The sequence below is a fragment of the Aplidium turbinatum genome, chromosome 16 (assembly GCF_918807975.1).
Source record: "Aplidium turbinatum chromosome 16, kaAplTurb1.1, whole genome shotgun sequence".
Taxonomy (NCBI): domain Eukaryota; kingdom Metazoa; phylum Chordata; class Ascidiacea; order Aplousobranchia; family Polyclinidae; genus Aplidium; species Aplidium turbinatum.
Genome location: NC_137487.1, coordinates 16,873,106 through 16,935,238, shown reverse-complemented (window position 1 = coordinate 16,935,238; position 62,133 = coordinate 16,873,106). Strand labels below are relative to the sequence as shown.

At 38.3% G+C, this 62,133-nt stretch overlaps 2 protein-coding genes across 8 annotated transcripts; both read right to left on the bottom strand.

Moving 5' to 3' along the window:
- Positions 1-20,049: 20,049 nt before the first annotated feature.
- Positions 20,050-31,570, bottom strand: LOC145786016 (ras-related protein Rab-10-like). The gene is made up of 6 exons (XM_082597705.1): positions 31,360-31,570; positions 30,999-31,059; positions 30,093-30,231; positions 28,648-28,737; positions 22,383-22,484; positions 20,050-21,949 (listed from the first exon to the last, which is right to left on the bottom strand). Exons 1-6 carry the CDS (start codon positions 31,484-31,486, stop codon positions 21,866-21,868), a joined length of 603 nt encoding a protein of 200 aa, XP_082453831.1. The 5' UTR covers positions 31,487-31,570; the 3' UTR covers positions 20,050-21,865.
- Positions 31,571-39,902: 8,332 nt separating this feature from the next.
- LOC145785744 (tyrosine-protein kinase Yes-like) lies at positions 39,903-59,689 on the bottom strand. 7 transcript variants are annotated; one of them, XM_082597449.1, is made up of 14 exons: positions 59,616-59,689; positions 58,916-58,981; positions 54,505-54,716; positions 50,798-50,897; positions 49,423-49,521; positions 47,966-48,069; positions 47,183-47,332; positions 46,605-46,760; positions 44,290-44,423; positions 43,059-43,181; positions 42,539-42,692; positions 41,934-42,065; positions 41,380-41,543; positions 39,903-40,679 (listed from the first exon to the last, which is right to left on the bottom strand). In XM_082597449.1, exons 2-14 carry the CDS (start codon positions 58,972-58,974, stop codon positions 40,617-40,619), a joined length of 1,650 nt encoding a protein of 549 aa, XP_082453575.1. In that variant the 5' UTR covers positions 58,975-58,981; positions 59,616-59,689; the 3' UTR covers positions 39,903-40,616. The 7 variants fall into 7 exon arrangements, with proteins under 7 accessions (XP_082453575.1, XP_082453573.1, XP_082453574.1 ...); XM_082597447.1 differs by lacking the exon at positions 46,605-46,760 and adding an exon at positions 45,916-46,074; XM_082597448.1 differs by lacking the exon at positions 49,423-49,521 and adding an exon at positions 48,885-48,983.
- Positions 59,690-62,133: the final 2,444 nt, after the last annotated feature.

The following is a 62,133-nucleotide window of genomic DNA, read 5'->3' as shown; positions in this document are numbered from 1 at the left end:
TTTCACCAAGTCCACAAATTCCAATTCTTTCTGGTCTTCGGACTGAGGAAATTTTCCTTTTATGGTTATGTCATACCACGACATGGTGTCCTGCTGAAAATTGTCAAAGTTGTAGAATTGGTGTATGGTTTTGACCAGGGCTTTGTAGTCTGAACAGTCAAATTCCTCCATCTGCGCTGGATGCAGTCGGTATAACATGAATGCCGGCATGTTCGTCTCTGAGAAGCGGCTTTTCAGAGACTGAATTAAAGAGTCCATGTAAGGAACGTAAATGGAGCGGCGATAGTATTCCTCACTGGTGCCACCAGTATTTGCTCTGAATAATTGACGGACACATTGCCGTGGGACAGATATGGTGACACCGATTTCTTCGGCTGACTTCAATGCCGCTGTATAAATGTTTTCTGCAAAAAGTGTTTCTGCATTTTGCCGATAATCACAAAACGTTGATACGAGTTTGTCAATGTGCTTCTTGACACCTAACATGTTCAGTTGGACTGCCTGAAGGGCTTGGGTGACAGGCTCCAAAACCTATACCGTTACTACAAAAGTAGCGGTTCCAGAAGCGGTCCGCAGCTGGTGTGCGGTCTGCCGTCCCTTTGCATTCGATTCGTGCTGCGCTAAATTCTCCAACTGCCTGTGAATTTTGGTGAAATTTTCCGCGAAGAGTCTTATCCTTTTATATTTCGCGCTCCACCTCGTTTCACATAACAATGGCGTGTTTGGTATTAGGCATCTTCGTTTCGGGCTCTCTCTAAAAAAAATTATTATAGCCTTCACTGTTCCGATAGTGTTCCGTACATCCGAAGCTGCATTCAGATTGTTGACCACGAGGTTAACCCTTTAAGGGACAATGGTACATATGTGTACCATACCGTTTTATAAAAACAAACAAAAAAAAAAAAAAAATCTTAAAATCAATTTAAGTCGCCATTTTAAACTACAAAACATATTTATTTGGAAGAAAGCTTTCTTAGAAATATTATGTCCCTTAAAGGGTTAAGGTGATGGGGTGAACAGTGGACAAATACTGCCAACGGATAGGCCTACTCGCTTCTAATACGTGCCTGCGTAGCCTACTCCATTTTGTTTGCCTGCCATAGTGGAGCATCCATCGTATCCTTGACCACGTAGGCTACTGTAGTTTATTTAAATTTAGACCGTACTTATTACACTGATTTATTATTGTCCCTGCAATCGTTTCTGCGTCCATTTCGTTCAGTGACGCAAAACCAAGAAACTCTTCTCGAATGACAAGATTTTTTTTTTGTGGAAAAACCTCACTCCAATAGTCAGTTGCTCTTTTCTCGAAATGTCAGCGGTCTCATCCGCTAAGATTGAGAAGCCAACGGAATTGTTAGCTTCAGTAACAATTTCATCTCTAAACGTTTCTTCACACAAACTTATCATCTCGTTTTGTATACGAGCCGATGTATACTTAGCATTGTCACTTGCGTGCTCCATGTGATCTTTCAAAATTCCATCACCAGCTTTAATTCTAAAACTTAATAAATCATTCAGATTACCGGACTTGGAATCCTTGACGGTGAAAGTGAACCCACCTTGACCCCTCCTAACCGAAAACCTGCGGACGCCCATGTACATTAGTATATTTGTTTGTCAAAACATGAAATATAGCTTAATATTATAACATGAACAACTAAGCACTTTTCTTAAATTTAGCATATATGCGTGATTCGAAATCATTCAAACTATATATTTCTAATGCAATTTCCAGTGCATTGAATTGCCGGTGCTCTTCTACAAGACGCCCTGTTAGTCAACCGGAAAAAATAATGACGTCACACACATTGGAATGGACTATTATTAAGGAGGAAGTGCGGGGTGGAAATGCAATGAAACACACCAGAAGGAAATTGTCTCCCATTTATTGATTTGTTGTTGAATTTCAACAAATTTGTGATCGTTGAAAAGCACAAGCATAGATCTAACCAACTAAGTTAATACCAAGTCCCAAAATACTACTAGCTCCATCTGGTGGCCACTTAAACTTGATCAAATTCAAACCATTATCAAAAGTTTATTTGCAATGATAAAAACATTAAACGACAGCCAATTAAAAGAACATGTTACTGTTTATTGAAGTGCTAACTTTCATTTTTATATCTTATTCAATATGCGCGCAATCGTTGTTCGAAGACAGCCCCCCAACCAGTAGCGCACCCAGAAAAAAATTTAGGGGGGGGCTAATTCAGAAATGTGGGCCGAGTGATTTGCGACAATAGTGACAATAGGCCAATGCCCATCCCTTTGATTAATATTTAAAGGCACTCACGGCCCACAACCCACCGGTTGCCGATAGATCAGGATTCGTTCTCTCAATCAGATTACAAGTTGGCCTAGTGAACCCTATGCTACTAGCACCATCAGCATCCTCATTCCTACGTCCACTCTCGCAATCTTCTATAGATCTCGACTTTTTCGTCAAGTATGGCAAAATAGAATTAGCTTTCCATTTGCCAATACAAATGAGTGCGAAAACAGTTTGAAACAAAACACTAATTTTGTAAACAGTAAATTTGATGTGGACGTTTTTCCTACTGATAAAACATTCAAAATTAGTTCGTATTTTCAATAAAAGTCTCAGACGCCTTCGTCTCTTTGCTCAAATGTCGTATACAGTTATAGGCTACACCACAAGAGTACGGGAGCATCTGAACTTTAAGGAGTTAACCCTATAAGGTGTAGCGATACGGGGTTTAATGAGGACGCCCCACTCTAGTAGTGAAATATTTCTCAAAAGGAAATATGCTAGAAATGTGAAATTTCTTGACTTTTAGTTTTTGTTCTTTGCGAATTTTTTAAACCTACACTGGTCATGTTTTTACCTTCCTGCCCTTCACAATAAGCATTTCGTCTCAGGTGGCTAGACATTTTCGTGCAATGCTAGATATATATAATTTAATGTAAATGCAATATAAATGTTAGGCTACTGCAATATTACTTTGAAATGTAAAAACGCCCAAAAATGCCTTATATTTATGAGCAAAAATAATTTTTTGTTTAGTTTAACATTACATTATGTTATAATTTAAAACTTTCAATCTTGAAGCTAGTTTTGGGAAAATAGAATAAAAACCGACTTTCTGACATTTTTTCATCTCAAACAATTTATTCCAATAAATTTGTTGGGTTAAAATTTAATTTCTACACGCACAATACACATGATTATTATCTTGTAAAATATTTTGGCTCTGTGATTTTCATAGCTCCCGTTATTAGCGATTAATTAGCCCGGGACTAAGATAGCCGGTGACGTGCTAACCGAGTACGAAAACAGTTCGTATTAAGATAGGGTTGGAGAAAGGTGCCATCAAAGACCATAGGCTACCATGGAGTGTTCTTTTTGCATAGATCAAAAATTCTCTGCTAACTCATTTAAAATTTTACGCAAAGGCAAATCCCAATTTGACACCAAAATTCAGGAAGCACTGTCAACGCTACAACCCAAATTCAAACAAACAATTATTTGCTGGAGGCGCGTCCATTCTCTTTAACATTCACTGGATATATTACGTTCCCTGTGGTGCACATTTTTTTGTAGTTATTTAGGCTATGTTGTTGCCTTTTCCTAAAGTAAATTTACCTTCAAGAAGTTGAAATTTATTGCATTTTTTAATTAACTTATTTTCATATTCCTGATGAGGGCTTAAAGTTAAGCCGTAAACGTTCGATTGTTAAAACTATTTGTAAATACCGGTATGTAAAATATATTGTTATAATGCTCAGCCCTGTTGTATTGTTGTGTCTTATTCATAGGCTATCTAACCTGTAAGCAAAAGGTATAACTTAAATGGAGAACATACAAAAACTTTATTTTTTGTGGCAGGTTTGGGGGGGGCTTGAGCCCCCTTAGCCCCATGCTGGGTGCGCTACTGCCCCCAACGAAGCTTTTGCCCAATGCATTTCAATGGCGAATCGATCGTCTTCCTGTTCACGCCCTGCATGTTCACGATAATTAATTGTCTCCCATTTATTCATTTCATGCTCAATTTCAACAGATTTGTTATCGTTGAAAAGCACAAGCATAGATCTAACCAACTAAGTTAATACCAAATCCCAAAATACTACTAGCTCCATCTGGTGGCCACCTAAACTTGATCAAATTCAAACCATTATCAAAAGTTTATTTGCAATGATAAAAACATTAAACGACAGCCAATTAAAAGAACATGTTATTGTTTATTGAAGTACTAACTTTCATTTTTATATCTTATTCAATATGCGCGCAATCGTTGTTCGAAGACAGCCCCCCAACGAAGCTTTTGCCCAATGCATTTCAATGGCGAATCGATCGTTTTCCAGTTCACGCCCTGCGTGATCACGATGATTAATTGTCTCCCATTTATTCATTTCTTGCTCAATTTTAACAGATTTGCTATCGTTGAAAAGCACAAGCTTAGATCTAACCAACTAAGTTAATACCAAGTCCCAAAATACTACTAGCTCCATCTGGTGGCCACTTAAACTTGATCAAATTCAAACCATTATCAAAAGTTTATTTGCAATGATAAAAACATTAAACGACAGCCAATTAAAAGAACATGTTATTGTTTATTGAAGTACTAACTTTCATTTTTATATCTTATTCAATATGCGCGCAATCGTTGTTCGAAGACAGCCCCCCAACGAAGCTTTTGCCCAATGCATTTCAATGGCGAATCGATCGTTTTCCAGTTCACGCCCTGCGTGATCACGATGATTAATTGTCTCCCATTTATTCATTTCTTGCTCAATTTTAACAGATTTGCTATCGTTGAAAAGCACAAGCTTAGATCTAACCAACTAAGTTAATACCAAGTCCCAAAATACTACTAGCTCCATCTGGTGGCCACTTAAACTTGATCAAATTCAAACCATTATCAAAAGTTTATTTGCAATGATAAAAACATTAAACGACCACCAATTAAAAGAACATGTTATTGTTTATTGAAGTACTAACTTTCATTTTTATATCTTATTCAATATGCGCGCAATCGTTGTTCGAAGACAGCCCCCCAACGAAGCTTTTGCCCAATGCATTTCAATGGCGAATCGATCGTTTTCCAGTTCACGCCCTGCGTGATCACGATGATTAATTGTCTCCCATTTATTCATTTCTTGCTCAATTTCAACAGCTTTGCTATCGTTGAAAAGCACAAGCATAGATCTAACCAACTAAGTTAATACCAAGTCCCAAAATACTACTAGCTCTATCTAGTGGTTACCTAAACTTGACCACATGCAAACCATCACCAAAACTTTATTTTAAATGATAAACAATCTAAATTAAACGACAGCCAATTAAAAGAACATGTTACTGTTTATTGAAGGGCTAACTTTCATTTTTATACCTTATTTAATATATGAGCAATCGTTGTTCGAAGACAGCCCCCCAACGAAGCTTTTGCCCAATGCATTTCAATGGCGAATCGATCGTCTTCCAGTTCACGCCCTGCGTGATCACGATAATTAATTGTCTCCCATTTATTCATTTCATGCTCAATTTCAACAGATTTGCTATCGTTGAAAAGCACAAGCATAGATCTAACCAACTAAGTTAATACCAAGTCCCAAAATACTACTAGCTCCATCTGGTGGCCACCTAAACTTGATCAAATTCAAACCATTATCAAAAGTTTATTTGCAATGATAAAAACATGAAACGACAGCCAATTAAAAGAACATGGATGTTACTGTTTATTGAAGGGCTAACTTTCATTTTTATACCTTATTTAATTTACGAGCAATCGTTGTTCGAAGACAGCCCCCCAACGAAGCTTTTGCACAATGCATTTCAATGACAAATCGATCGTCTTTCTGGATTCACATTGCGTGATCGCGATGATTAATTGTCTCCCATTTATATTGAAAAAATGCTAAAGTCATAAAAAGGATTAGGATCAGGCACACAAATAGCCTAATTGGTGGTGTAATGGCTTGTCCGAATGAAGTAATGTAACAAACACTGATCAATAGGAAAGCGATGTGTGCTCTAGAGCGGTGTAGAACTTTGATCCTTTGGGAGGTCGTGGGAGAATTTTTGTCACTCGGCCCTCAGTCGACATCAACTGGAAAAGCTCGGTTGAGGAAGCAAGTGATGTCAGCTCCAAGTGCAGGAGCCAGAAAATTGTTCCTATTTGGATGGAGAAACCTCTGCAAATAATAAAAAGCAACAACAACCAGCGATACAGTGGGTGCGGATACTTATGTTTTGTTCAATGCTTAGCCAAGAAATTTTTTCACAACACATAGGCTAAGCCTAATAAACCTAGGCTTAAATATGGATCAAAGGAAAGTAACGAAACCGTAATGAAATGACTTGGGCTTGCATTCTCGTGTTCTTTCTTTACCACACGAAGTCATTTTCCCAAAGGCATCCGTGTGTGTAAACAAAATGATTCATAGGTCCAAATTTTAAACGTTGACACACAAAAATCATGTTACAAACGTAAGTTAAAAAAATTATTTTGTTTCATCTGACATTGCACTTTTGTTAGCCTAGTTTGTTTGTTATAGAATAAATATCACAAAGTATGTGGGCAGCAACTCTTTTTTATCATTAGGTAGCCCTGAAAAGGGCTGTTTTTTTTTTGGCAAATGGACGATGTGTCGGCTACAGTAAGGGGTAGGACTCCCTTATGGCGCATAGAACTTCAGGAAAATGTCGTCCCCGTGGAAACTGATGTCGCCACATAAATTCATCAAGATACCCAGGTATCATGTGCCTTGTGGTGCCACCCATTCTTTTAAATTTCCGTTTACAATTCAGCCACAGGTTTTCAATGTGGCTCGTATGAACCCCTGTGGCCGAAACATAATGATGGTGATGGTTGACCGTTTGGTGGCGATATCCAAGATCTAAAAAAATACGAAAGCAACTTTAAATAAATTTCAGCGTAAAATGCTTGCTGCAACGGTTTCCAAATAGAAATAACAAAAACATGTTAAATTGGTAAATTTATTTTTAATGGATGCATAATTCTTTTGACATGAGCCATCGTGCTTTTTGAAAAGGAGCTGTGCAGTTAAGTGGCGAGGTCAGTTGATTGTTTTTTCTGCTCCCAAAGTAACTTTAAATGGTTAACTGTTGTTAACAGTTTTTACACTATGAATAAGTTGTATCAAGTGGGACCTGGCATGACAGTTTAAGCCATATGGTTGGGTCTGATGCTATCACAACAGAAAAGTACATATTGTACTGTGATATGTCTTCAGACAAGCTAAACACAAACTGGTGTTTGAATGACCAATGGGCTGTGCAAGCAATCACTTTTGGGACATATTCCTAGTTTTCACTTAAAAAGTATTTTTCACTAGGGATGTAGATAAGAGCTACTGCTTTATTTTGTACAATCTTGAAAAGCCTTATTACACTACACTTTGCTATAGATCATGGCAAAAGTATATACCTTTTTAGATTTCAATTCATTGAACCTTTAAAGTGTCTTATTTTATCATGTCTGAAAAGAAAAGCGGGTCTATTTATTGATGAAAACCAAGAAAACGAGTTCTGCTTCTTTTTCTCTTGAGTCTCTTTCATTCCATCATTCCATATCAATTGATGTATCTAGCAAAGTGTCCCCTGGGACATAGCCCCTTGTCCCATTGATCATGCATGTAAGCAACCTATGGGAGTTATCTGACACTTTTTAATAATGAAAAAAAAACAATAAAGAATATTAGCCTACAGTCATCACTGTTTTAATTTCATGTTATGAAACAATGACTAAACTTTGCAATAAAATTGCTTTAGTTCATGATTTGCTTTAAAATAACGTTTATTAGAAATAATGTCGTATTCGTCTCATAGGTGCCACATCTCCCCTACACATTTTTACTCTCAGTACACCTAGTCTACACAAATGTTTAATCTACATGCACTTTATGTACTTCATCCAATCCATTTAATGTTTAACATAATCTACGTTAAGTGTTTGCATGTTAGTGTATGTCAATTTAAAATAAAACTACAAGAAACACTCACTAGACAAGTTGGAGTATCCACCCCATTCATCGAAATGAATCTCTGTTCCTGGTGCGATGTGGCGTAGAATTTCTGCCTCCAGTGTAGCCCTGTCCCGCCGCGATACCATTACGATGAAGCATTCTCTAATAGCACAATTTTACTAGGGACATCTACAGGCATTGAGAAGCAAAAGAACGTGCCCTAAGGAGGGTGGGTTAAATAAAAGTGTTGTCAAATATTCCTTCAAATCCCAAGCCCAAGTGATATTGCTTACCTGCTCGAACGTAGTTGACTAGGCGTAGGTATAGTTGTAGTGCGTAAACATGCACATAATATATAACTTACTTTGTTGTGGTGTCAATCCCGCCAAAAATCCACTGCTGTGGCACTGGGCGCCCTTGTGAATTTCCTCGTTTTCGTCTGGCCACCAAGGACTCATCGATAGCGACGATGTGGCCAGGTCCACCGATTCGATGCTGATTCCTCAACAAATCCTCTGAACAGATCTGTACGTTATCAACAAATGGCGAATATTCGTGTTTATCAATAGTGATGGTGTGGCCTGAAGCCACATAGTCAGAGGTGGGCAGTAACTAGTTACAAAAGTAACTAGTTACTGGAACTAGTTACTTTTCGAGTAACTGTAACGGTAACTTCGTTACTATTTTCCAAAAGTAACGAAACGCGGTAACTAGTTCCTATTTTAGCACTTTTTCAACAGTTACAAGTTACTTTTGTATTGAAATTTCTGTTTCTAATTGCCGTCCATTTCTCTGCACATGTTTGTGTCATGCTTTATGCGTGTTTGCGTGCAATAATGCATTCTTCTCGCAGTTGTATCGGACTCGGAGCAGCACTGCCCATGCGCGGCGCTCTTGTTTTGTGATCTTATGGAGCAGGATTGCCATATTGGCGAATTCATCGCCAAAATCCAGAAATCTGGCGATTTTTTAAGACGTTTGGCTTCATATTTATGATTTGGCGATTTGGCTCTTTTTTAGCGCTTTTTGAGAACTGATTTGGCTAAATTAATTGCTTTTGGTGATTGATCAATATGTGACTTTCTATGCAATGTTTAGCAAAAGTGTTTGGCAACACTTGATAGCTCAGTTCATGCTTGTCGTATAGCTGCCAGAGGTGTACAGGAGCCGTAGTTTTGGAGTATTTAGGACCCGAAGTCTCGGTGTTACGTTCACTATTCGCAACCTTATTACATCATTGTTTTCTCGATTCAAAATCGGAAGTCGATGTCTAAGTAACTTGAGTCATAGCAGGGAAAACAAATTATTTCCTTTGTTTCGAGCATTTAAAGAGAATATAGTTTCTGGAGAGAGTTTGCTTTTTTGTACCAAAGACAGGCAAAACACAACAATACCACAGGGTTGAGCATGACAACAATATATTTTACATATTTACAAGTAGTTTAACAGTCAAACGTTTTCGGTTTAACTTAAGCCCTCATCAGGAATCTGAAAATATGTATAAATTACAATAAATTTAAACTTTTTGAAAGTAACTATAACTAACTGACTATAAGCATCTGTTACGGCCAATCTCTGTACAAATCAAACGTCATATAAAACCGTTCAAGTCTACTGAATATTACGTCATGGAAGTTGCTAAAAAATGTGCCAAAATTGCACCAGCGTTCATAAGAATTGTGTCAAACCTGTCAGACCTGTTTGGGCCTGTTTAAACAGGAAATATTACATCAGCTTTAAACACCTGTTGGAATGACTTCATAATTGTCTTTCATTATTGCGTCACAGTACTGCATACGTGAATTTGAGATATTGCTATCTATTCTGGTCATTCGTAAAATGATTGTTTGAAAGTTGGCCGCACTTTTAACTGTTGGCTTAGTGCTTGCTAGCTGGACAAAGGTTCCGTCTTTTATCCAAGTAATCTGTTCTGTAGTGACAGTTTTCAGTGGTGTACGCGTTGCACCCCCTCGTTTTTGGTAGCCGTGGGCTAATTTTTACAGAAATACACTGTTTGAAAAGAAGTTCAAGTGTGTGTTTCTTCGGTCATTATATGCAGACGAAAGGATCCGGGAACTTTAAGTTACAATTTTCCCACGAAGAAATTATGGTTTACCGCTGTGACCAGCATCAAGAAACACGCAACGATTATAAGCAATAGTGTGGAAAACAGACAGACGGAAAACAAATTACATTAGGAAAAGGCAACTGCGTAACTAGAAAAGAATTTGCACCACAGGGTGCGTGATACATCTAATAAATGTTGAGGAGAATGGATGCGCCTCCCGCAAATAATTGTTTGTTTAAATTTGGTTTACAGCGTTTATGTTGAGATTTATGAGTAACTGAAAGTAACTAGTAACTGTAACTAGTAACTGTAACTAGTTACATTTTTGAAATCGGTAACTGTAACGGTAACTCAGTTACTATTTTGGCCAAGTAACTGTAACTGTAACTCAGTTACTTTTGAAAGTAACTTTGCCCACCTCTGCACATAGTATGCTTTTCGTACAAGCACGAATATTTGTTGTTCCAAAACCGTTTGTGTTTGAATATTTTGCTTGGAGACCCAGGGCCTATGAGAGGGGGGTACTGAGGGTACGGCGTACCCTTGAGGGCCCAGGCCTGTGATTGTTGGGAGGCCCGAAATTGTGATTTTATACTTTACGCGAAAAAATGATGGTTAAAACCACCCTAAACGACTAAATTCAAGCATAAAAGTTGTTATCCTTTAGTCCTGGGGGGCCCGTAATGTAGCAAAAGGGCCCGGAAAAGTAATTGAGTGCATTGCGCGCAAATTAGGGGCCCAAAGTGGTGATTTATTGCTTTACGTGCAAAAATGTTCCGTTTTAAAGCACCCAAAATTAAATCGTAAAAGTTGGTTTTTCTCCTGTTCGGGGGAGGAGGACATAGGGAAGCAAAAGCAGGGTTGAGAAACACCCGGGCTTTTTTTAAAAAGCTCGGGTGTTTTTGGGCTTTTTTGTGTTTTTTAAAAATTATTTGAAAAAGGTAGTTTCACGCTTATTTCACTTCAAAATGAATTTTGGAGTTGGAGCAAGAGCCGGAGTCAATACTTTCGGAGCAGGAACGGAACCGAGTCAAAAAAAAGTAACTTCGTTCACCTCTGCTAGGCATGTGGTGAATACAAAAGTTAATGAAGAAAGCTTATCGGTCAGACGATTAATTTGATGATGTTTTGACAAGATGTTATGTTTGAGCCTTGGTAGAGAGCTTGACTTGTAGTACCAGATACATATAACACTCAGTAACGTTAGTGGATTTAACATTTTTTTTATTAACACACAAAAAAACAAGAAAAAAACTACTAAATCCAACGTTTTCGACACCAAATCATAGTATCCTCATCAGGACTGATTATAGGCTACATCTAAGAGAAATAAATGAAAAAAATTGAAAATTTTGCATTAAAGCTGTAAGCTACAAGCGACACCTCTCAACAGCACCGGCATCAACAACTGACACACGAATTCAATGCAGGATAGCCTACGCAAATTGGCGAGGGACATATCACATGATAGGCTATGCACAACACAAAACACTAAATAATAGTTTTATTGCAGCCTGATGCTATTATTGCGCACAGATGACCAATTCTGCAGTAAAATGTTGTATGGTGTGCAATACGCCTGAGCAAAATCACGCGCTTTGCCAAAAACAAAGGGGGCCCGGAGTGAGAGGGGGCCCGGAATGACTTTTCTTACCCCTACTGAAAACTTTTCTTTTGATAATGGTCTGAATTTGGTTAAGTTTAGGTGGCCACCAGATGGAGCTAGTAGTATTTAGGGACTTGGTATTAATTTAGTTGGTTAGATCTATGCTTGTGCTTTTCAACGATAGCAAATCTGTTGAAATTGAGCAAGAAATGAATAAATGGGAGACAATTAATTATCGTGAACATGCAGGGCGTGAACAGGAAGACGATCGATTCGCCATTGAAATGCATTGGGCAAAAGCTTCGTTGGGGGGCTGTCTTCGAACAACGATTGCTCATACATTAAATAAGGTATAAAAATGAAAGTTAGCCCTTAAATAAACAGTAACATGTTCTTTTAATTGGTGGTCGTTTAATGTTTTTATCATTGCAAATAAACTTTTGATAATGGTTTGAATTTGGTCAAGTTTAAGTGGCCACCAGATGGAGCTAGTAGTATTTTGGGACTTGGTATTAACTTAGTTAGTTAGATCTATGCTTGTGCTTTTCAACGATAGCAAATCTGTTAAAATTGAGCAAGAAATGAATAAATGGGAGACAATTAATTATCGTGATCTCAAACGCAAGAAGAAGAATCGTGATCAGGCAGGGCGTGAACTGGAAGACGATCGATTCGCCATTGAAATGCATTGGGCAAAAGCTTCGTTGGGGGGCTGTCTTCGAACAACGATTGCTCATATATTAAATAAGGTATAAAAATGAAAGTTAACACTTCAATAAACAGTAACATGTTCTTTTAATTGGTTGTCGTTTAATGTGTTTATCATTGCAAATAAACTTTTGATAATGGTTTGAATTTGGTCAAGTTTAGGTGGCCACCAGATGGAGCTAGTAGTATTTTGGGACTTGGTATTAACTTAGTTGGTTAGATCTATGCTTGTGCTTTTCAACGATAGCAAAGCTGTTGAAATTGAGCAAGAAATGAATAAATGGGAGACAATTAATTATCGTGAACATGCAGGGCGTGAACTGGAAGACGATCGATTCGCCATTGAAATGCATTGGGCAAAAGCTTCGTTGGGGGGCTGTCTTCGAACAACGATTGCGCGCATATTGAATAAGATATAAAAATTAAAGTTAGCATTTCAATAAACAGTAACATGTTCTTTTAATTGGTGGTCGTTTAATGTGTTTATCACTGCAAATAAACTTTTGATAATGGTTTGAATTTGGTCAAGTTTAAGTGGCCACCAGATGGAGCTAGTAGTATTTTGGGACTTGGTAATAACTTAGTTGATTAGATCTATGCTTGTGCTTTTCAACAATAGCAAATCTGTTGAAATTGAGCAAGAAATGAATAAATGGGAGACAATTAATTATCGTGATCTCAAACGCAAGAAGAAGAATCGTGATCAGGCAGGGCGTGAACTGGAAGACGATCGATTCGCCATTGAAATGCATTGGGCAAAAGCTTCGTTGGGGGGCTGTTTTCGAACAACGATTGCGCGCATATTGAATAAGATATAAAAATAAAAGTTAGCACTTCAATAAACAGTAACATGTTCTTTTAATTGGTTGTCGTTTAATGTGTTTATCAGTGCAAATAAACTTTTGATAATGGTTTGAATTTGGTCAAGTTTAGGTGGCCACCAGATGGAGCTAGTAGTATTTTGGGACTTTGTATTAACTTAGTTGGTTAGATCTATGCTTGTGCTTTTCAACGATAGCAAATCTGTTGAAATTGAGCAAGAAATGAATAAATGGGAGACAATTAATTATCGTGAACATGCAGGGCGTGAACTGGAAAACGATCGATTCGCCATTGAAATGCATTGGGCAAAAGCTTCGTTGAGGGGCTGTCTTTGAACAACGATTGCGCGCATATTGAATAAGATATAAAAATGAAAGTTAGCACTTCAATAAACAGTAACATGTTCTTTTAATTGGTTGTCCTTTAATGTGTTTATCACTGCAAATAAACTTTTGATAATGGTTTGAATTTGGTCAAGTTTAAGTGGCCACCAGATGGAGCTAGTAGTATTTTGGGACTTGGTATTAACTTAGTTAGTTAGATCTATGCTTGTGCTTTTCAACAATAGCAAATCTGTTAAAATTGAGCAAGAAATGAATAAATGGGAGACAATTAATTATCGTGATCTCAAACGCAAGAAGAAGAATCGTGATCAGGCAGGGCGTGAACTGGAAGACGATCGATTCGCCATTGAAATGCATTGGGCAAAAGCTTCGTTGGGGGGCTGTCTTCGAACAACGATTGCGCGCATATTGAATAAGATATAAAAATGAAAGTTAGCACTTCAATAAACAGTAACATGTTCTTTTAATTGGTTGTCGTTTAATGTTTTTATCATTGCAAATAAACTTTTGATAATGGTTTGAATTTGGTCAAGTTTAAGTGGCCACCAGAGGGAGCTAGTAGTATTTTGGGACTTGGTATTAACTTAGTTGGTTAGATCTATGCTTGTGCTTTTCAACGATAGCAAATCTGTTGAAATTGAGCAAGAAATGAATAAATGGGAGACAATTAATTATCGTGCACATGCAGGGCGTGAACTGGAAGACGATTGATTCGCCATTGAAATGCATTGGGCAAAAGCTTCGTTGGGGGGCTGTCTTCGAACAACGATTGCGCGCATATTGAATAAGATATAAAAATGAAAGTTAGCACTTCAATAAACAGTAACATGTTCTTTTAATTGGTTGTCGTTTAATGTTTTTATCATTGCAAATAAACTTTTGATAATGGTTTGAATTTGGTCAAGTTTAGGTGGCCACCAGATGGAGCTAGTAGTATTTTGGGACTTGGTATTAACTTAGTTAGTTAGATCTATGCTTGTGCTTTTCAACGATTGCAAATTTCTTTAAATTGAACAACAAATCAATAAATGGGAGACAATTTCCTTCTGGTGTGTTTCATTGCATTTCCACCCCGCACTTCCTCCTTCATAATAGTCCATTCCAATGTGTGTGACGTCATCATTTTGTCTAGTTGACCAACAGGGCGTCTTGTGGAAGAGCACCGAATTGCCTACATAAACTTTATGTGAGGATACAGTATTGGTTGCAGATAACACAGTTAAAGTTAGGGAACTTCTTACATAACTGGTCTAGATTTAATAGTTATGGTTTAAATCTAAAACTTGATGGTCCATATCTAATATTCAACAGACATTTAGTTTAGCCTCAAGAGACTGGAAAACGAATGGTTAAAAACGCATCATACAGGTTTACAGTGACTAAGTGCATTATTAGAAAAACTATTGTATCTCAAACACTCCAGTGTTGACTGAAGAAATTTTTTTGTTTGATATCTGTCCTAACATCGCACAATCTTCGAGCTCGTTTACCAAACAACTTTCCTGAACTCAAAATGAGGCTCAAGTCAAGACTCAAGGGTCTCAAGACAAAAAAGAAAACCAAAAAAACTTGGAAACTCATTAAACTAGTGTTGCCATACACCGAAAAAGGAACCAGAGGAGAGGTGCGTCCGTTCTGACTCCACCAGAAAACCAACGCTCCGGCTCCTAAATATTCCAAAACTCCGGCTCCTGTACACCTCTGAAAAGAACGAATACTTTCGGAATTCCGAAGGCGGAGTTTACTTTACCAGAACTTTTTCACCATAAATCTGCATCAAGTGTTTTTCGATAAGTTTGAGGCTGTGTTTCTATCTCCCTATGGAAAATTTTGCTGCAAATTCCCAGAACCTGACAACTTCTACATTTTTGTCTCTAACAACTAAAAACTGCCTTGAATCAGGAGTTACGGAGTTAGGTTTTCTGACTCCTGCTCCACTCCTATTTCAAATTCTGCGACTCCAAATCCAATTCTCCTCTAAATATTTAAGGAATATTGACTCAAACTTGGTTGCTGGTTTGAACCCTTATCCTCGGTTTTCTCAAGCTGAGGATGAATATTCAAACCAACAGCAGTTGTTTTTTTGTTTTCTTTTAGTGTCAGTGGCTAAACCCTTTTTATTTACTGAAGTAGTGTGCCCGCCTCTGCACATATGTGTGTATGAATGAGTAGTTAGATTTATTGTTAGCCTATGTGGTAATGGTTGACTAAATGACCGCTTGTGGTATTTCGCTATCATCCTGATTGTGCCACAATCTAACCAACAGCTATAGCTTACAATGCATTGTTTTTACTTTTTATGTACTCTGCTTATCGTTTTTTCCTCCAATTTTCAAGTGATATCTGAACGCCTTCTGCCCCTTTTTTTATTGCAACACGACTGTTGCAAAAAGGTCTTTTGTGGTGATCTTTTAAAACACTTTTACTTTCAAACACCAGTGTTTCAGCACTGAGGTTTTTCTCTGCTTTTCTTTCACCGAAACTCCAAAGTTCCTCTTATTACACTTTTTTGCCCAAAATGACTTCAAACTTTTTTGTAGCCAATGACAGGGCTTCTAATTGTCGTCAGAGACGTTCACTGGGTTGGATCTAGATTAGTTTTTTTCAATAAGGTTTCCATGAGTTCAAAAGGTTATGCGAAGGTTCCTCCTTTTTTAGGGAAATTGATTTCTTGCTTTGGTATATTGATGTCATGCCGATTTTTAGACCACCGTGCTGCATTCACATTCTATGTAGCCTAGTCCAGTTAGTTAAACGAGATGTTTAGTGCATGCAATAGCCGAAATAGAAACAGTAATAGTTGTTGTGTCACTCGTTTATTGTTATGCTACTGTATTAACAAGAACGTTATTGTTTTGATCTAAATTTTACTAGTGGGAGTTCCAAGATAAACACGAAAGCAAGTCAGGTTTTTTGTTTGTCGTATCCAGGCTATTACACCTGGTGGTTGAAGATTTAGATTAAGCAAGTCAGGTGTTTCGCAATGACAAAAAGGTTGAAGAATGCTGTTCTTGACCCTGCAGGATCATAGCAAAATGTCCTGATCAGGGCAGGATGTTAAATTTTGCGGAAAAGCAGAAAGTTTTGCAGCAAACCAAAGGTTTAAAATTTACTATGAAATTATGTGTGTTACCACGTGGAAGACTGCAAAGAAGTTTTTTTTTGCATGACATGAGTTATCGTTTAGGTGTGCACCCGAGTTCTACTTACACCGACATGTGATTTAGAATTTAGGTTTTTGTTTCAAAAGATTGCTTCAAATTTGCCAGGTGGTCTAAAATTTAGCTGTAGAATTGGCGATACCAAACGGCTTTGGACCGGATCCTGAAAATTTGCAAAACTATCGGGTCAGATACCGCCCCCTGGGGGGCGGTACCGCCCCCGTTGAGAACCACTGGCCTAGGCTATACCTTTTTTTTAAATTGTGATTATTTTTGTATTGTAATACTGTTACTGAAAATGTTTTTACTCGTAGCCTTGAACTATTTATTGGCTTGAACTTTTCTTGGTTGCACTGAAGTTTAAACGCCCTTGCTACAAGAGTTTATTGATTTCAAAAGTTTTTCCTATTTTTAATCACCCGGAATAAAGTTTATATTGGAATAAAACCACAGGACTTCACTTAAGGATCGCAGCAGCACATGATTTTTTTTCTTTCATTAATATTACTGAACATCAGCCTATCTTGTTTCAACGTAACTTGCCGATGCTTGACATTTGTCACATTAAGAACTGGGAAGCAGCTGACTCGATGACTGATATAGTCTTTCGCTGCTTCCTGTCTGTTGTGGTATTTAGATAGCTATGGTACTATTTTATTCGTATTGTTTATAATTGTACCGTACTATTGTCGCAACAGACGAAATAAAAGGTTTCTCTCTCTCAGATCTTGTGGGGTGCTTGACAGATCAGGAAAAAAATGAATCCGAACATGTTTGCTAGTCGTTGCTTATCAAAAAAAAAGTCATCAAAAAAAAAAAGTGCATGAGGTCATCAGCCACTCGACAGTCTCATCATCCAGGGCCTTCAGTCCAAGGGGTGGAAGACAAGCACCTTCACGTGGTCCCCCCCGTCAGTAACATACGAAACATAAATGAAACGTATGCGAACGAAGCTTGTCAAACAAGAGCTAACGAGTTCCCTGTTAAACCCCAGTTTAGCGAAAATTTGATGCAAATTATTGATATTAGTTTTATTGCGATCTCAGAGTGAATATTACAAAAACAGTTGTAACAGATACGATGAAAATTGGACAATCCACGAACACGTCATAGTCAAGAAACGTCAGAATCTGACGTCAGCAACCACCAGGGGGCGCTACATGGATGACACAAACAAAGCAAAAATACAACGCTCTGCAAGAACACCAAACAGTTGAAATAGTTTGTTACCAAAACACAAAAATAAATCACGCGCCAATACCAATTAGAAGAGCTGCGATTGGGCTATAAATTGTTGAAGGAAGCATTGAGTTGTTTTGAAATGTGTAAAACAATTCAGGTTTTTAAATGATGTTAGCTTTAAAAATGATTCTCTTTCCCATAGCGCTCAGCTGCAAGCTGTACATTTCCAGCCGGAAAATTCGCCATGCTTCACACTGATTCCATGTCAAAAAATGACTGACTTTCTGGCAAGGACTATCTATTTAAAGATATCATTAGTATTTCAGATGGTATTTGCTTTGATGAAGAAAATTACACAGTAAAACAGTTATTTTAAGCAATTGGGAACTACTTTTCGTGGTTTGAAGGTGCCAGAAAAATCGTAACTACCAAGAAAGGAACAACTTTTTTTACACCATTTCGATGTAAAACAAAGTTCTGCTGGCTAGATGAACTACTTAATAAACTCACCAATTGAAATACTAGAAATCAGGCAAAAGCTTTACAGTTTACACAACAATCTTCAACGTTTTTCAACACATCCTGGTTTGACAAAGCATACACTACTTTAACCCGTCCAATAAGCATCCGAGAATTAGTTCGGAAAGATTGAGATTTAAATTCATTCATTTTTTTCTGACAAACTATTTATTTGCATTGCATCAACGAAAAGTGAAAGCTGCAATGCTAGCAACCACACAGAACTAGACTAACTCAAGTGCTGGTTGCAATAAAAGAACTCCAAAACACAACCAGGAAATAAAAACCATGAAGTGATAAATGGCTTCCAATTATTTCCTTAAGCAAGCTTTCCACATAGCAAGCTTACTGAAATATTTTAAAGTTCAAAGATTCCACAATAGGGTGGAGTGAATTTCACTTAATGTTTTGGATTTTGATTTAAGGTGTTCTAATGTTGTCTTTGGACCTAAAAAATAACCCCGAACATAATTTTGGTTCTTCTACTCCTAAATTGACCCTCCTACCTGAGGTCAAAGGTCACGCGAGGTCAAAATTGCTCTATCTCCACTTCTACTGGTACTAGAAATCTGTTTAATGGCTTAAAAGATTCAGAAGACCCATATTTCTATCTGTTCTAAGAGAACTTTTTCTTCTATTGCTAGTAGAATTTGACTAAACAGCAAAAATATAGTTTTTGTGGTATTTTTGCTTATAGGCCTACAACATTTCAGCAATTAGTTGGATTGTTATTTGAGAATCACAAAGCTATCCACAAATCACTGGAAAATACCGACCTGCAGAACAATTTGCCAATTATAGGCTCAGATGGAACCGCAATTATGACACTATGACTGGTAAACACCATTGCAGCATTGCCACATCAGAAGAGTTGCTGCAAAGATCTTCACAATAGGTCATCTGTCTCCTGCATACCAACGAACTACCTCTCAGGCATGTCTTTGAGCACTTGGATGGAGTCTCTTTAAACTCCGGCTCGTTTTCAGGCCTAATTGACAAAGAGCTAAATGGCTTAGTGTCTGATTGGCATGTGGTTTAGTTTAAGCCATTATCTTCTATTGAATTTCCTCAATTGCCAAAAGAAGTTATGGAAAGTTTGAGTTCCGATCAATTTTATGTATACCAAATTTGTTTAGCTGTCATTTCTGGAGAACTTGAGAATGACTTAGCACAGTTTGAAGTAGGTGGCTTGTCACAAGCAAGATGGTTGACACTTGGATGTTGCATTTTGAAATAGTCTACTACACTTCCCAAACAAATCCGAGCGAAAATTTGAGAATTTTGGTAGAATTTGTTTAAAAGTCTACTTCCTAAGTTGGTTTGATGTCAAGCTTAACTCTAAAATAAGTAAAGTAGCTGTCAACTATTTTCGCATGCTCAAACGAATCAACCAATTTCTCTAGAAGCAAGCAAGAGACATTGCATCAAAAACTTTGATGCGTAGGCCTAATGGCTTCTCAGCTCACCCGAAAACATTCTTCTTTCGATAATGCGGCTGACGATGATGATACAATTCGATCGCAAGCTGTCAATATTGTGCTATCGCTACGCAGAAGCAAAGATGTTGAAATGACCCCAGATGATGAAAGTACAAAGGCGAAATCTGTTGCAGAGAGGAGAGCAACTGTTCGAAAATTTATCATACCAGAGATCAATATCAACGAGTTCTCCGACCACAAGATGGTCAATTTTGATGAAATTCATGTCACAGAACCTCCCGCAACCAAAGACATGAATGATGATGCAATACAAAATTTCAAAACAAACAAGCTTGAACTTGATCACCCATGCCACAATCAACGTGTAGAAGCTCGTAATAGAAGCTTCCATGCGTGTGGCTAGGTTCGAAAGATGGGATGGTGTGATCCGGAAAAAGATCAAATGGCGGAAGTTGATGCCCTCTTTCAACACCAAAAAGCAATTTTACTGCTGAATACGATTGCATAAAAAACACTTGTTTTTTCGTTATAGTTACAAGGGGCATAACCGGGACCTAAATATGAGGGAGGCAATACGTTTTGTGACATTTTTGAGTGTTTAAAAGTGCAGTTGGATTTTCATTTTCAAGCAATGGGATTTTCATTAGGTGCTGCTTGACTTGAAGACCTGTCGGTGGTCCCTTCGCAGCCTTCTCGTTGTTGCTGGTTAGTTCATGCTCAATTTAAACTTTGATTGTTTGTGTAATAATATTATTGTGCGTAGTATGACTTGTTGGCAAAAACTGTATCATATTGTATCTCTCTCTCAATAATTTCATGCCTTTCAACCATTGAAATGTCATCTTACATGCATCAAAACATTAATTTCATACTTGTTCAAACTTCAGTTCCTCATCAATGCTGCAGATAAGAATATTTCGATGTTCAATACACTTATTCTCAAACAACAATCCAACCAATTGCTGAAATTTACCATTTTGGCTGTTGAAGTTCGTTAACTGTAATGTTGTATAAGCAAAAATACCACAAAAACTATATTTCTGCTGTTTAGTCAAATTCTACTAGCAATATAAGAAAAAGTTCTCTTAGAACAGATAGAAATATGGGTCTTCTGAATCTTTTAAGCCATTAAACAAATTTCTAGCACCAGTAGAAGTGGAGATAGAGCAATTTTGACCTCGCGTGACCTTTGACCTCAAGTAGGAGGGTCAATTTAGGGGTAGAAGAACCAAAATTATGTTCGGGGTTATTTTTTAGGTCCAAAGACAACATTAGAACACCTTAAATCAAAATCTAAAACATTAAGTGAAATTCACTCCACCCTATTCCACAAGGGTCAGGTAGTTTTTAACTTAATAATAGCAAATTACGGACCGTGTTGACCATAGAATCAAGTGCGCCCCATTCAACGTCTGCAGACGTTAAATCAATGTAAAACAACAACAGATTTGCTGCATGGGCAAATCAAAAAAAAAATCACGTTGACACTTTGATAAATTTCTTCTGTGTACAATTCAAGAGAAGCAAAATATCTGCTGGTTGTTTTAAGATCACATAGAAAAAACATCAATCTTCATCACATTTCAATGATACATTATGGCAAAGGATAAAATAACTTTCTAGGGTGATAGATTTATACTTAACACGACAAAAGATAACTTATTAATCATAGAACAGATTCATCGTCAAGTGAATTATCAGCATCAATTAAGTGAAATAAACATTAGGTTCAAAAAATCATTCAAATAATATTGTACACTATACATCATTGTTGCTTCATAAACGCCTACTGTGGTTGGTCACAGAGCATCACGTTTTTGCGTCGACGTAGAGACGTATGACGTGAGTATTGACGCAAATTGGGTCACTTTTCACCAAATTAGGTATGCCTTGGCACATCAGTGCCTCCAGTGGCAGTTAGTAAGGTGCGGTGTAAAATGCATTGGACTACAAATCGCTATGATAAAAGCGACAAACTTTATGTTATTTCAACTCTATTTTCTGTAGAAATAACATAAAAATTCAGTGAAATTGGTTCGGCCATGAGCAGCGTGTTAAGAAGCCTATTAACAACAACTAGATCGTCCAGAACTTTTCTGCTCCGTAATGTTGACCCCGCCACTTCCAGGGCCCTGATCTTTAACTGGCGTCTGGAAACACATTCAAGGTTAACATACAGGCTGAAGTTAAACATTTAGATTAAGTGGACGGTAAGGCAAGAAAGCCAATCTTTGTGTCCACCTTCAGGCACGTCATTAAGTGCCTCGCCAAAGAGACACAGGCACGTACTCTTGAGCGGTGTCGAACAAACGCCCTCAACACTTTCTATGCGAACAATAAAGATCATGAGTCACGTGATTAGATTGTGAACTACATCGATTGTTGGAGACAAAATTCGAAAATTTTCAAATCTTATGCAGGTTGTCTGCGATGATTCAATCGAAATTGGTAAACCACAACTGCAAACAATGTAAAATATCAAGTCAAAACATACAAACACAAACAATTCTTTCAATTAAAATAACTCTGGTTGTCAGCTGCGTGATACAACATAGGGAGCGATGGTTGAATTGAAACACTTACCTTATGCAAGATATCTGTGGCGAGGGATATGAATGCCGTCTCTATGTTGATGTTATTCTTTGCACTAGTTTCGAAGAACTTAATGCCATGCTCTTTTGCAATCTGAAAGAAACATGGATGAAACAAGCTTCCGCTAAAAAATTAAGAGAACCTGTAATTCCTTGTGTGGTCGTTTGCAAGTGAATAAGACAAGACTAGCGACAGACATTTTGTTTTGGCCATTGTAGTTATTTCTAACTTAAATACCTAATTACCTATAGTCCGGTTGCCAAATCCACTTTTTTGGCTGAACCTGGAAATTTTATGCTAAGTTTTTTTTTTTATTGATTTTGGTAGCCTAGGGTCTACTCTTTCAGAATCTGCCGGGTGCACTCCGAGCATCCTTGAGCGTTTTGAGAAATTCAAGATGGCGTCCAAAATGGCCGCCGTTTCAGATAACTCCCTATAACTCAGTTAGTATTTGACCTAGGATGATAATTTTGGTGTCTAACCATATGTTTTGAGGGGCAAGGAATCCATTGAAACTATTTATTTGACTTGTTGGGGATTGCATCATGTAGAAATGCAATAATGCCGCCAATAGGGCTGCCATATTACAAAATTCAAACAAAAACAAACAAATTCACTTGTATTTGGTCTAGAATGATAATTTTGGTGTCTATTCATATGTTTCGTGGACAAGGAATCCATTTCAAGGATTAAAACAGTTGCATATGAATTACATCACAGCAAAATCCAAAATGGCTGCTGATGTATTTGCCGAACACTTAACCTACTGTAAATTTCTTAACCTCGAACTCCCACTATGCTACGTAATCACTTTGCTTTCTGACTGACAAGCGCGAACTTGCGACTCAGCAGGCTTGTAAGAAAGATCGATACAGTGTTCTCTCTTTCGAAGCAGCAGTGCTTGTTCTAATTCAATGTTCTAGTTATAAGCAGTCAGACTGTCAAAGAAGTAAAATGAAAACTTTGTGAATATTTAGTTAGGATGAATGATGATTATGCTTACTTCTGTTTGTTTTTCAATTTAAGAACGTTAGTTACTGTACAGTATAGTGAATTAAACTGATCTTTGAGTGCGCAAAAGAGAGAATTTCTCAAGCTTAGGCCACTAACGGTACGTACGAACCTTCTTTGTTGTGTATTTGTGGTGCTTCGATCATACATTTGTGACTATAACTCCGCGTATCGTTAATGCAGATTCAATTTCGAAACTATCGAGATCAATTCGGAGACTCTTGGGCTATGACGGACCATATTCGGTAAATACCCTGTATGCATTCCCACTTTCGTGTTAATTATTCGTGATGGAATCGTACCTGAGTGCCTTTATTTATCTATTTTAGAAAACCGTCCTCCAACACGAGGTTAGAATTGGAGGAGAGAAAATGCGTCTTCAATTGGAAATTCAGCTGTGACGACAAATCAGAAAGACTTACTGAGGCAGGCTCTGCCAGAATTCAGAACATTATTAGATGTAGCAGGATCTACGATGACGATGTACACATTTCGCTGCAGGAAAAACTTGAGAATAATGCTAATTTAACCATTGACTGCCATAAAAGCTGTGTTTCTAGTTACACATCCACTCATCATGTTAAAGGGTTTAATAAGCGAAAACATTCCCAAGAACCATCATCCTATATTCCCCCAAAGACAAGGCGACAATCGTCGGCTTGTGGAAAGTTTGATCTCCTTCAGGACTGTTTGTTTTGTGGAGAAAAATGTGAACTCCGTGAACTAAGACTAATAGATGAGGATGACGATGATACTGATGTGATCTTGAATAGAATTGCGAAAAAGGTTAGAAGTGAAGTCAAAGGCATTCACTTGGATAAAAACCATTACTCAACAACAATTAATAAGGACATTGCAATGAACGAAGTAAGTGAAACATTGATGACATTACTAGGACTTGTATCCGCAAAACTAGAAAGAACTTTCCCAGCCATAATGATGGGATCAATCTTGACTGGGGCTGTCAAGAACAACCCAACGGCTCTGCAGATAACACTAGGTTCAAAATTGGGCAGATCAAAAAATATCATCACAACCATGCAGTCATTCGGTGTGACATGTTCTTATGACGAGGTATTACGCTTCAAGCGTTCAGCTGCGAAAGCTGCAACAATGGAACGATCCTGTCTTGGCATATCTGATGCATCAGAAGGTTTAGTACAAGTAGTTGTCGATAATTTTGATGCTGAAATTTCGTCGCAAAATGGAAAACTTTCCACCCACTCGTTAGCTGTTCTGGTTACACAACCTGAATCACCATCTGATGCTGATCGATGCCATAGAGAGACAATCCCACGAATTTCAAAGGAGGAGATGTCGGAGCCAATACAATATGATGTCACCATACAGAGATACAATGGTCCCAGGAAACCAAAAATGCCCGAGAGTGCTGCTGTTAGAACAGTTCTCTCACTCAAGTTACTTGCGCAACAGGCTACTCTAAAACAAAGAGCGGACGAAACTGACTTTGCCTTCTTTCAGGATGTTCAGAAACAGAATTGTCCCGAGTACAATGGCTATAACACAGCTCTTACACGCAATCAAGGCCAAACAGAACAACCTAAGACTAAGACGGCATACCTGCCTTTGATTGATCTTGTGCCATCCCACCCAGATACAATAATGACAGCAATGGTGGAAGCTCAAAAGGTGACACATAATGCTGACCAAAAGTTTGTGGTATTTACCTGTGACTTACAACTATATAAAGTTGCATTACATGTGAAGTGGGCTTACCCAGAAAGGTTTTCAGATGTCATCCCGCGCTTGGGTGGTATGCACTTGTTGATGAGTTTCATAGGCTGCATCGGGACTCTGATGGAAAACAGTGGACTGGAGGAAGTTCTGAGTGATGTGTTTGGAGGAGTCGCAAAAATGTTGACTGGAAAGAAATTTCCGCAGAACGTTCGAGCATTGAGAATGCTGGCTGAGGAAGTTCTTCGAGGAGTACTTGATTGCAATACACTTGAGTCAAAGGAGGATTTCGTGGAGGTCTTGGAGAACATAGCCAAAAGGAGTAAGACTGCCAAATTGTGAGTGGACATGTTAATCAAACCAGTGTTCCTTATCATGAGGTTTGTCCGAGCTGAGCGGAAAGCTGATTGGCTGTTGCATCTTGAGGCATGCAAACAAATGCTTCCCTATTTCTTTGCCGCTGGTCATGTGCATTATGCAAGGTATGGGATGTGCTACCTAAGGGCAATGGAAGCCCTCCCAGAAGAGGTACTAGTCCGGTTCATGAAAGGGGAGCATGTGATGAGGCACCAGCGCGGACTATGGAATGGCCTGTGGAGTGATATGTTTATAGAAACTACTTTCATGAGATATGGCCATGCCCCAAATGGCATCATAGGAATAACCTTGAAGCCGGATACGCTCAAGATCTGGGCATTGAGTCTTCATACATGTAGTACTGTGGAGGCTGCTCTGGGCGAAATGCTTGGAGATTCTGGAGACCAGGGAAGTGGACATAAGGAAGAAAAGAAGGCACGGATAGAGAATGACAACAAGGACCGACAAGCCATAAAGACAAAGCTTCAAAAATGTATGGATCCACTTGATCCCGAGAAACATCCAGAGGATCTAGTGAACATTGCAACAGGTCAACATGGAACCCCGGCAGTGAATGTGCAGGAGGCTGTGCAGAAAGGATTCAAACAGATGTGCGAATTTGGAGAGAATTTACCTGATGGCTTACATGACACAATTCACAAGACCGTGACTACCATGGTGACTACAAAGAAACATGTGGATGTGGGAGGTAGTAAAGTGTACGACATGAATGTCATCTACTCCAGGGTCATAGGCCAACAGGCTAGTGGGCGTGATGTTAACATAAAAGATGTCCTATCCTACGAAGTGGCTCCAGTACCAACGTCTATGTTTGACCCCACAGGAGAAATGAGAGCTGCAACATCAAAATCTTCCTTAAAGCGACAACTTCAGGTTGAGGTATCTGCTCGGACAACAGCAAGTGACACTTCAGTAGTTGTGATTGATGGTTCAGCCCTACTCTGGGTGATTCCTTGGCCTGCAGAGGGCACCACTACAGACTACGTAAACAACTTGAAGCATGCCATTGCCAAGAGACTAAAAGTTGGGGACGTTCACCTAGTGTTCGATCGGTACTACGATTACAGTACTAAGAGTGTCACCAGAAGTGCTAGGGCCACTGGAGTTAGCCGAGTCCACGAGCTGCAGTTGAACACCAAGTTACCACTTCAAAAGACTGTATTGACGGTGACCGAAAACAAGAAGCAGTTGATAAACCTGATTGTTAAACTTCTGATTGAAGACGAGTCTTTCCATGAATACACCCAAAGTCACAAGTTGATAGTGATTGGTGAGGACGTTGCCCCAATGGAGATCAGCCATGGTGGTGTAGTGATCAGGAGGGCGGACCTTTCAACTAGTCATGAGGAAGCGGACAATATCATTGTCCAACAGGTGATGCTGTCTGCTCGAAATAATGAAGAGAGTGGTATAACTGTGATATCCGATGACACTCACGTTTTCATTCTCTTGCTTCATTATTATCACGCTGGAAGCATGAAAAATCGTATCACCATGGAATCACCAATTAAGGAACGCACAGTCATTGACATAGGAAAAACCGTAGAGAAGCGTGTTTCTTTTGTGAATGAACTTCTGCCAGCCCATGCTCTTACTGGGTGTGATACGGTAGCATGCTGCTATGGGGTTGGCAAAGGTACTGCATTGAAGGTTCTGAAAGATGGTCACTCACTGTCACTTTTAGGGGTCATTGATTCTCCCATAGAATCAGTGATTGCGCAGGCAACCACATTCATGTCAGCCTGTTACGGCCAATACACTACGAGTAAATCAATGTCCGAAACACGCTGGAGGGTATGGGCATCCAAAACGGGTCGGGCCTCCGTGGTACCACCAAAACTTTGTTCCCTTCCTCCTACAAGTGAGGCCTTTAAAGAAAATGTAAGAAGGGCCCATCACCAAGCCATTGTGTGGCGTTCACTGGAAGACAGAAATCCGCCTGAACTTGATGTAGAAATGTACGGATGGGTGAAAAACTCGAAACTTAAAACGCTACAACCGGTTCTCCTTCCCGCAAATGTTGAACTCGCCCCAGAAACTGTCATGCGCATGATCAGATGTGGATGCAAGAGTGACAACCCCTGCAAAACGCTTTCTTGCAGCTGCACAAGGGATGGTTTGAAATGTACAATATTCTGTGCTTGTTATGCTGCAGGTTGCAGCCAGACTCTTACTTAGCATTTTAATCAATTGGACAACGTCACAGATTTGTGGACTAGGTGACTTAATGATGAGATGATAACAACAACTGACTGTCCTGTGACTGTGAGAGAGGCTTGTACATTACCAATAAATGGTAACATTTGTGATAACTAATGGTGACATTTGTGAGTGATGTTAGATGGTATTTCACAAGCAAAGTCGCAGAAATAATGATTTTCTGTAAGTATTTCGCAAATATATCAGCAGCCATTTTGGATTTTACTGTGATGTAATTCATATGCAACTGTTTTAATCCTTGAAATGGATTCCTTGTCCACGAAACATATGGATAGACACCAAAATTATCATTCTAGACCAAATACAAGTGAATTTGTTTGTTTTTGTTTGAATTATGTAATATGGCAGCCCTATTGGCGGCATTATTGCATTTCTACATGATGCAATCCCCAACAAGTCAAATAAATAGTTTCAATGGATTCCTTGCCCCTCAAAACATATGGTTAGACACCAAAATTATCATCCTAGGTCAAATACTAACTGAGTTATAGGGAGTTATCTAAAACGGCGGCCATTTTGGACGCCATCTTGAATTTCTCAAAACGCTCAAGGATGCTCGGAGTGCACCCGGCAGATTCTGAAAGAGTAGACCCTAGGCTACCAAAATCAATAAAAAAAAAAACTTAGCATAAAATTTCCAGGTTCAGTCATACTTCTGCCGGACTACTAAGAAGATATACCAATGATAAATACGTAAGACAAACAATTAACATAGCGGATAAACAACGGATTGTCTTATTCAGTTGCATCCGTTATTGCAGACGTTGAATCAATGTAAAAAATAGCTAATTTGCTGTCTGTAAAGTAGCGGAAAACACAACGAAACACCACCAAATCCAGTTAAAAAGTTACCCTTTTTTTCCATTGATTCAACGTGCGCACTGCGCAGGCGTTGGATCATTGTAAAACGAAGGCGTTTTCTAGGTGAAAAGTAAAAACCAGACAAACATACCATTTCTCCACGTTCTTTGCTGATAATCCTTTTGTCTTCCATGTCACACTTGTTACCTAACAGCATCTTCTCAACGTCTTCACTTGCATGCTGCAAAGTTTACAAACAATTAAATCTCAGTGACAAAAAGATTCCGAAGAGCAAGTGGTGTCACCAGTAGAGTTGGGTCAAGTACAAATAACAATAGAGCTCAATGTAATCAAATACAACTCTTCGTGTTATTGTAATTGAAACTTTTTTGAGTTTGTGTAAGTTTCTAAACAATGTTACTTACACTATTACATATTAATTACTTTCTTTTACAACAGATTTGTGTCTCTTCCGATCCGACCAAACCAACTTGCTGTTATAGTATTCAACGTGAACTCGCACGGTTATACGTGTTAGAAATATCGATTTAATGGTTGTGTTGTGCAAAAAAAAGGTTAAAAATTAAAAAACCTTTGTTACATGTAATTTTAACGTATTAACTGCAATGTAATCGACCCAGCGCTGGTCACAGAAATAGATTGGACTGAAAGCAATGAAACAAGGATGGTCGCTATAACAGATGAGGAAACATTCTCAGATACCACGTTTCAAAGGGGGCAACAATATAAGCTTATTATGGTACTGTATACATACGGAAGAAGAGAACAACAGTGAAATATTGATGACTGTAGTTCATTGCGTGATGAAACGCTTTAAAAAAACGATAAACTATTTCAACAAAGATTTCAAGCTTTTGCAATACTCCTGTAAACATTGCACCCATCTGTTGTGTGTACTTAGCAATAAAGTTTAAATATGTAGCTTTGTTAACAATAGTAAGTCGTAATACAATATTTAAAATAATTTAAAACTAAAACAAAACGCTTTCAATGGTTTCCGGGTGCTATCAAGTTCTTCCGATCACATTGAACGTGAAATTGTTTTTTCAATGTGATATTTTTTGCAACATGAGCACTTGTTGTAAAATGGTGACTGGTGAGGTCAGAATGAGACATCATGAAAGAGGAAAGTTAATAATGAGATGAGACAAGAACTCTTCACAATTTGAACAGTAAACAAACATTTTAGACACTACACTTTAAAGAATAAAAAATGATGAAGTCCGCCTGAGGTGACACAATATCAACTTTTGCCTGATTCAATTGAGCTTATAAAACTGGTGATAACAATGAGTAATTATTGAGCATGCTTAGCACGCATTGCAGTGCTTCTCAATAAAGGACTTGAAACATTTGTAGAAATACATCGAAACTCATTTTTATCCAACACATAAAACATATTACAATGGGCATAATTATATTAATAAATTTAATTTATAAAATTGTAGTGTGTTCAACTGTTCATTTGTTCAATGTTAAAAGTTTAAAAGTGTGCAACGTTGCAACAAACGCTGAAAATAAAATTTTAACTACGCAAAATCATGCCTGGTTACATAGTTTGCTGCTGCTGCTTACCTCTTCAATGTTTCTTAACCATTTCGATATGTTCTCAAAACTTTTGGTGTTAGTAATATCATAAACAAGCATGATTCCGTTGGCTCCCCTGTAGTATGATGTAGTGATGGTGTGGAAGCGCTCCTGGCCGGCTGTGTCCCTGTTTAAAGAGATGATCACTTGCCCAACAAATTCAATAGAAAATTCTGACAATATTCTTTACACTATGGAATATCAGCTACGCAAAAGATGAATTGAAAAGAAAAACGATATATTCATGCTTTAGTCGATCAGCAAACTGTCTTTAAAACTTAGTAAAAATCTTCTCATGTCAGGATTCCCAAGCAAGTGAAATGCATTGCAATGAACTGCAAAGAGATCATTACACTAAACTTGCAACCAATAAAAGTTAGCCTACTTCAGCATTCTGGTTGGAAATGTTTGATTAATTTGTAATGAAAGTAAGAAAATTGTTATTTCTTTGGCTTGAAATTGTATGATGGTTATAAAAACAACAAACTCAGTGCTTTTGTATTTCATATTTTTAAATCAATAAATTTTATTCAAGCTTTTCCAAGAACTCCATTTTGCAATACTAATGTGATGCTACAAACACAATTTTTTTCTTCTTCTTTAACTACTACACATAAACATCACAGAATTTTTCTAAAACTGAACCGAGTGGACAAGCGAAATGGAACAATGATTCAGAATGTAGGGTTAGGGTGTCTCATTACAGATGACTTCATTCACTCTAAATAATAATCACAACAAACCATTCCAAACCTAGTGCCACTGGTTCACCTAAGAAACAGTTTAACAGTAAAAGTATTTTTGACAGCTGATTGCAAGCAATATTTTTTTCACTAAATCAACATGTTTTAGGCCACTACACAAAGATCATAAATTCAAAAAAAGATACTGTACCAGATTTGCAGCTTGATTTTCTTGCCATTCAATTCGACTGTTTTAATTTTAAAATCAATACCTGAAAGTTAAATTCAACAATTGACATGTGTTGAGATATATCGCGTTCATATGACGTAGGTAAGGTATAGGGACCATGTATTCGTTAAAGATGCATTCAGCAAAAACATTTTACTAACAAGTAGTGCAAGTTAGTTCTGACAAAAAAAGTGAAGCAATCTGCAATAACTTATTGTTTTTCACTCATAAATGATAATAGCATATATTATGTACAGTAGCAACAGAAAATCGTAACTTAAGAATTGGTCAGTCACACATTGACATAAATTACAACAAAATATGAAAATGCAAAAAAAAGTACCTATTGTTGAAATAAAAGTGGTGTTGAAAGCATCATCAGAGAATCTGAAGAGAACACATGTCTTTCCGACACCCGAATCTCCAATCAAAAGAAGTTTAAATAACAAGTCATAAGTTTTCTTTGCCATTTCTTCAACCTTGTAATCACCTCAGTGAAAAATTTACAACACTTTGTTTGATGTATTTATGCACTACTTATTTTCTACAAACAAAACACCTTGCAAAATAAAGCCAAAGTATATCAAGAAGTGTTATTTCTAATTAGATTAAATAATAGTACATTAAAAGCCTGTTTAATCTCACAAAATTATTTTAGTGCCATTCGAAAATTACAAATATGAATAAAAAAGACCAATAAAAGGTTTTGTATCTGAATGCGGTTAAAGTAACTCCAGGGATGAATCAGTGACATCATATTAAGTCGATAACCAGCTTGCTGTGTAACACACAGCATAAACACCATGCTCTCTTACATATACTTGCGCTATGCATCATTTGATTCTCTAGGTCTAGGACAACACCATACCAGGATACTCATGTTGTCCAGAACCACAGCAAGATGTTACTCATCATTCAAATAGGCAGATAACCCATGTTGATGCTCAAGTTGCTTCAACCGGAGATGGCGACTGAATGATGAATGTGCACATCTTTTACTCAATTTGCAGGACAAAAGATGATATATTGGTGAGACTCTGTTCTGGTTCACGACATTATGATGCAATCCAAGTGACTTCAACCAGAATGACGCAATCCACATGCCACCAAACCAGAATGCTGCAAGGCCATAATGACCTCTTACTTAAATGCCACAGAGGCGATGATCACTTCAACCATAATGATGTGAAATTTCATTAATTCTTGTGTCCGTTGCTGAGGTAAGCACTATTACCACTGTTTATAGAAGTAAGAAGTAAAATGTGCCATGTGTTGGCCTAGTGCAATGTGTGTTAAGGTGGAGACACCGCAGACGAATATTCAAAATTTCCCTGAGAGGTTATAGAACACTCAGCAAACGTTCCTCAAAGATGCGCGAGAAAATCATGTGGCCATGAAAAAAATTGATTTGAAAGTTACCGTAATGTCAATTTTGAAGCACACTTTGTGGCTCTGGCTTTTACAAAAACTAAGATTTTAACAGGATGAATTTTGTTAAATACAAAGTCTTAGGGGAGAAAGACAGAACATTGGAGTACAAAATACACAAAAAGCAACCAAAACAAAGTAAAAACCTGGATCTTCTTTTGATTCTCAAAATTTATATTGTTCATTTTGCTAAGAACTTTTGGGTCATGCAAATTCTAGGGCTCTCTATTTTTTTTCTGGGTATGCTATTGCTCGTTTTGACCTCCAATCTCAAAAGCATTTTATACAACCAACTTTAAAATATTTTTTGCAGCACACACTATTCGCATAGGTTCCACTGAATATTTGAGCATAGTTTTGCATAAGTTTATTTTTTAATTCCCTCTTGCACCTCTACTCAATTAATCATGTCTTTGATACTCTGGTCACCGGTACGCAAAAGGATTTTTATATTTTACCGGCCTGGCAGTGTTGAAAGGTTAAGAACCACTGCCCTAGACTGACCAGTGAGTAATTTCAGAGAAGTTGTGAACGAAAACCATCAAATGCTGTCATTTTTTACATTGATTCAACGTCTGTAGATGAGCATCAGAGAGGGAAGTGGGTTACACTGAACCGATTGAGAACAAGAGTTGGGCGTTGTGATGCTTGCCTGGCACGTTGGCCGTTGGGGCATGAAAACCTCTGCTGCATGTTACTGCAGTGCGATGAAGCAAACAGCCAACCACATCATCTTTGGTTGTCCCGTGTATTCTTCTCCCACCGGAATAATAATAATAATAATCATGTTTTTACTTGTGCCCATTGCGATAACATACAGTACACTGTGATCACAGATGCGATACAACAGACGACAGGAAGCAGCAAAGTAACATATAGTATTCGAGTCAGCTGCTCCCCTTATTTTGGCTGCAGCAAACTTGATTTAGCTATAATTTGACTAAAAATTGGCTCCAAATCCTTCCATTTGTGTGATCACAAACAGGGCTGCGATTTTTGCCTTTTTCGGTGACGAGGTCACTCGACACGCGCCATCACTATTCGACAAACGCCGTGCCGTACGGAAAAAAAAAACGAAAAAAAAAAGGAAAAAACTGAGAGAGGACTAAACGTCGTCAAGTCGAGAAAAAAAATCGGGGGGGGGCATTAAGTGATGCAATCATAAAATTGCTGACTTACGTAAACTTTCTTGCGCCAGGTACTTCAAAGCAAGGTCTAAAAGCGACGTTTCACACGAGAAACTCCCAAGGCGTCAGCGCCGCCATTTTGAACACTGCGGAGAATGCTTTGTTTGAAGTTCCAACGCCTGGCATCAAACATTTTGCAACACATGTTTTGTGCTATTCGACACAACGGGTTTCTTTTATAGATGAAATAACCTAGGCTACGTTGAGTTGTCAACATCTATGCCAGTTTGTATTTCGCCGTTTGTGCCAATTAACAATATTGCTCTGGTAAAATGACTGTTAGATACTTGCTATGAAAGTTTTTCACATGTAGAAAACAGCCTAGTTTCCGACCAGATGTTCAGAAATACAGATGAAAAAAGCCGCTATTTTTATGGAAAGGAGTTTTCTTCCAGAACAGTTTGAACACTGCGAGAAAAAGCTGTGATTGAAGTTCTAACGCCTGCCATCAAACATTTCGCCACACACGTTTCGTGCTATTCGACACAACCGGTTTCTTTTATGGATAAAATAACCGAAGTAGGCTACTTTCAGTTGTCAACGTGTTTGCAAGTTTGTATTTATGTCTGACTTATGCACTTGTTGTTCCAAGGTTGCAGACATGTTTCGCAATGTGAATAAAGAATAGTAGACAGATAAACACGGTTGCAACTGGACTTCCTTCCACTAAAAGAGTTTCTGTGATTACGTAATGGGCGATTTTGCACATTCACAAAAGCACACAACCCAGCTAGCAAAACCCGTCGTTTTTACATTGATTCAATGTCTGCAGACGTTGAATCACAAGTCAATGCATAACATGTATAAACAAGTTTGCTGGCTGGAAAGTCTGGACATATCTGCAGAAAATTTGTCTCGCACCAGGCGAGATGCCATCCTTTGAAAGATTTAACAATGATGGATTTATGTAGCTAGTGCATGATGACGAAAACAAATTTAAGATTTCCTTTCCGTTATATAACTTAAAGCAGGTGATTGATACAGGAGAAAATGATCGCAGAAGCACACAATAAAGCCTACTTATTACGCAAGTTTTTTACATCAAGAAAATAGCCTAGTTTCCGACCAGATGTTCAGAACCAGAAACAGAGATAAGAAAGGTCGCTATATATAAGAGTTCGCTTCTAGAAGAATAGTAGGTAGTCACTGGGAGTGGACAAGGCAAGGTAATAGGCAAGTTGCATTATTGTGATATTGTTCCGTTTTCTTTTATCTGCAGTTCATTTTTTGCTTTATCTTCGATGTGTTTCTTGGTAACTTGCATGTTTCACTCCTAACTGTGTTTACATGCGGGTACGTGCATAACCATTAATGTACTAAGCGAGACTAAAGAGATGCCAAAGGAAAAATTCTCCATCACACAGTAATTCGCGGCCAAACGCTTATAATCTGACTCTTGTGACGTTATACCACTATTCGACAAACAAACACAGAATTTTTGGTTGTTTGACAAGAAAGAAAAAATCGCAGCCCTGATCACAAACGTTCTGCTTCATATGAACAATGATGCAAGACATGCACCACAAAGAAACTACCAACAGCAAACCAGTCACTTTTTATATTGATCCAACAGTTATGCAACGTATCTTTGCTTAGCTAAACTTGGTTGGGGAGAAAGAACAGACAAAAAGAATCCATCGCAGAATGCGTTGCTCCTCAGCGCTTTACAAAGCAGACAGCGTCAATGCAGCCGTATAGAGGCGCAACTGAGTACATTATTACCCAAAAAGGGTGGAAGGCGAGTATTTTGATAGGAAGTGGCTATCTTTCCACCATCAGGTGTTGCCAGAGTTAGGATTAAAGTTAAGAAGTGTTAAGGTAAGGGTTAGAGTTAGGAATAAGATGAGGGTTTTGATCTTCCCAGGACTAAAAAAAATTCCAAAATACAAGTTTTTGTTTTCAATAGCTTCAAACTTTTCTCAAATTAGGGCAGAATTCCTTATCTGGCAACACTATTTAGGCTATTATTACACTATATAGTGTAAATATAGCCACAGCCATTTTGATATCAATTGATAAGTTTTAGTTGATATTTCAACACATTTGCACAGTCTGCTGAGAATCTCCATTTACACCTCATACAATTATATGATTTAGTTACGTAAACGTTGTTAGGGACCAGATTTGACCCCACTGTGTTCTTAACACAAATGACTAGGTTTTAACACCGGCATTTTATGATTTAGTTGTTGGCAAATAGAAGGTGGATTATCACAAAAGCAGATTTGAGCAATAAACCACATTTTCCTTGCCAACAACTACGGTAAATCCTAAAATACTGCCAAGCCTTGTCATTTGTGTGAAGAATACAGTGGGGTCAAATTTAACCCTAAACAACATTTACATAACAAAAAATCCATGGTGGCAAGGAAAATGCTGGTTTATTGCTCAAATCTGCTTTGGTAGTTGTAAACTAAGAAGTAGATTTGGTAGCTGTATAAATTAACAATAGCCTACTTATTTTGGAAAAAAAGTTTTAATAATACATAATTTTAGAGTTTTGATTTACTAACTGATATTGTTTGTTTTGTTGCTATTGTCTTCATATGTTTATTGTGCATAAGCAACTTAATGTTTCGCAAAAAGATACTGGTCTTACGTATATGTATAAATAACACGCCTGAGCACATAATGAGGTTAAACATTTTGCTTGAGTGAACAGGAAAATATAGCCTCAGAGGCACTAATCAGAATATAGCATGCAGTATGGCAAATATAGCCTCTGCCATTCATTTTTTCTGAAAAAAGGCATTTATCTGTCTTCCAAGTCTACATACCAGTACTGAATTGGATGACTTATTTTACCAAATTAAGAATAGAAAAAAACAAGTTTCATCAGCACCGCTAACCAAACTAATACTCGCAGTAAAAAAAAACAGAACTTATGATTTCCTTCAACATAGAAATTTAGGGTGAGGCCACATTTCGCACTGCACTACAAAAGGTCACCAATAGTGACATTCTTCAAGGTACTAGATTCAGACAAACCTCGCATACACTTGCCTTGAAGTTTTTTTGATGTGATACCACGGGATAAAAATGATAACGAAAACAAGACATTTCCCAAAATTTCTGATTACAATTGTTCTTCTAGCTTAGAAAATGGAAACAAACGTACAACAAAGCCATTAAGTTCCTTGACTATTATGACGTAAGCCAAAATTTAACTTATCTATGTTTCCACAGTTATTTTTCATTTTAGAAAAATCCGAAATTTCTTCTGACCAAAGTTGCCAGGTGCAAGTCAAGTCATTTTTTTATTTTGTTTTAATAGCGCCACTTATAAACAAACAAGCAGAGTAAATGAAAAGTAAAAACAATGTCTTGTAAGTTACAGCTGTTGGTTAGATTATGGCACAATCAGGATGGTAGCAAACAGGGCCGTGTTAACCACCCCTCGTACCCTCCGGCCGGAGTCTCTCGGCTGACTAGAGGCCCACTCATTTTAGACTGTCTTATGTTTTTGACTGTTTAAAAAATAAAACAAAATTACAAAAGCTTGATAATCAATAGCTAATTAAATCATACACAGCCGTGTGTAGCCTACTGCTTTCCAAACCCCCACTGGGGTCAACCTTTAACTATAGGGGCCTACTCATATTTAGTTCGTGCAGCGTTTTTCGGCTTGTAATTTTTCATTTTCTTTTCATTTCCATTTTTCTATTTCGTGTCCAAGATGCAGATTGTCCAAAGTGAGGCAAAACAGTAGATTCCAACTTTAATCAAAGGAAATGGGCAACAACTTACTGTAAATTCATTACGGTACCGGTAGTCCTTGCCTTAATCCCCGACGAATCCCCTCCTGTGCCAAATTTCTTTCAACTTCATAACTTACTTCGGCCACAAGCACGTTTTAACATTCGGTTTTGTCACTTCTACTTTTTTTTCGACCTTTGCCATGTTGACGTGTAGGCTATTGTTAATGTGCTATAGGCTAATGGTCAGAAAAAAACAACAACTGAAGTTCACAGCAACAACAAAACAATAGCCTACCACTACAATAGGTTTTCATAGAAGTTTGCTGTGACATAACTACATTTTTATTCTTGCTTTTCGCTACATTTGTCTACCTCATCTCGCTCTGCTACCAGCCGTTGCAATAGCCTCAACATTAGCCTACTGTAGGCCTATGTAACCAGCGTGATGTCGTCGTAGGCTAGGCCTATAAGTTACAAGCTACCGCACAAGTGAAAATGTTCAAAATATTCTACATTTATTCTCAGTGGAATTTTTTCTCGTTTCCAGTAGGCTTATATGTTCATCAAAAAAGTCTAAACTTGACTTGGAAAAGTAGCGAAAGCACGACTGAAGCAGCCTAAATACAGCGCCTATCCGCCACGTTGGAAAAAAATAGCGCCACTGCTGTCCACCTCTGACCGTAATAAGGAAAATTGCAGCAAAAACCCAAACATGCGCTCCTAGCTCTTTACAAAATTTACCATAGCGTACCGATTTGTTAATGCTGTTTCATTGATGCACATTTTAAATATTTTGGTTTTACACTGTTTAATGTTCTAATGCAGGGGTCACCAAATGGCGGCCCGCGGAAGGTATCAGCGTACAAGTATAACCAAAAATACTTTTCTTGATGAGTCAATTAGCATGAAGGTAAAAAATACTTTCCGGGAAGCATATTTTCGCTTTGCATGCGATTCCACCGACCGACCATTCAGATTGTAGTTCTAGGTGGGGGTCGCTCAACGTTATTCCAATGCGATGTCCAGCCACACTGTCCACTGTCCCAGTGGTTGATTAAAACGTCTGTTTTCGAAATTGTCTGTGAGCATAGGGTTGCTTATTTTAAGTTTGTAAGTGTCATGTAAACACTAGTGTGCGTTTCACCGTTATTGTGTTTCACAAGCAGTGTTACCTTTAAGCAAGTTTTTGTTAGCAAAATAGGCCGGTGTGCAAAGTCAATTTATAATAAATTAACAAAGTATTATATATAAATTTAAAGACATTTTCTGGTTGTATCAATAAAATGAAATATCTTCTGACAGGTGTTGTTTGTATTAATTCTGGTTGTATTTTCATAAGACAACTTCTGGTTGTATTTTCATAAGACAACTAGGCCTACTGGTTGTATTATGGTTGTATTTTCAAAAGACAACTTCTGGTTGAATTATGAAAATATTTAGTTTTTTACTGCAAAATGTTGTTAATCAACAATTCTTGCCATGCTGATAAGCACCGCAAGTAACAGTTGTCTAATAATCAAGAAATACGGTTTTATAGACTCTCACAAAAAGATGAAAAACCAACTCATTGCTTTTTTAGAGGGAACACCGTTCATGAGTTACGATAGAAACGTTTTTTTCGCTGATTTCTACAAGCGTTTGTTTCATGGTGCCTAGTTTCTTTCTCCCCGTTATTGGAGCCTATTTTTCGCTGATATGTTAGCAGCATAGCAGGTCACTGTTGTTGCCTGTATTGCGATGTGTCAAACATTTCTTTGGTTACTGAAACTGTTAATTGCAAGATATCTTTTGCGAAGCGAAGTGACATCACTCTTGCTTGGCGATGAATATTCTAATGAAACCGTTCGCCTCGCTACAAGTGCGCAAAACAAGTGGCCTCGTTTATTAGACATTGCTAAAGAAGTCAAAAGTGTTGTTAAAGGAGCTTGGCCTGGCGGTAGCATTGTTCGACTAATTTTGTTGCTGCGGTATTCTAAGATAAATAGTAACAACATGTAACGCTGAATACTGGGTACGAAACGCGTTCATTTCTAGCATAAGAGTCAACCTACCTAAAATTTTATTAGTGCGGCCCGCCACAGCTCTCCTTAGTGCCAAAGTGGCCCGCATGCAAAAAAGGTTGGTGACCCCTGTTCTAATGCTTATAACGCATGTATATTCTCCTATTTGAACAAGAAATACCGACGTCCGAAAAACAGAAAGTCGTGCACAAATGGACTTTCTTGATAATAATAATTTCATGTTTTGTTTGTTGTCGCTCTACAACAGCTAAGGTCTTTTAGCGATAGGGCTCATTTTAAATTTCATATCAGGTTTAAATGTTATCGCAGTATTATTCGACTTATTCTCGCTGCGTTATGCAGGAAAAACATATATCAGCACCGTTATTAAAGTCTTCGGTTTGACCCGACCTGGAATCGATCTCAGATCTACCAGGACCAGAGCCGAAGGTAAAACCACCCGGCCACTGAGCTGGTTACAAAGTCTGCAAACGCTTTTCCAGCGACGTTTTTTTGCAAATGATCTGTCGTTATGAGCTGTCTTTAGGGTAATTAAGGACACGTAAACAAAAGATAGTTGGTGTATTTGTGTGAAATCGAGTTGTAAAATGCGACATATAGGCAGCCTAGATCAGCATTAATTTCAGTAGGAACAAAACTTAAAGCTTTGGAGTCAAAAACTAATTCCAGCAGCTGCTGGTAACTGGTTACATTTTATTTGAAAGAATCGCAAGCACGACGACTTATAAGATTGTAGATAGACCAACTTGTTCATAGCAGTTGTCAGTAGCCTACAATTGGCCTAACATGCTGCTGAAAAACGTCAAAGTCAAGTGTAAAGTTTTTGGCTTAATATTCCCTTGCTTCATTGCATGCACCTTGAAACTTGTTTGCAACCTTTCATCAACACGACCACAGTCCACGTCTCAAAAGTGGTTGCATTGACGAGGTTGCACTGTGATCTAAAAACGTTTTGCAGAAAGTGATGAAAAAAATATCAGGTTTCTTTGTACAAACTTGTGTTGATAACAGTCGTTATTAGATAAAGCGAATAGTAAACTGCGATAAAAAGATGTTGCATGTAAACTTCGCGAAGAGACTATCCGGCAAGAGGTGGCCTCATACATAAACAAAACTCTTTATCTAGTTGTGATGTTAGAATGGCGCCTTTGCATGCGCCAGCACGTGAAGTTCGAGACCCTTCCATGCGCCACCCAGCGACGACTCGACACGTGGCGTGTGAGAGCGATCTCCGTTTGTTTTCGTAACCGGACGTTCTAGTTAATTCTAAAACTCGTTCGCTTCTCTGTAGTTCGGTTCCGTCGCAGTGAAATAATCTTCTAAGAAACCCTGCAGATGAAACGTTTCGTCAATGAGCTGGTAAGAAAGGAGAAAACAACAGCTGGTTAATAACTTAATCAGAAAAGAAAACATTTAAAAACGTACTATCAATTCATTCCTTCTCAAATTCATCTTCAGACCAATTATTCAAAGACTACGAGTGAAAAGGAATGGAAACGTCCTAAAGTGTCTGGGGGTGTGGACACATCTCCTACAGGTGATGACGTACAATCCTATTATGGCAGCCATACAGGTTGCCAATTACCTTGCAGCAACACGAGACACACAGGTGGCAGCCAACTGCCATGTATTGGGATCTTGTTGAAAGTCGTAGCCATCGAGAAAGCAAGCAACGTTGCTAAGTAACGCGATACGTGACGTAAAATGAACGTTATTTCCGTTGTTTAATAGGTCGCTGTTTTTAAGCAAGAAAAAATGACCTTCAAAATAGTGTTTCCATATTTAACAAAAACTATTACGTGACGGCAAAGTCAAATAAAAGAGAAACGTGGCAGACAACCAGAACAATGGCGAGACAACATTCAGACATGGATCCGACAATTTGGCAACACTGGGCGAGTCAACTCAAAACCACTCTTGGAAACAAATAACCTTGTTGGGATACGCAATCAGTTGCAAGCGGATGGCCACTGATGGTATTTGTGTTAAGATAACGAAATATTGCGTATAAATAACGTAAACAGCGTACCTGAATATATTCGAAAGTGGGTCTGTAGAGCACCTCTTTGTTCCAACAGTGGAGCATAAGTTCATACAATGAATCAGGACAGGGAGCCTCGGTAGGTCCAAGAGTGGGCTTAGGCATTCTGTAACCTCTTTCTACTTGCTCCAACACCTCTCTGTTCATCATCCCTACGTAACAATCAAAATGTAACAAGAATACCTCAACTGCGAGACCATGCTTTTCCAAAAAGAAAATAGAGATTAATAGAAAAATGAAATAAAAAATGATACGTGGGAGAAAAAATAGAAACTTAAAGTTATAGAGAAAGAGACTTAAAAATTGTTAAAGTTAAGTATTTATCTAACCACAATTTAACCTTTTCTTAATTTTTAAATGGAATGATAAAAAAGTGAGATGAAAAAATAGAGATAGAGACGTGAAGAGAGATAGACAGAAAAAATAGTTAAGAGAAAGATAGAAAGAATAAGAAGAACAGAAGGGAGAAAGTAAGAATATACGATTGAATTTAAAGACCAAGATTAAGAAAATTCAACATAAAATAATGAACGACAATCCACCTGGGTATGGAATCCGTCCTTTCGTAACGACTTCAGTGAGGAGGATACCGAAGCTCCATACATCGGACTTGATTGTGAAGCGTCCGTACATCGCTGCCTCAGGGGCAGTCCACTTGATAGGGAACTTTGCACCTGGAGCATGCACAATCGGTCAGTCTGGTCACAATTCAGCATCAATCGTTGGTCTGATCGCAGTTTGCAAGTGGAAAGTAAGTACAATTGGGCATCAACAGTGAAAAAAAATCTGCTTCGTTAATCGAGCCCTTGAGAAGGAATAGATTATGATCTTGTTAACAAAATAACGCATGACGCCAGAACTTGAACTCAAAGCAACATGAGAAATTTCTTTGAACGTGAAACAAACGTGGAAGCAAGACTGGCTAAAGCGATAGGCCTATCGAAATTGCTCTAGGTCTAACACATTACATTATACAGTATACACACAATATAGGTAAGATATCGATTTTGGTAGAAAACTTCTTCTCAGCTAAGCTTATCCTGGCCAGCAACAGTTGCCCATTTTCCCGTTTGACCACGTTGAAACGGTGTAAAAAAAAAGAGCAACTTTTGCCGGCTGGGATCGATATGATAGTCATAACAGTCACCTTGTCTTGCGCTGTACTCGTCATCGACAATCAACCTGGCCAGGCCGAAGTCAGCAATCTTGCAAACCTGGTTCTTCCCGACCAGTATATTGGCAGCCCTGACATCTCTGTGTATGTAGTTCATCCTCTCGATGTATGCCATACCGGCTGCAATCTGTGGGGAAGTCACTGGATCATAGCCTTATAAGAACAGTCCATCGATAAAGTGCATTTCCAACAGGCTTTAATCGCAATTGCTATTTGGAAAACCAAAATGACTTTGCGTCTGTCTGTCTCTTTAAGAAAAACCCAAAAATTACGTATAAACTCGCACAGTGGTACGTCACAATGACGTCACTAGAGGTCCTGCCCCATACAGCCAAATCCGTCATTTTGCATTGATTCAACATCTGCAGACGTGGCTTCAATACAGGGTTTCGTTCTCATACATTTCTGAAACTCTATAATCCGTTTAAAAATGCATAGAATGGAAACTGGCGAAGTAACCGAAGAAACAATAAGGACAAGAGCGGATGAATACCTGGGCTGCCATATCAATCTGGTCCACCAGTGTTGAGTGTCTCCCAGGACCTTCCTTCAGGTAATCCAACAAACTTCCATGACACATGAACTCCGTAATGATGTAGATTGGTTCTGAGGAGACCTGGAAAACGAAGCAAATTGTCGCCAGTGAAAGATGATCTCTCTCGTTTCGTTGCTGGATGATTTGACCGAAGTCGAAATGCGTCCATTCGACTTTCCGAATCATCTTGTGGTTTTATTGGAGCACCTCCCAAAAAATTTTCCAAAAAAACTTTCGGCCTTAATTCTGTAGATAATCGCATGGGCCAGTTAGCTATTCATATTTTTTTTAAGGTTAGAGCCTTCCGCCCAATGCCCCCGGTCAGTGCCGGTCTTTGGGATGTGCAAACCGTGCGATCGCACAGGGCCCGCAAATTAGGGGGCCCGCAATTTACTCAGAAAATGCAGTAATTTTGTCATTTTCAAAGGAAAAATTCAACAAGTGAATTCAGCAAAGGAATTCGCAACAAGAAAACATAGAGACTCAACGAATTCAACCTATTTCGTCGCTTAAATATTTCGTACCCTGAAAAGATCGAGAAAAAAAAAACGACATAGCCGAAATCGCTGATCGGAGTTGCCGCAAACATTTCAAAATTTCTCAATCTTTTCAGGGGACGAAATAAGTCGAAATTTAATTTTGTTACACGATTTCAGGGAACGAAATAGGTTGCATCCAGACTCAACATACTGTAGAGACATAGCTTTATTTCCGAAAAATGCCAAAGAAAGCATGATCTTATCCTTTTGCTATGCCACCGGACAGCACCATTTCACAGTAATATTCATACCTAAATTTTTGTTGAACATGCTCTCAGAATGTCCCAAATTCAAAGTAATTTTTCAAAAATTTCTGGGGGAGGACCCCCAGACCCCCCGCCGCTGGTTGTCGTCTTTGGCGATCACGCCGCCCCCTCCCCTTTCAAAGTACCTAGCTACGCCACTGAATTGCATTATTGCCATTGGGGCCCGCAAAAGCATATTCCGCACAGGGCCCGAAAAACCCCAAGACCGGCACTGCCCCGGTACAATGCTAGAAGCAATGGTTCGGTCAAATGATTACAAAAAAAATAGTACGTGTTGTAGAAAATGATATTTTCATTCAACCTACCACCGTGGTGTAACAGCACGTAAAAAGAAGTGGTCTACTAGCTAGGATAAGTTTACTAATGCTCTCACGTGGGCCTTACCACGGCATAGAGACTGACGAGCTTTTCATGTCGCAGCATCTTCATGATCTTCGCTTCAGCTAGGAAAGCCTCAGGCGACATGGTTCCTGTTTTAAGCGTTTTAATAGCAACTTCTGTGGTTCCATTCCACAAACCTGTAGAAATTCATCAACAAAGTTTCAACACAGCTCTGTGTAATCTATTTCCAATCAAATAAACTTTTACTTTGGCAACACTGTTACCTGGCGATAGTTAACGGTGCTAGTGTTGCCTGTGGCTGCACTAAAATACGAAAATATACCAATGATCGTGTTCGAATCGACAACGCTAAAGACAAAGCAAAAAGAATAAAAGCATGAAAACCATAAAGTTGCAAGGCATGACAATATTTTTCAACTTTATTTTAAATAAGTATATACTGTATGTATGGAAGCTATTTGATATTCTCATCTGCGCGTTAATATCGGAGTTTGCTTTATTTGTTCGTTTTACGTATTTTTCATTTTGATGTATAACACTTTTTTACGTTTTCACAGCATGTGCTAGCTGAAGATGCTATGATTATAGTGACATCGATTCTAAATAAATTATGCCAAGAGGTTAGATTGTTGTGCAAATGCCAGCACTCAATACAAAACAGCAGTACCATATTTTCAGGTTGGAAGATACTTATTACCCATGCAAAAAACACCAACGATTCATTGGGCTACTATGCGAATGTTACTTCAAAAGCATTCAGTTTACTAATTGCAACTTTATGTAACTTCTGTCTATAACCAAGGCATGCAAAGCAAAACATATGAATTAAAAGGAAAGGCATGCGCATCTACTGGCACCTTTACTAAGAAGGAGCATGCAATCACGCAGGGTAGTAATGGGATTTGAAAGAGAGAAAAAAACGTAAACTTTAAAAGAAAAAGAGCGTTGAATTTGTCCCAACAGAAGCTATTCTGTGATACCAGTGTTTGCTGTTCTGTAGAATAAAGCAACAAACGCGAAGCAAGTCGCTTTTGTTGTTTTGCTTCGAAAAAAGTGAGTTGGAAATGTTTGATGAAAAAATAAGACTGTGTTATAGTCGTCATTTTATTTACGTTGAATATATGTAAACTCGTGACCAGCGTCACTACATAATCACAGTTCAGCGTTTTCTGGTACAGACGTTGGAATTGATTACCACCGCACTGCGCGTGTAATCAATTGAGCGTTCTGTACCACGTTCCTTAGTTGATTGTTTTGCGTTTCTTTCTTGATATATATTGAGTTGTTTTTGTGCACATAAGTGAGTAAGTAACAAGAGGTAAATGGTTTTCTCACTTGGTTGGCTATCGCTACAATTATTATTGTTTATTTTATATTAAACGTCTGGAAATACAACAGACTGCTTGGTGAATTTTAGTGGGATTCAATCAGTTCCATTGGAAAGTTATTTTCAACTAAAAATGAATACCCTTATCTTGCAAAAATGTACATATATTTTTACATTTTTATCATGTAAAGTTGTTTTGCTAATCGGTTGCAAATTTTATCATAAATAACAAACTAAAAATGAAGTGTAAGGTAAGAACAGTAATCCAGAATTATATTTCATCTGGTTTCCAGAGAAAATCCCAATTATGAGTGAATCGATCACAAATGATGATTACCCACCTTTCCACACCTCACCGAACATTCCAGCTCCCAACTTCTTCTGAAGAATCAGAGACTCTCTGGGAATCTCCCAAACATCACGGGCAATCGTTATGGTCTGAGGTTTTTCAAGAAGGGGGCATGGGTCAAGCATACGGCAACAAAGACCATCAGCAACGTCTAGTGATTTCAAGGGGGCAAGGGACAAGAATGAAGTCAGATCAAGGTGTGATTAGCAGGAGATTGAAATAACATTTCGTGAATGTGTAAAATTGTGATGAATATCGTGAGATTGTGATGAAATATCGTGAGATTGTGATGAAATATTGTGAGATTGTGATGAAACAATGTGATTGAGAAACATTAAAGTTCGAATGCGCTCAACCATGAAAAAGAAGGATGAGCAGTGGAAGATTTTGAAGCGGGGAAGAAAACAAAAAAGTAAAAACGAAAAATCATAAACCATCAACCTCAATATGCGTATGTAACCAAATACAGATTCAATACTTCGATTACGTTTACGTCGGGAGACGATGAATCAACGTAGTGCTTCTGTATGCGACAACATCACATTGTGTTACTTCGAGATTCGCCACAAAGCAAAACTCTGGACATGCACGTCATTTATTGCAGGCCACTTTTCTATTACAGCCATGCACGCAAAAGATGATTCAACCCAACAAAGATGGCGGCCCAATTGAAAACATGACCTTTCCAAACTTCGCCAAACATTCCCGCTCCCAATTTCTTTTGCAGAGTTAACTCGTTACGGCCGATTTCCCAAACATCACGTGATATGCTGACTGTGTTTGGCTCCACCGGTAGACAAGGGCAAGTGAGCCGGTAGCATAAACCGTCGCTCGATTCTACGCTCGGTTAAAACACAGAAATTTGTAAGGTTACAACAATAAACTTTGCCTGGGGTTTGTATTTCCTAAGCTATTCCAGATTTAAATCAAAACAATAAGTGGTACAAGTTATAGTTTTTAAGTATCTTCAATAGCAGACTTTGCAGTGTTACCATCTTTAACAGGGTTACTTTTCAATTTCCACTTTTGTTTAAGAGATTGTAATTGACAAATTAAACTTTGCCTTGCTGCAAGAGTCAAGCAATACTGTGCGCTCAGTAGCACATTACAAACAAACACTAACTTGAACCTCCATGTCTTCAAAAAACAAACAGGTAAAAGTTTTGAAAAATAACTTTTCTTTTATGTAAACTACTTTTCCATTGTTTCTGTATTAGCCTGGCACATGTCGGGAAATTCTCTAATTCCATTTTACTTACTTTGATAATGTTCTACTAATTTCTTAAGCGTGTCGAACTGTGCTCTGGCGGTGATATAGAAGCCTCCACTATCCAACTTTCTGATGCGGTAATGCTTCACGTTCATTCCCTTGCTCTGGTCTTCGTCGAGGATCGATAAAGAGAAAGTCCCTAAAAAATCAACAACAGTATTTGCAGAAAGAGCGAGCATAGTTACAGACTTAGAGTAAATCGTAAAACTAACAAAAAAAAACAAGACTCCACAATCGGTGGTTTTCAATATAAAAAAGACTGATTTTCTAACAAGGAATCTATGCTTTTTAGACTTAACGATACCCACAAGATGACAAAACCAAGTTCATGAACTGGGTATCATTAGTTTTATCTTATTCAGGTCAACGTCCAGTGTTCGAAGACTTAGGTTAGAAAAGCAAGGCCCTCGCGTCCACCTTCACGCATGCCAATAAGCGTACTGCCAAAAACACATCTAAGTGCTCTTAAGCGGTGGCGAACCTTTTAAGCGTTTTACAAGGCCCCTCAACTCACGGCCAATTCAACTCACGTTGCTTTAAAAAACAATACGTAGGCCTACAGGAAATAAATTTAACAAAAGTGTCTGCAATGAAATACAGTTAGAGTAGAACTCGCCTATTGTGACACCTGAAAGGACCTTCGAAAAAGTGTTCATAGCGAAATGCCACTATAGCCGAATTTTACCTGCAGTTTAAAAACAGGACTTTGAAACAGATGCCACTGTAGCGGAATGTTACTGTCGCCGAAGTCAATATAGAAAATTCTACATACCTTGAGCGGTTTCGCTTTCTCGGATGAGGAAAGTTCCTCTCTGGTTTTCTTGGTTCATCAGGAGCCTTTCGGAATCTTTGCGGCCAATTTTTCCAAAGAACCAACTAAAATTTATTTCCAGTTTTAGTGAAGTCAAACCCGACACAGGTTCGTTGATAAAGCAATAAATCGTCAAACGATCTACATTGCAACCAAATAAAAACCAAACTCAATTCGCAGCAAATAGGCGTATCGCTTCCTTTCAAACTCACAAGAAATGGAATTGGTTTTCTTATATTTCTTTCGAATAGTTCTAGATAGGATCCGTTTCGAATCGTAAATAATGTATGAATACCTGGCAATTGTTACGTATAGTTGCTTGGCATAGCATGCCATGCACAATTTGGTTTCATTCTTGAAAGTAAAACTACGACACAAAACAAGTGGATTTAACTCATTCAAACGAAAACAAACGAAATTTCATATGTTAGACATTTCAAACTTAAATTGATGAATCAAAAGGCTCAAAAAAGAAAACAAAAACACTTTTTTGAAACTTAAATATTCAGAAATGATCTTTAGAATGCTATTTAAACGTGTGGAGACTGTTTCTGCATGGATATGAGAAATACAGCGTTTGTTGACCCAGACAAGAACATTGTGGTCATATAAAAAAAAGATCAAGGTACTGGTACATGCAATCATTCAATCAGGCTTAGATTCCAGGATAAAGCTGAGAAACATAACTCATTCAACCTGCTACTTTGCACAAATTGCCTTTTTCGGCAAAGACTTGATCTCCCAGCGATGATTGGGGTTAGCGTCAGCAAGGAGATGCGGCTGTGAATTCTTTACCAAATACTTACCAAATAATTCTTTACCAAAATTCTGCAGTCACATAATCAATGAACGGTGAGATAGCAGAGTAAAGTAAACTTACTCTTCGCACTGCACGGAGTTGGCCGGCGCAACGTAGTTGCTGGGAATGTAACCTGTTTTTTGCGTTGCGAGCGATCTTGCCTCCCACCAGTCTCCTTCACTGCAGGTGAAAATATAAACAAACCATGCACACGATAAGCAGCAGGCAAAAATAAAAATCTATATATAATACTCAGGGATAATACTATGTCGATAGTTGGACGATAACTCCACACCTACTACTCCTCAGAACAATGAAAAAAGTGGGAAATTCAAGAACGACTAAGCGACTTCGACAATCCTATTGTTGATTGAGAACAAAGTGTGATGGTAGTTATACTTCCTTTGGTTAATTTGGACGCATTGGCTCACGATCATGTACAGCACTTTCAGAGTTTCAACCGAGGTTGAAAGCGAAAATAATCATACAAAACTAAAATCTTTTTTCAACCGCCATTTGTTAAAAATTTGCGAAACAAAAATATCGAACTGAAAATGAATCAATCAATCAACCAACATAAATTCCGGCAGGGCAAGCAGCACGTCACCATGCGGCTTACTCTTCAGCCTCTATTTCGCCGCATGGAGCCACATAATTTCCCGGCACGTAGCCTTCACGACGGGTAGATTCTGACCTGGCGAACCACCAGTCGCCTTCACTACGTCATAAAGACAGCATTGATGGTAAAGAAATATATTGTAGAATATTGTTAAAAATCTAGACTTGCTTTTTTAACGCTGCTCATTTGACGAAAAAAGAAGTCTATGAATTGCACAACATAATCGTTGTACATTGACGGAATGGCCCGTTTCGGCGAGTTTCCTATTCGGCGACAGCCTTTTTCGGCGAGTTCCTTATTCGGCGATTTTTTGAAAAGCCAACGACGCCTTCTGTTTATTTAGAGAATTTTGTATTTTATTCCACAATATCGTTTCTTTTGCATTTCGACAAAGAAAAATGAATTGAAATGAAATTTAGCGAAAAATGTTTGAACTATTAAATTAAAATGTTTGCTCACATAAAATTGACATGTATCCTACGTCATCCACTTTCTTTGGGTCATGTTTATGTCATTCATTTTTTAAATAAGCTATTTGTTGATTTTATATGATATTTCAAATATATTTTACATCGAAACAACCTTTTTCACAAAATGATGCTGTAACTCAGAACAGTCAAAGAATTTTTGATGTCAACAAAACTTTTGAATGTAATGTAAACGCAATTACATCGTTTTAACGTCGCCAGACGTTGAAATCGTGTACAAAAGGGAACTTTTGCTGACTAGGTATTGGTTGTACCTGAGAAACATATACAAAAGCCATTCGATTTGTTTAAAGAACCCAATTAGCCTAATAACAGTTCGTATTTACATTGATTCAATGTCTGAATATTGAATATTCAATCGTTGGATTTACAAAAGGCGTCGTTGAATTTTCAAAAAATCGCCGAATAGGAAACTCGCCGAAAAAGACTGTCGCCGAATAATAGCTGATGCTACTGATCAGCGCAGTGATTATCTTCTCGGTTGGTTCAGGATTTTTGCTGTCATCAGAGGCACATTTAAATCAGGTGGTTTACAAGAGGCCAAGTGAAAAGAACCTATTATGAAAATACATACAACGGCAGAAAAACGATTCTCGTTCGAATCGATCTCCCTTCAAACTACCATTGATGGTAATCAGCAAGAGCAGGTTAGCAAGCCGACTAACCGATCAATGTTGCAAACGTTCTGTCAAAGTAAGTCCTGCCATCTGCTGGTACATTGTGCAGACTTATTACTAAAACTAGACAGAGTATTATCTAAGACTAACCCAGACAGCAAATCAACCGTTTTTTTACATTGCAGACGTCTGCAGACGTTAAATCAAAGTAAAAAACGGTCGGTTTGCTGTATGGGAATATTACTGTATCAGATAAAAGCAATTTCTCACGTGCTGTTTAGAATAAATAGTTGCTCTCCTTTCTTGAAGGATAAGTCATCCGCGGTTCTGGCGTCATAATCATATAAAGCGACATACCGGACAGCTTGGCCTGGAAAATAATGAAAGTGATTTTCTAAGGTTATTGTGGACTCAACCTTCAAGATATTAATATTCTAACCTGGGATAATTAGGTAGTGGTCTACGGTGAAGAGTTCGGCCCGATGAAGTTTAAAACTTGAGTGGGCCAAGTTTAAAAATTTACAGTTGATTACATATACGAAGCTTTTAAACAATGTTCCTAAATGAAGTGCATTTTCCAATTGTGGGAGATGCGTTTCTCTGGTAGGAATTAACAACAACTATTAACTTGCATTATAAAAAGTGTAAATGCATCTATGGATGAACTTAACCACAGCAAATTTAACGAAATATGGCATTATGCAGATGAAAAATCACACGCAAAACAATATTATATTCGTATAAATATTTTTCAATTGAGCCACTGGCAGTGATTGTTATGTTTCAACAGACGTAGGCGGAGCAACGGTTGCCTTCAGAAGCGATTCTGAGCGACATTTCTTGCAGCTACCAACATAGGCAACGTGCGATGAAGCATGGAAGGGCATTTGCAAATCAAAACGAAAAGAAATTGAAAACTGAACGTAAAAAAATAATCACTGAAATGAAAAGTTGATTTGTGAAACCAAATTCAAACGACTGGACATGACAAGACGCCAACCATCCACAGGTCAGTGTGGGAGCCAGTGTCCAGCAGCTGTGTCCACACGATTAAATACATCTCCAGTTCGAAACAATTCTTTATTGAAGTTTTATAGTTAAAGTAGGCACAGCAGTTGCACATTTTAAGTCTGTGTTTGAACTACTGTGTATTTCATTGAAGCACCAATGAATGCATTTAGACGTGGCATTTACAGTATATTCGTGGTGTCACTACTTGTCACATAGGCAAATAAATCTTAGCCAGGTGCGGCAATACAAGCGTTGTGTGAGCTATTCCGCAAATACGTAATGATGTGACGTGGTATTTCCTGACACACGCAAGCGTGCGACTAATTGCCACTTCCATGCGCAGATGGCCATTTCAGAAGTGAACCGAAAGACCTGAACCCTCCTGTACTCGGTTGACGCTTATGAATTTAATTTGTCAACAAATGAACGCTACGTTGATTGCGATCACAACCTCTGGAGGCCTTTTAACGAAGGTACCTGACATTACAACTTGAGTAATGTTCAAGAATGGTTCTTATTTTTTTCAATTTTAGCGTAAGTTCAATTATCGTTTTAGTGAAAACAAACAAAACCAACAATGCTGAACATGAGAATCAATCTCTCTCTTAATCGCGCAGTGGCTAGACCAGTGGTTCCCAACCTTTTTAACCTTGTGACACCCTATCAAAGAGATAAATAGTTTGCAGCACCCTGGCAAAACTGGATCAATTTTGTGAGGCTTCTGTATTTCAAATAGCTGTATGGAATAACACAGAATGAGTTGTACAATATAGCGCGCGTAAATAAATATAGGCTATTTATTCAAAAGTCAGTGTGAAATTTGGGCTTGACTTCTTGCACAAAGTCCCTTAATATCTGGGCGCACATTTGATAAAGCCACCAGTATTTCTTCCTCAACTATAAGCAGTCGTTCTCGTTTTTTGAGTTTTTATGTTCGTTAATACGGAAAATCCACTCTCACATAGGTATGACATGGAAAACTGCAGCAACAGCGCAAGTTTTGCATACTTGTAGAGGCTCTTGACGCAGGGCCGGTTACCGAGATTGGCTGAGTGAAGTTTTCGGATTGTTGAAGTGTTGTTGCCGGGGAATTATTCCATTCACTAGGTGCCGCCGAATGGAGAGCAGTCCTTAACGTACATTGCTGAAGCGCACACCCCGAGAGTCGAACTTGCGCCACGTGTTCTTGAGTCAGGCGCGTAACCACTAAGCTAACGGGGCGGACGTAAAGGCGCGGGGCGGATTACGTAAAGGCGGGACAGACATAAAGATGGGACAAAAATAAAGAATGGCCACAGTATTGCAATATCTCGCGGCACCCTTGAGCAATGCAATTGGCACCCCAGGGTTCCGCGGCACCCCGGTTGGGAACCACTGGGCTAGACATGGAAATTGAACAAACTACGTATAACGATAACACAAGATTTTCCAACAGCCACAACATCGGATCACATGATTCTGTATGATTTCAATACAAGCAGAAATGCAGCGTTTTGTCGAACACCGGATATTATAAAAGATTTGAGTCAAACGTCTGCGGCATTTTCGGGTTCAATTTTAAAGCCAAATCATTCCTGTATGCTGCCACAGACATACATCCTAGTCAGAAAATCAGTTCTTTTTTACATTGATTCAACGTCTGCAGACGTTGATTCAATGTAAAAAAGGACTGATTTACTGCTTGGCATTGCCAAACGACATAACAAGAGTTAAGTTTGCTGATGCTCATTTTCTAACAGTCAAGAAGCATACTTTGCTGTGCAATACTGGGTAGATCCCTAAGCATTGGAGACAACTTAAAATTATAGTTTCGGGAGAGAGTTTGCTTTCTTGTACCAAAGACAGGCAAGACGTTGAGCATTATAACAATATATTTTACATATTTACAAATTTAACCTAAAATTATGGATCAAAACTTTTAGAGGCTTGAAAGAGCCTTTTATCAATGATGTCAGTCTTGGTATTGTATGATACACATTACACTTACTACCTATATATATATATCAGTTTTCTGAAAAAGTAAAACCCAAACTCAAAATATTAGTTGATGCAAAACAAAGTTGAAACAAATATATTCAACTATATAAAACATCACGTTCTCCTCAAAAGTCAACAAACAAAATTCAAGAAAAGTTAATTAGTAGAAAAAATAGAATACCGACAAGTTTTAGTGTGCGATTGCGAATTTTTTTTCCCACGTACTTTCTGTCTCATTTACATATTTTGGTAAAAGTTTGTATTAAAACCGTGTGAATGCAACATTTTCTCGTTGGCACGGTTGGTTCAGTGGTTTCATCCTCTGCCTACTGATCGTGAGAACGAGGGTTCGACGCCCGTCGAAGTCAAACTTTTTTTTTACTTTAAATTAATTTTTGCGGTGCACAAGAGCTTTTCAAAAAAAGTAGGGTTAGGGAAAGCTTATATTTTATTATCATTGCAGAATTTCATTGGCAAATAGTTATTTCGCAATCTGAATCAACCAATCTCTCAAAACACTTTCGGAAAATCTTACTTTTAGAGTGACTAGAATCAATCATACAGAAATCTCGTGGGAAAAAAAATTTCGCTGCCGGGATTATATACTTTTTCATCAGTGGCTGCAATGTTCATCAGATAAAATAGAAAGTAAAAGCAGAAACAGAAACAGGATTCGTTGCGCTTCGTCAGAACAAACACAAAAGTCATTTAAGATTGCACGTCATTTGCTTTGAGACTACGCATTAACGAAAAGATTTTTATGTTTCTCTCTTACTTCCAAATTGATTAGATGAACTGAACAGCGCACACATTAGCGCAAATACTGCTGAAGACAAGCACGAAATTTAGTTTCATGTCCCCTTTATGTTTACGACACACAGGATCCATGAAAGAATCGGTGAAACATGAGAAAGTGTGAGTTAGATGAAACCTTGTTTGCAGTATGCATGACCATTCTTGGCCAGGATAATGATCAAGTCAAAGTCTACCTGTCATTGATGGCCTGGTCGTCATCACAGGGTTGAGGGGGACCATGTCGTTTTGTGGAGGGTTAAACATTGGCATCTGCCCCTGGGGGTTGTAGCCCCCTAATCCCGGTTGAATTTGAGTGGGACCCGATATCATGGGACCAGTGTTAACCAGTGGGGCACTGATGCACCCAGGCCCCCCTTGGTCATTAGGGTCAGGTGCATGTCGACCCCTGAAAATAAAAAGTTTACTTAAGAAACTTATGCATAACATAATTGTAATATAAAAGTAATACTGCATAACAAATATATACAACCTGTCAATAAATCGAGGGGAAAAGTAACAGAAAGAATGGTTTATAATGCAAGCAAACAAAGATCAACTGTAATAGAACAAAACTTAGGAAAACATGCATGAAACAAAAATATAACACAGAGTCAGCAACTGCCCTTGCTACATCACATTGTGTTGTGCTGCTCAAGCTTCAGGAAACAAAACAATCACTGGTCAGGTAGGCTACTGATGATACAATAATACGAAAGTCCATTACATAATGACATCACTGACACAACATGTCACCCTCTTTGCTAACAAATGTAACATATTCACCGAGCTGCGATGTATCGGATGGAGGTACTGGGCTTGTTGGTTGGGATATTGCTGGCTCAGACGAACTGGTACTGGCACTCGCTCTTGATCGCCTTTTAGAAGACTTTTTACTAAATACTCCGCTCCAGAAACTACCTTTCGGCATCCTTTCCTTTTAAATACTGCAATCTAATTGCTACAGCTGCAAAGATAAGAAATAATTTCTCATCAAAAACTGATCTTGGCAGTGGTATTGCTCTCTAAAAGTCTTGCATGACTTTCAAGTAAACTGTACTTACGGTTGATCATCAATTCTTTCTTAGGATAAGATGTGAAATAATCACTCTGTCAGTTTGTCTAGGTTTTGGGTCATACTAGCAGTGATTTGACCAGTTGGGCATCAAAACCTGATTACTGTGTTAACCTGACTCAACTCGTATGCAGGGAAGCTGCACTAATTACAATATATTCGAAAAATTTAATCGTACAAAGGGCTGGTAGAATTTGCAAGATGGTTGCCTAACAGTATGATGCAAATGTAGCAAACAGGGAAAAGTACGGTTGCAACATTACGATAAAAACTGTGCTGCATGTTGTGCTGCAACAGCAGACAATTGTGTGCCGTGCATAGGTCCTTCAATCAATCAAAAACTGACACTTTGACATGTCTCATGAAACAAGTTTTCGGAACAGATTACGGCAAGCTAATTACTATCTCCCTGTCTTTGAGTGCAGTCAGTTTCAGATCGTTTCAAGACAAACTCTTTCCAGTTTCACTCCAGTCAGTCAATCGGTCAATTTTTACATTTATTACATTCAACGTCTGCAGACGTTGAATCGTTGTAAAAAAGGATTGATTTTCTGGTTGGAATTTAGGCTTTAATAGCGACTGTGTAAGCATCTGTTTCACTCAGCTAACCCAAATAGAACGGAAAGCAACGTAGGATGATTAAAGATCTGCGTAAACTTCCGTTCCATTCAGTGGAACAGCCCGTTTCAACACAAGGCAGTATTATCAACAAGAAAGGACAAACAGGGCTTATGAGCGACGTAACAGAGGATTAGAGGAAGTTAAAATGAATTATCAGCAAATTCGTGTCCACAACATGTTGAAAGCAAATTATGTATAAGCAACGTGTGTTTGCTACATCTTTCAAAGCTGATTCATTCAAAAAGTAGTTTATCGTTGACAAGGCTGAACTTTTCACATCGGGATGACGGTACACGTATTTTATTGTTATTTTGATATGCGCATTTCTTATCATCATCATCGGCCCTGCCTGAATAAAGCGTCTTGGGCGAATATGAATGAGGTATCTTTTTGTAGAATATTTTTTCGAGACAGCATTGACACATTGTTATCCTAAATATCGTATTTGAAGAGTACAGTTAAATGTCTTATAAGGCTCCACGATACATGTTTTTTAGCAATGGAACTGCTAGCAGACACAAAATTCTTCTCAAAAGCATACAACGGCCTATCAAAGTAATTACTGAGGAAAGTGTTCACTTTAAACTGGTCCAATACCGTGGAAGAAGTTAGTGTGAAGAGATGATGATGACGCAGTAATGTTAAAACCAGTAAGAAAGTACCTGTCCACGTAACAGTGTTTGGCATTGAACAACTAGAGACAACGCAAGTCTCTGTGGGTCACCTACAAATTGAATGGCGATGTGATTCAAAAGCTTTTCTTTAGTAAATATGCCTTCTACAATTGTGAGATAATACATCATAAGAACGGCGCGATGACACGCCATTCGTCGTTTCAGGCTCCGTTTCTACTAATGGGCGGGTGAAATAAACTCAAATCAACTACGGAAGGGAAGTTTTCCACGCATAATACCGCTCTGTGACCACGCAATCCGGAAATGTGATGCACAGAAATTTTGCAAATGCAGAGTAATGATAAAACACTCTTGGGCGACATCTACTGGGAGCCACTGCTTCTTTTGTGTGTGTTGGTCATCATTATGTAACCTGTTCTATTTCATCAGTATTTGGCCAACCCATCCAATCTTTTTATCTTTTTGTACAATCAGGTTTTCATATCCAGTTGAGGATGAACAACTTCCATGACGAATTACAAGTCACAAAATTACAAGCAATCACAGCTTTTGCTAACTTGTTTGTTCAACGCGTCTTAAAGGGATATTGAAGGAAAAACCTGACTTGGCGATTGTTCTTTGTGTTTAACGTGCTACCATAAAACGATTTTCAATAAAATTTTGCCCCATTGCGGTCTGATCAGCATTCCGCGCCCGCTTTTGTCAGAGCTTTCAAAACAAGAATGGGCGTGAGCAGCGAAGCGTGCGACTGTACAGTCTACGTCAATATAGGCGAATAATCAGTTGATCGCGCAATAGTTGTTACTGCGGGCGATTAAACTGTAGGCTATGTATGTATGTACATCAAAACAGCAGATTTCAACATCAAAACATCAGACAGTTTGCTCAAAACATCAGATCTGATGTTGAAACATCAGAAGTGGTAACGTGGCTTTTGTTATTGCTGTCGATAGTGACGTATTCTCGAGCAGTGTTTGCACTTTTTGGTCATTTTGAAAAAAATAAAAAATAAATGAAACATTGGACTTTGGGCCTCGCCAGTGCCATTGAAAACATTTTTTTTTTCGGTAATTCTTTTTGAAATGTATTCTTGAATGTTCAGTTTACGCATTTTAATGCTTAATTCCCGTTTGAAAATTTCATTTAGTATGCCTTTAAGAAATTTGCAATTAAACGTCTTTCAGTTCCGGTCATGACAAATGGCCTCCCTATGCTACGCGTATTTTCGTGGGAAAATTAGGTCTGAAGCTGACATTTCAAGATTACATTCGAAACACTAATTTGAACATGCCAAGTTTCTCAAACCCCTAAAAGCAACACGACTGCTTCGAAAAGTCTACTTGTTCTCTCATCACGTTTTGCGTCAAAACGCAAAAAAAAAATGAAACAAGTGTTTCACTGCACTTTCACTGCAAACGTCATCTAAACGAAGTTCTGCTTGATTAAGAACACGTTCGAAAACTGCTGTCAAGACACCTGCACGGCTGCAGCGACTTTAACTCGTTCCTGATAATTATTAAAAATGATTACTCTGCCTAGATGTGCACTTGTGCAGGGCATTCAGAACTATGGCCTGCCGATGCTACATTTGCCATTGAAACTCATTAGGAAGTTAACTTGATGGGTATAACTTCATGTGTAATTATGTGATTCGAAAATGAAAGCATATACAGTCATACACTCAATAAATAACCTGAACTACTGGAGAGGGATCAGCAGGACCAGTAAATATGTTAACAAATCGAACGATAACTGACAAAGCATACCGACAACACACCAGGCAAGCAAGAAATCAACATTTCTTCCAGTAGGCTAATCAACACATGCAAAATATACGCAGCACTTTCATTGAGAGATCTCAAGGAAAATACCGAGAGCACAAGTTGTAACATGAACAAATTTGCTCTTATGATAACTAAACCTTACCCCAAAGGTTGATTACGAAAAAACGCAACATTCAGACACACAGTGTTAATCACGTTTAAAGTTGTAAAACTTCTGTATATTTACAATGCAACTACTCATGTTACAATAAACCCTATTGTTCACATTTTACTTCGAAAAATGCAGATGTTTTAACTCAAACTTTAAGTACAATCAAACCAGTACGATCAACCAGAGGACAAGGGATCTACTCATTTGAATCCACGAGTTTACCATCAAAGTGTAAAAATACGAGAAATAAGTTTTTATACAGTTCATTAACCTATGCGCAAATCGATCGCTAAACATTAAACCTAACAACTAATCAGAATAAACGAAAGCAAGAAAACTTACTGCGCTGGACTTGAGTTTTTCGTTTCGTCTCTTTTTTCTTTGCTCGCACAACAACCCATCACGCGCCTGGGGAAATCAAACAAAATCCTTCACTGCATCATAGTCAAATAATTAATGACTAGATTTCAAAAAGTGATCGATGTAAATTATAACACTTACAGATGATTACAACAGTACCTTCTCCGCTGCGTTGGTTGGTTGATTTTGAATCTTTATCCTCGGACTGACAAAGCCTTTGACAAGGATTTCCTGGACCGGTTAACGAGATTGGAAAAGTGAAGTTTCCGATTGTTGAAATGTTGTTCTTGGGGATTTATCCAATCCACTAGGTGCCGCTGAATGGAGAGCAGTCCTTAGAATGCGTCGCTCAAGCGCACACCCCGAGAGTGGAGCCAACGCCGCGTAACCTTGAACCGAGCGCTTACCCACTGAGCTAACGGGGCGGACGGTTTCGCCCACAAAGCTGGGCTCATCAGCATCGCATTACTAATTCATGCCACAAGATCACTGCTTTTGCCAGTCCACCGCAGTATTACGACGGCTCGATCATAAGCCAGATACTATGTGATGAAGAACAGCATGTCATGCACAAGCAATATTTATTGAAACACGTTTCCCAGACAGCAAAACCGTCATTTTTACATTGATCCAACAACAATGTAAAATGGCGGGTTTTGCTAACTGGGACACCATTACGCACCTGTAAAACTTAAGTGTTCCACGTTTTCTTTCTAAAACAAATATTTTACCTAAATGCACATTGCACAGTGATATAAAACCTGTAAAACATAGATATCATACCCGCCTGATCTTTAGCGCAAGCACTTTTAAATCAAGTTTCTGAAAACTATCCTTGACTAAAATTTAAAATGTCTGAAACTGCTGAACATTTCTGTAATTTTCTGAACTGCAGCCATGAAGAATTTCCAGTAACGGCTCTTGTATCTTGTTAAGTTATCATAGTGGTTACAATAACTTCTGCTTCGTAATACACCTAACTGCCTGCACAATCGCCTATCGCTAAGGGCGTAAAAAGAAATTCAATTTTGAAGATAAAGATAACTTTTTTGTTTTTATTCAAGTTTATTTTGCATTGATTGTTTTATCGGCAAGATGATCTGGTCATGACAATTTTCAATAAACTTTTAAAAAATAAAAATTATAGCGCCTTGCCCTTGCGTAGTGTTTCAGAGATCCAAGCTCAGAAAGTTAAACTTTCAAATCATTGTTCTTGAGCTGCAAGCTGCAAACATTGAATCATGTTGGAACAGGCCAACACAAGTGAACAAATTTAAAAGGCCTGTAAGCCGCCATGCTACATATCCAGGTGGTGGTTGATTTTGATTTGAGCAATAGTCTTTTTCACTACTTCCGTTGACTGGGCGACAATACGTGCGAGTGGGAGAAATTCATATGACGTCATTTCCTGAACCAAAACAACGACACGGAGTGAAAGTGAACATCACAGGAACTGTATTGTGTATTTTTTCCCGAAAACTTTTGTCTGAACTGACATTATGGATGCAGAATAAGTAAATAAACCTGGTTTAAAACGAACATTACCCGGATTCTCGGTCAAAACTAAAGTATCTTTTTCATATAGCTAGCCAGAAAGCAAAATCTGTCACTTTTACATTAGTTCAACGTTTGCAGATGTTGAATCAGTGTGAAACTGATGGATTTGCTGTCTGGGATGAAACTTTGCACCAAAATCCCTTTTGGTGTATTACGTCAGTACACGTCACGCTTTATAAACAAGACAATACGCACAATAAGAGAAAACGGTCTCATACGATTCCGTGCTTTTCAGAAATAACGCACCTGCAATACATCAACTCTTTTTCTTGCTTGCGAAGCAACAATTCAGGTAACACCCTCCAATTGTTATAACCCGATCGACGGTATATACTGTATATCACTGGAGTTCCATGTAACTTATGCCAGCAAAACATCAATGTCTGGTACCAAATCTGAGGTTGCTAGTTGCAACAATAATATTTGACCACAAAAGTACCGCGCTGGAGCATCCCAGACAGCAAAATCCGTCATTTTATATTGATCAATGTAAAAATGGCGGATTTTTGCTGTCTGAGATAATGGACCCACACAACAAGCACTGGAACAGAATGCGCTTTGAAGCAGAAAGTTTGCATGCCATGTTTAACGTAGCAAATACAACACATGGCGAACGAAGTTTACAACTGCGACGCAACAGTAACCTGTAACCATGTCATAATCTGTCACAACTGTTCTATTTTTAAAAAAGGACAATTTTTGATCTGCACTGTCATGTTTATTTTTGACCGTTATTTTGGTAAGCAGATTAACAAATATGATATAGTACAGACGAGCTTTAGAAAAATATACTTTCACAATCGACATATCGGTTTACCCAATCTTTTTTTAAACACGTTCAACATTCTTTTAAATATACCATGCATGAAAATAGAATAAATTTCTTTTTTTTTCTAAAGATAAACAAACAAACAGATGATGATATGCAACCACAAAAATAACTCGATATAAAACATATTCATATACTCAGAAAGCAAATCAATCAGTCTGCAGACGTTGAATCAATGTAAAAAACGGTTGATTTGCTTTCTGGGTAGCTTGGTTAGTCACATCCTAGTGAGTTGATGATGCGGGTATGGAAGGTTTGCGATTTGTATTTAGCAATTTCGCTTTTAGCGCATTCGTGATAAACGTCACGCCACTTCATAGTTTTAAGGTTGTGCAACCAATCTCACGGCCAGGATAATTTCTTGGGTAATTTTCCAACTACCTACTGGGCTGCCTTTCTCTTACCACATCGCTTCAGCGTCAATGGTCGTGGCTTCTGCCATAAATCTCACTCGGTTGTGTGAAAAAACTGAACAAGGTCTACAACGCCTTAGGAAACGTGATGCTATAAAACAACCCAATACTGCATGGAGCCAAATATACTTTGCCCTATTCCATCAGTGAAATTCTGCATGTGTAGAGATTTCGATATCCAGAAAAAAAACAAAGCAAAACATGTTTTTTCAACAAATCTGACATAGCCTATTTAATAAATGTTGTTTGAAAATAGAGCAAAACTTAGCCTTCCTTTTTGTTTTTGAATTGAAGGTCGGGCTTCACTCGCTTTTTTTCAGTGAGGGTCCGGCTGACGTAAACAAACGAATCACGTGACGCAGTTAAACGACCAATCACACCGCCAAGCCAACAACGTCACT

Excerpts from the sequence above, each read along its gene's own strand:
- LOC145786016 (XM_082597705.1), bottom strand. The coding sequence starts at position 31,486 with ATGGCAAAGAAAACTTATGACTTGTTATTTAAACTTCTTTTGATTGGA. Across the intron at positions 31,060-31,359 it reads CACTTTTATTTCAACAATAG|GTATTGATTTTAAAATTAAA; the intron begins GTACTTTTTTTT and ends TTTAACTTTCAG. Across the intron at positions 28,738-30,092 it reads GGTTAAGAAACATTGAAGAG|CATGCAAGTGAAGACGTTGA; the intron begins GTAAGCAGCAGC and ends TAAACTTTGCAG.
- LOC145785744 (XM_082597447.1), bottom strand. The coding sequence starts at position 58,974 with ATGGGTTGTTGTGCGAGCAAAGAAAAAAGAGACGAAACGAAAAACTCA. Across the intron at positions 43,182-44,289 it reads TCGTCAGTCTCTATGCCGTG|GTCTCCTCAGAACCAATCTA; the intron begins GTAAGGCCCACG and ends TTCGTTTTCCAG. Across the intron at positions 42,066-42,538 it reads CGAGTACAGCGCAAGACAAG|GTGCAAAGTTCCCTATCAAG; the intron begins GTGACTGTTATG and ends TGCATGCTCCAG.